The sequence below is a fragment of the Triticum aestivum genome, chromosome 6B (assembly GCF_018294505.1).
Source record: "Triticum aestivum cultivar Chinese Spring chromosome 6B, IWGSC CS RefSeq v2.1, whole genome shotgun sequence".
Lineage (NCBI taxonomy): Eukaryota > Viridiplantae > Streptophyta > Magnoliopsida > Poales > Poaceae > Triticum > Triticum aestivum.
This window is the reverse complement of record NC_057810.1, coordinates 33,993,706-34,065,794: the sequence shown is the minus strand read 5'-3', so window position 1 is coordinate 34,065,794 and position 72,089 is coordinate 33,993,706. Positions and strand designations below refer to the sequence as shown.

The 72,089-nt window shown below is 43.8% G+C and overlaps 2 protein-coding genes and 2 non-coding genes across 4 annotated transcripts; 2 read left to right on the top strand and 2 right to left on the bottom strand.

Annotated features, from left to right (window-relative positions):
* Nucleotides 1-9,833: 9,833 nt before the first annotated feature.
* TRNAT-CGU (transfer RNA threonine (anticodon CGU)) lies at nt 9,834-9,905 on the bottom strand. The gene has a single exon. It is a non-coding gene; the product is annotated as a tRNA-Thr (tRNA).
* A 9,297-nt stretch (nt 9,906-19,202) lies between these two features.
* TRNAT-CGU (transfer RNA threonine (anticodon CGU)) lies at nt 19,203-19,274 on the bottom strand. Its single transcript has one exon. It is a non-coding gene; the product is annotated as a tRNA-Thr (tRNA).
* Nucleotides 19,275-41,608: 22,334 nt separating this feature from the next.
* LOC123135573 (2-oxoisovalerate dehydrogenase subunit beta 1, mitochondrial) lies at nt 41,609-45,254 on the top strand. The gene is made up of 9 exons (XM_044554688.1): nt 41,609-42,095; nt 42,627-42,738; nt 43,284-43,319; nt 43,603-43,662; nt 44,013-44,070; nt 44,200-44,297; nt 44,538-44,627; nt 44,775-44,843; nt 44,918-45,254. Exons 1-9 carry the CDS (start codon nt 41,881-41,883, stop codon nt 45,020-45,022), a joined length of 843 nt encoding a protein of 280 aa, XP_044410623.1. The 5' UTR covers nt 41,609-41,880; the 3' UTR covers nt 45,023-45,254.
* Nucleotides 45,255-67,074: 21,820 nt separating this feature from the next.
* Nucleotides 67,075-69,776, top strand: LOC123133310 (uncharacterized). Its single transcript, XM_044552811.1, has 2 exons — nt 67,075-67,268; nt 67,383-69,776. The coding sequence occupies exon 2, from the start codon at nt 67,385-67,387 to the stop codon at nt 69,569-69,571; it is 2,187 nt and encodes a 728-aa protein (XP_044408746.1). The 5' UTR covers nt 67,075-67,268; nt 67,383-67,384; the 3' UTR covers nt 69,572-69,776.
* The last annotated feature ends 2,313 nt before the right edge of the window (nt 69,777-72,089 follow it).

The following is a 72,089-nucleotide window of genomic DNA, read 5'->3' as shown; positions in this document are numbered from 1 at the left end:
ATAGTCACGGTCGTGCTACGAACCGGGACTAATGTGAGCATTAGTCCCAATTCGAGCGGCTAGGACACCGGACGGGGCTCGGCTAGCTTTACCAACCGGGACTAAAGGGGCTGCGGCAAGATACGGCCGGTGCGAACCCCTTTAGTCCCGGTTTGTGTCTCCAACCGGGACTAAAGGACTAAAGGGGTTTTGACAGTTTCTTTTGTCTTTTTCCATTTGTTTTCTATTTTTAGTTTCTGTTTTTCTTATATATTTTAAGATATTTGATGTTTTTGAGTGATTCTTTTTGCCTTAGATTCAAAATTTTGTCTAGTTTATGTTTTTGCCATTAGTTTTCAAATTTGAATGGTTTAAATTTGAATTTGTTCACATTTGGTTCAACCCTAGATTGTGAATAACTCGAGTTTAAAAATCTTTTTTAATGAAATTCTTTTTGCTCCTAGTCACATGTTAGATTGTTGTCACAGTAAGATTTATTTGGTTATTTTCAGAACAATTTAAATTAGGATTTTAATGAAAATAGTAATGTTTTGCTTATATAGTTGTTTTTGTCATTTAATTGTTGTTTTTAATTATTATTAGTTAGTTCTTTCTGTAGATATTAACATGTTGTAGTATGCTTCAGTTAGACAACAGTAGAATTTTTTTTATAATTAATTAATATTAATTTTTCAATTGTTTTGTATTAATAGTTGTTTAGCCTTTAATTATAGTTGATAGAATTTGTTTTGCTATATTAAAAATCAATTCTTTTTGCTAATATAATTAACTTTAGTTTCTGTTGTTTGACAATAATTCAGTTTTTGTAATCATTTAATATTGCTTTATTGCTATGTTAGTTTTAATTTCTTATGATTATAACTAGATTGTTATGATAGTTTTTAATTAGTTCTTTTTTCTAGTTAACAATTTAGTGAAATAAAATGTTTGATTAATAATGTTGGATTCCTCACATTTTTCTGATAATAATGGATATATTATTTGTCGAATTTCGATTAACAGATTTGAAGATATTAACTATGCCATATTAAATGAATAAATGACAAAAAATGAATAAAATAATTTTATTACTTATTTTATTTTAATTAAAATTTAATATTATCATTACTTATTTTATTTTAATAGTTGTTTGGAATTCAGAAAATTAAATCATGTGACATCAACACCTAAGGGTTAATATGATTGATAGCTTAGTATTGTCAAGAAAACAACAAGTGCAGACTTGGAAGCTAGGGGAAATAGAACTGGAAAGTTAAACGTGCTTTGGCTGGAGTATTAAGAGGATGGGTGATCGGCCGGGAAGTTAGACAATTTGAAATGACTGCTCCACGCTGGAGTAGTGAGAGGGAGGGGGGGCTGATTAGAGATTAAATTATCAAATAATTCAAAACTTTGAAAATCGGAAAAAAAATTCAAAAAAAGTTGATTTTTTTTCAAAAAAATTACTTTAGTCCCGCTTGGTGTTACCAACCAGGACTAAAGGCTTCACGCCGGAGTAGTGAGGAGGGGTGATTAGAGATTAAATTGTCAAATAACTCAAAATTTTGAAAATCAAGAAAAAAAATAAAAAACTCGAAAAAATTCAAAAAAAGCCGATTTTTTTTCTTCGAAAAAATTCCTTTAGTCCCGGTTGGTGTTACCCACCTTTAGTCCCAATTGGTAACACCAACCGGGCAACCAGACTAAAGGTCCTCCAGCCCCGCTCTAGACAGCGGCCACGTGGAGCCCCTTTAGTCCCGGCTCGTAACACAACCGGGACTAAAAGTGGTGGCTTTAGTCCCGATTACTTGCTCCCGGTTGCGAAACCGGGACTAAAGGCCCTTATGAACCGGGATTAAAGGCCCGTTTTCTACTAGTGATTCTATAAAAATGGGGCAGGGGGAAACCCCTTCCGTTCAAAAAAAATATAAATGAATGCTAGCACATACTTATAAGGATATGGTGAAGTTAATATATTTTTAGAACCATTTTGCGGTATTGTTTCATCATAACTAATTAAGTACTACTGCAATTCCTTCCATTGGTAAGTAGACGCACATAGCCGGGATGTTTCCTTGTTTAAAATGTGTTTTGAACGTATTTTGAGATTTCAAAAAATTCCAACCAAAAATTTGGCGCGTACATCTCGATATTATACATGCTCACAAAGTCGTTTCGCGTAAAACCGACAAATGATGTGTCGTGCGTGAAAAGACAAACTCTGATGTTAAAAAATGTTTTTCACAATATATCTTTTCAGTACTGTATTGGTACATACTGGCGTTGCCAGTTTTCTACCATGACAACTCCCCAAGAAATAACTAGCATAAGAGTTTAGCATCTTGTTTTGGTAGATAATGCCCAATATGGAGTTCTGAAGAGCCACGGGGCACTCAGTTTCCTCAAGGTTTGTGGTCTAGTACCTTTTCCCCCTTCATCTCGGTAGCTACTGTTCCCAAAATAATTCAAAAGAAGCAAGTGCAATAGGTACATGGCCTGTGTAGATTAAGGGGAAAAAAGACAATCAGCAGCTCCTCATCCCAGTAACGAGTAGCAGCGACCTCAGCAGCTACAGAAATCGAAGCCATATCTGCCTCTAGGGAGCTCCTCCTGCCGATCATCCACATAGGCAAGTAGATTTGGAATGTCGATGGTAGGGGTCAGGGAAGTAGATGAGTGCGCCAAGGACCAGACACCGATTACAGAAGAGTCGAAGACTCATGGCAACTCAGATATAGATGGCCGCTGGGTGTGTACAACGTGGTCGTATACCGCGGCATGTGAGCCTTGAGCATCTGGTCGTGGAATGGTGGGAAAAATGAGTGGGGATGAGATTGATCATAGGGAACTTCCTGACGCCTCCCATGCTCAGGATAGAGTAACTAAATAACTAGTAGGCCAAAAACACAAGGAGGAGATGTAACATGTTGTTTGGACGAGGAGGGAGTTGTATTTGAGCACATTACTTAGCTCATGGCACAAGAAGATGAAGTATATATGGCATCTAAGGAGTTAAAGATATGTACCATCTATCTCTAGGGAGGGAGAGGCAGGTGGCCAAATGAATCTGTCATAAAGAAAGTTATATTGGATAATGTCCAATGGCGGTACATCAAAAACCATCGTACAAATTGAATGCCCAAGATTTTAATGTGGATAGAAAAATATGTTAAATTTCCAAATAATAATCGTGAGTAATATAAATGAATGCTAGCACATACTTAAACCATCTTAGGAATTCAATGCACATTTTAATGTTGAAGTCATTTTGCATAATTGTTTCGTCATAACGAATTAAGTACTCCACTGCCTTCCATGCATAAGTAGCCGTGCATAACTGGATGTTTCCTCGACGGCAAATTTTAGCATATGCTCCCTCTTACCACCCCTTTTCACATGAGAGGTAAGGGTTCATAATAGATCTGAGCCTTTCATTTGATTATGTAGTGATCAGATTCACTCTTACCTTCTTACCTCTCGTGTGAAAAGAGGGGGTAAGAGGGAACATGTTAAAAGTACTCTCGACAGGATGCTAGCACCAGTACTGTATTGTTACCATCGCAACTCCCCAAGCCATAACTAGCATAACAGTTTGGAGACTGAAAAAAACATGCTAACAAGACGTTGCCTTGGGAGAAGGTTGAGAAATCAAGACGTTGAGTTTTCAGTGCAAATTGTAACTTCCGTATCAATCCTTTTTTAGGTGAATAAGACACGAAGACTGCATCCCATTTTATGGAACATGTGCAACAAAAAACAGTTCATTCTTAGCCTCATGTTCTTCACTGTCTTACACATCCGTCGTCAGATTGTTCGATGCATTGCAGTTAATATATCAACTTATCACATGTAATAATAGTGTTTATGTTTGAGCAGAAAACTCAAGGTGGGTTCGCTCGGTGGAATGGTCTGGCCAGAAAAACTTTGCGGAATCTCCAGAGACCAGAGGCACCGTTTTTGTTAGACAAAGCCCAAGCTGGAGTTTTGAAGAGCCATGGGGCACTAACCACTAAGTTTCCTCAAGGTTTCTGTACAAGTAGCGACGATGTTTTACGCCGCAATGTGATCGGCACTGACCCAAAAAGGGATTGTAGCTTCCTGTTTCCCTTCCATGTAACCTCGCTGTTTTCCCCAGTGTTTCAGCTGGATATGCATAGCCCTAATAACAAGAACTTTGGCCCCGAAATATAACTGCACGATGTCCGCTTGATGATGAAGAAGAAGGATGGAACACACCATGGAGGGCGGTGTTTCAGAGCCTTCCCTCATGCTTTAATCGTGTCCATATGTGTGTCCCCCTTTTGATCTGGCCATAGAAACACTTTCGGGTTTTATTTCATCTTTGAAAGGACCACAACATTTGTGATTCTCTTGGGTAATTTGCTGCCTGATCTGCACGACTACTGAACTAAGACTCACAGGCAGAAGCTCATCATCCCCTTCTTCCAGGCAATGGTGAATCGATGTTCAGAACTTCAGATGCACCATGGGAAGCAAAGTGGTTCTCACATTTGCCACGGGTTGGCACAATGTTATCCAAGCGAGATCAGAGAAGTCGGTGCTTGGATGCAGATGAATAAGATAAAAGAATGGTCTGAAGATAGATGAAAAAATACGCAGCAAAAAAAAGGTGGGTTCGCTCGGTGGAATGGTCTGGCCAGAAAAACTTTGCGGAATCTCCAGAGACCAGAGGCACCGTTTTTGTTAGACAAAGCCCAAGCTGGAGTTTTGAAGAGCCATGGGGCACTAACCACTAAGTTTCCTCAAGGTTTCTGTACAAGTACCGACGATGTTTTACGCCGCAATGTGATCGGCACTGACCCAAAAAGGGATTGTAGCTTCCTGTTTCCCTTCCATGTAACCTCGCTGTTTTCCCCAGTGTTTCAGCTGGATATGTATAGCCCTAATAACAAGAACTTTGGCCCCGAAATATAACTGCACGATGTCCGCTTGATGATGAAGAAGAAGGATGGAACACACCATGGAGGGCGGTGTTTCAGAGCCTTCCCTCATGCTTTAATCGTGTCCATATGTGTGTCCCCCTTTTGATCTGGCCATAGAAACACTTTCGGGTTTTATTTCATCTTTGAAAGGACCACAACATTTGTGATTCTCTTGGGTAATTTGCTGCCTGATCTGCACGACTACTGAACTAAGACTCACAGGCAGAAGCTCATCATCCCCTTCTTCCAGGCAATGGTGAATCGATGTTCAGAACTTCAGATGCACCATGGGAAGCAAAGTGGTTCTCACATTTGCCACGGGTTGGCACAATGTTATCCAAGCGAGATCAGAGAAGTCGGTGCTTGGATGCAGATGAATAAGATAAAAGAATGGTCTGAAGATAGATGAAAAAATACGCAGCAAAAAAAAGGTGGGTTCGCTCGGTGGAATGGTTTGGCCAGAAAAACTTTGCGGAATCTCCAGAGACCAGAGGCACCGTTCTTGTTAGACAAAGCCCAAGCTGGAGTTTTGAAGAGCCATGGGGCACTAACCACTAAGTTTCCTCAAGGTTTCTGTACAAGTAGCGACGATGTTTTACGCCGCAATGTGATCGGCACTGACCCAAAAAGGGATTGTAGCTTCCTGTTTCCCTTCCATGTAACCTCGCTGTTTTCCCCAGTGTTTCAGCTGGATATGTATAGCCCTAATAACAAGAACTTTGGCCCCGAAATATAACTGCACGATGTCCGCTTGATGATGAAGAAGAAGGATGGAACACACCATGGAGGGCGGTGTTTCAGAGCCTTCCCTCATGCTTTAATCGTGTCCATATGTGTGTCCCCCTTTTGATCTGGCCATAGAAACACTTTCGGGTTTTATTTCATCTTTGAAAGGACCACAACATTTGTGATTCTCTTGGGTAATTTGCTGCCTGATCTGCACGACTACTGAACTAAGACTCACAGGCAGAAGCTCATCATCCCCTTCTTCCAGGCAATGGTGAATCGATGTTCAGAACTTCAGATGCACCATGGGAAGCAAAGTGGTTCTCACATTTGCCACGGGTTGGCACAATGTTATCCAAGCGAGATCAGAGAAGTCGGTGCTTGGATGCAGATGAATAAGATAAAAGAATGGTCTGGAGATAGATGAAAAAATACGCAGCAAAAAAAGGTGGGTTCGCTCGGTGGAATGGTCTGGCCAGAAAAACTTTGCGGAATCTCCAGAGACCAGAGGCACCGTTTTTGTTAGACAAAGCCCAAGCTGGAGTTTTGAAGAGCCATGGGGCACTAACCACTAAGTTTCCTCAAGGTTTCTGTACAAGTAGCGACGATGTTTTACGCCGCAATGTGATCGGCACTGACCCAAAAAGGGATTGTAGCTTCCTGTTTCCCTTCCATGTAACCTCGCTGTTTTCCCCAGTGTTTCAGCTGGATATGTATAGCCCTAATAACAAGAACTTTGGCCCCGAAATATAACTGCACGATGTCCGCTTGATGAAGAAGAAGAAGGATGGAACACACCATGGAGGGCGGTGTTTCAGAGCCTTCCCTCATGCTTTAATCGTGTCCATATGTGTGTCCCCCTTTTGATCTGGCCATAGAAACACTTTCGGGTTTTATTTCATCTTTGAAAGGACCACAACATTTGTGATTCTCTTGGGTAATTTGCTGCCTGATCTGCACGACTACTGAACTAAGACTCACAGGCAGAAGCTCATCATCCCCTTCTTCCAGGCAATGGTGAATCGATGTTCAGAACTTCAGATGCACCATGGGAAGCAAAGTGGTTCTCACATTTGCCACGGGTTGGCACAATGTTATCCAAGCGAGATCAGAGAAGTCGGTGCTTGGATGCAGATGAATAAGATAAAAGAATGGTCTGAAGATAGATGAAAAAATACGCAGCAAAAAAAAGGTGGGTTCGCTCGGTGGAATGGTCTGGCCAGAAAAACTTTGCGGAATCTCCAGAGACCAGAGGCACCGTTTTTGTTAGACAAAGCCCAAGCTGGAGTTTTGAAGAGCCATGGGGCACTAACCACTAAGTTTCCTCAAGGTTTCTGTACAAGTAGCGACGATGTTTTACGCCGCAATGTGATCGGCACTGACCCAAAAAGGGATTGTAGCTTCCTGTTTCCCTTCCATGTAACCTCGTTGTTTTCCCCAGTGTTTCAGCTGGATATGTATAGCCCTAATAACAAGAACTTTGGCCCCGAAATATAACTGCACGATGTCCGCTTGATGATGAAGAAGAAGGATGGAACACACCATGGAGGGCGGTGTTTCAGAGCCTTCCCTCATGCTTTAATCGTGTCCATATGTGTGTCCCCCTTTTGATCTGGCCATAGAAACACTTTCGGGTTTTATTTCATCTTTGAAAGGACCACAACATTTGTGATTCTCTTGGGTAATTTGCTGCCTGATCTGCACGACTACTGAACTAAGACTCACAGGCAGAAGCTCATCATCCCCTTCTTCCAGGCAATGGTGAATCGATGTTCAGAACTTCAGATGCACCATGGGAAGCAAAGTGGTTCTCACATTTGCCACGGGTTGGCACAATGTTATCCAAGCGAGATCAGAGAAGTCGGTGCTTGGATGCAGATGAATAAGATAAAAGAATGGTCTGAAGATAGATGAAAAAATACGCAGCAAAAAAAAGGTGGGTTCGCTCGGTGGAATGGTCTGGCCAGAAAAACTTTGCAGAATCTCCAGAGACCAGAGGCACCGTTTTTGTTAGACAAAGCCCAAGCTGGAGTTTTGAAGAGCCATGGGGCACTAACCACTAAGTTTCCTCAAGGTTTCTGTACAAGTAGAGACGATGTTTTACGCCGCAATGTGATCGGCACTGACCCAAAAAGGGATTGTAGCTTCCTGTTTCCCTTCCATGTAACCTCGCTGTTTTCCCCAGTGTTTCAGCTGGATATGTATAGCCCTAATAACAAGAACTTTGGCCCCGAAATATAACTGCACGATGTCCGCTTGATGATGAAGAAGAAGGATGGAACACACCATGGAGGGCGGTGTTTCAGAGCCTTCCCTCATGCTTTAATCGTGTCCATATGTGTGTCCCCCTTTTGATCTGGCCATAGAAACACTTTCGGGTTTTATTTCATCTTTGAAAGGACCACAACATTTGTGATTCTCTTGGGTAATTTGCTGCCTGATCTGCACGACTACTGAACTAAGACTCACAGGCAGAAGCTCATCATCCCCTTCTTCCAGGCAATGGTGAATCGATGTTCAGAACTTCAGATGCACCATGGGAAGCAAAGTGGTTCTCACATTTGCCACGGGTTGGCACAATGTTATCCAAGCGAGATCAGAGAAGTCGGTGCTTGGATGCAGATGAATAAGATAAAAGAATGGTCTGAAGATAGATGAAAAAATACGCAGCAAAAAAAAGGTGGGTTCGCTCGGTGGAATGGTCTGGCCAGAAAAACTTTGCGGAATCTCCAGAGACCAGAGGCACCGTTTTTGTTAGACAAAGCCCAAGCTGGAGTTTTGAAGAGCCATGGGGCACTAACCACTAAGTTTCCTCAAGGTTTCTGTACAAGTAGAGACGATGTTTTACGCCGCAATGTGATCGGCACTGACCCAAAAAGGGATTGTAGCTTCCTGTTTCCCTTCCATGTAACCTCGCTGTTTTCCCCAGTGTTTCAGCTGGATATGTATAGCCCTAATAACAAGAACTTTGGCCCCGAAATATAACTGCACGATGTCCGCTTGATGATGAAGAAGAAGGATGGAACACACCATGGAGGGCGGTGTTTCAGAGCCTTCCCTCATGCTTTAATCGTGTCCATATGTGTGTCCCCCTTTTGATCTGGCCATAGAAACACTTTCGGGTTTTATTTCATCTTTGAAAGGACCACAACATTTGTGATTCTCTTGGGTAATTTGCTGCCTGATCTGCACGACTACTGAACTAAGACTCACAGGCAGAAGCTCATCATCCCCTTCTTCCAGGCAATGGTGAATCGATGTTCAGAACTTCAGATGCACCATGGGAAGCAAAGTGGTTCTCACATTTGCCACGGGTTGGCACAATGTTATCCAAGCGAGATCAGAGAAGTCGGTGCTTGGATGCAGATGAATAAGATAAAAGAATGGTCTGAAGATAGATGAAAAAATACGCAGCAAAAAAAAGGTGGGTTCGCTCGGTGGAATGGTCTGGCCAGAAAAACTTTGCGGAATCTCCAGAGACCAGAGGCACCGTTTTTGTTAGACAAAGCCCAAGCTGGAGTTTTGAAGAGCCATGGGGCACTAACCACTAAGTTTCCTCAAGGTTTCTGTACAAGTACCGACGATGTTTTACGCCGCAATGTGATCGGCACTGACCCAAAAAGGGATTGTAGCTTCCTGTTTCCCTTCCATGTAACCTCGCTGTTTTCCCCAGTGTTTCAGCTGGATATGTATAGCCCTAATAACAAGAACTTTGGCCCCGAAATATAACTGCACGATGTCCGCTTGATGATGAAGAAGAAGGATGGAACACACCATGGAGGGCGGTGTTTCAGAGCCTTCCCTCATGCTTTAATCGTGTCCATATGTGTGTCCCCCTTTTGATCTGGCCATAGAAACACTTTCGGGTTTTATTTCATCTTTGAAAGGACCACAACATTTGTGATTCTCTTGGGTAATTTGCTGCCTGATCTGCACGACTACTGAACTAAGACTCACAGGCAGAAGCTCATCATCCCCTTCTTCCAGGCAATGGTGAATCGATGTTCAGAACTTCAGATGCACCATGGGAAGCAAAGTGGTTCTCACATTTGCCACGGGTTGGCACAATGTTATCCAAGCGAGATCAGAGAAGTCGGTGCTTGGATGCAGATGAATAAGATAAAAGAATGGTCTGAAGATAGATGAAAAAATACGCAGCAAAAAAAAAAAGGAAAACGAAAATGAAGCCCCCGGTGAGGATCGAACTCACGACCTTTCCCTTACGAAGGGAACGCACTACCACTATGCTACGGAGGCTTCGACAAATGGAGCGCAAAACAATCATATTTAACGGTGGTGTCTGCATACGTGCTTCGGTGATGTCAATGTCAGAAGCTTACAGCATGTACGAAAAACTCCAAATGCAGATCGTATACGGGAGCTACAAGAAAAAAAGGCGATTTTTTTTTTGCCACGAGTTGCTATGCAGGGTTCCTACACTATCCCTGAGACGAGTAGCAGCGATCTTTCCAGGTACGGGAACCTAAGCCACATCCGGGATGGAGCAACCACGTAGACAACCAGCGGGCTGATGTCGATAGCGACGGTCAGGGCTGTACATGAGCGCGCCAAGAAGCATGCAACAATCACAGACGAGTCGATGATTTACGCAAACTGGTACACAGATGGTGGGTGGGCGTGTCCGGCGATCTTGACTACCTTGGTATGCTAGCTACGGTAATCCGGCCGTGGATGGGATAGATCGTCGGCAGCTTCCTGACACCTCCCATGCTTAGGGTAGAGTAGCTAGCACGACGAAGAGACATAACATGTTTGGGGCGAGGATGTGAGTTGTATGTGTGTGTGTGTGTGGAACACTTGACTCGTGGCATGGGAAAATGAAGTATATATATAAGGCATCTCTCTTATATAATGGGCAGTAAGGGAGGCAAGTGGCAGGACAAATCTTTCAATAATAAAGCTCGATAGATTGGATAATATCGAAAACGTGTGTGTGTGTGTGTCACCACAAACAATCTTGAGAATTAAATACCCAAGATACTAGCACAGACACAAGCGCTTATTTCTTTTTAGAAAAGGAGGATGTACCCCGGCCTCTGCATCTGGACGATGCATGCAGCCATATTATTAATTATTCACAAAGACCATACAAAGTGATACATCAATAAGCCTGAAGCCACCATCTTGGCAACACCGTTCCTACTCCTATCCCCTTGATGAAGGCATGCCGAATGTCCGGGCCTAATACCAAACAGACATCGCACCAGAGCCTAACATCTAAAGCCGGGTGTCCCATCCAAGCCACTACCTGGATTGGGTCCCACACCGGTCTGGCACACTCCCAGTGAGCACCGCACGCTGCAAGGGCCGTCACCTCCATCATCCCTCGGTCCATTCTTAGAGCAGCACTGAAGCACCGACCTTGCCAGGCCTATCTGCCATCAACGTCACCATGACGTCAGATAGCTTTCTCCTCCTGCACGAGTTCATCTCCGCGCATCAGACGTCGAGTCTCCACAGCGCCACGCCGCCAAGATCTGCCACCATCAATGTTTAAGATGAAGTAGCGCTCCACCAAAGTCACCGTCCTCCGGTTCCTCGAGCCTATGTGCACCTCCAAGAATGATGCCCCCAAGGAGGAAACGACACCAGAGAGTCGCCGTCATCCGATCTACTGATCTAGGGTTTCCCCCGGAGGTAGCAGAGAGTGGCCTTAAACTTCTCCACGGCGATGCCTTCAGGAAGGGAACGACGTAGACAGCGTCGCCATTGCCGGCCTTGGCAATTGCCAATAGCAGGTTTTCACCAAGATCTGATCGAATACCTCCATCTCTCATGCACGGGTCACCGCCATCCTTGCCGGGATCTAGATGATCCCGCTACCAGATCTCAGCAAGGAGAAGTCCCCCTACCGAGACCCGCTGGCCGAGCAGGGAAGGCCGAGACCGCGCCCGCAGGACCAGATCCGTGATGGATCCGTGCCGCACCGTCGCCCCGGAGCCGGCCCCGCGCGCAGCCGCCACCGCTCGCCGAGGCCTGCCACCTCGCGCTTAACCGCGAGCGCCGCAGGACACCGCCACCTACCGCCTAGATTCGCCACCCGTGGAGGAAGGGGAGCCGGGAGAGGGAGTCCACCGCCGCCGCCGTCTGCCACGCGGGATTCACCCGGCGGCGTCACCCGGCGGCGGCGTGAGGAGGGGAGGAGGAGAGGGCGGCGGCGGCGCCTAGGGTTGGGGAGCCCCCGAGTCGTCCAGGGCGGGGGCGACGCGAGGGGAGGAGTGCTCCCTTAACTAACTTATGAACCTTTAAAAATGGGAGAGATTTTCACTTCCCGGCCTCGCAACGCACACCTACTGTCGTGGTTTTGTCACGGCAGATGTCCTAGTGAAAGGACTTAGTCGTGGAGCCATCGCAATGGGTCAGCTTAAAGGGGTTAAAGCGGACAAAGGACGCAGAGAGTTTATATTGGTTCGGCCCCTTGCAGTGAAGGTAAAGGCCTAATCCAATTTTTGTGGAATTGCTAGGGTTTCGATGACCAGGGAGCGAATCCGCTATGCCTGGCTCTCGAGTTGTGGTCGGTCGTCCCTAAACCGCCACCGGATCATCCCCTTATATACATGGGTTGACGCCCGTCAGTTTACAGGATCCCGAGGCCGGGTTATAAACGTGTCCGGCCCGGTCTCTACTCTTCCTATCTTACAACACAAGTTACATATCACTGTCGGTTTATGTCTATAGGCCTTAATCCGCCTTTGGGCCCTGGGCCTTCATAAAGCGCCACCGTCTTTGTCTTCATGGGCTTTAAATATAATAACTCATTATAGGGGTAATCCGGCCTCTCCTGGCCGGTTTATACCCAGTAGTAATATCCCCAACACCTACCCTTTCGAGAGACTGAGCCGACATATTATCTTGATAATTAAATACCCAAGATATCAATGTTGAAGAAATACAGTATGTAAATAATGTGTAGTATGGGAGGCAGGTGGCCGGATGAATCTTTCATAAGTACATCATAAATAGAGATAGATTGGGTAATGACGAATGGTGGTACTTAAGCACAAACCATCATATAGAGCATCTCTAGCAGACCTCTTAAACCGCGGAACTGAAAACACAGTTTTCAGTTTACGGAAAACACATTTTAAGGGTCGGTTTGAGCTGCGGCTGAACAAACCCCTCAAACTTAAACTGTAAAACCAAATATTCGCTTATATTTTCCCCCCACGTCTTCTTCTTTCTCTTGTCTGTGTACATGATCAACTAGCTCGCTCCTACAAAGCTGGTGGACATCGAACGTAGCGGCCAAATACGGAGCCGCACGCGTCCAGGACGGCTCGCACGAAGTGCCCTAGCGTCCGCAGCTGCTTCAATGGATCGATCGAATCGATCCAGGAGCTAGCCCGTCACCGTAGCTGTTTGAATGGGTCGATCGAATCAATTCAGGAGCTAGCTAGCACCTGTCACCGTAGCTGCTCCTAGCTAGCTCCCGTCACTACTTAATCAAGCGAAGCCTCCGCGACAGATGTGGGACAGCCAACGTCAGATGAGGGACGCCAGCGCGGATGGAGCCTCCCGATGTCACAGAGTCGCCGCCCCGCCGCCACTCCTGCAAACTCCTCCGCAGGCCGCGTTTCCGCCGAGATTCTGGCGAGTTTTGTGGAGGAAGGTCAATGGAGCCCGTGTGCGCACGGCAATATTTCCATGTCGCTTAGCGTTGACTGGTTTTCAGGGCACCCTCAGTTTTTCCATGAAATCTATAAATAAAGGGATCGTGGGGGTGGATTCTCAGGGGCATGAAAAAAGTTTACGGGTTTGACCATTTTTACTGACTCTATTCGGGGTGTTTTTTGACAACAAAAACTGAAAACATCATTTTTACGGGTTTGATTACTTTTAAGGGGTCTGCTAGAGAGATGCTCTTAGGGGCCCAAGATTTCATGTTGATAGAAAAGGTAAGGTAAAAGATGTAAACAATAATCATGAATAATACAAATGAATGCTAGCACAAAAAATATTTATGTAGTTAATACTTTTGGTATGATTTCCCTCTCCCCCATGAGCATGAGCCAGGCATTACTACAAAAATCGTATAGACGAGCCACCAAAAACCCACTCCTGTGACGGTTAGGACATCCAATAGTCAGCGACTTCCAACTAGCAGTGATTCACCGTGTAGTTCAGGAGAATAGTCCGGAAAGTGAAACGAAACATCCAACACAATTATGACACTTGCCATTTAAAATAAAAAACTGAAGGCATGGCCACATAGCATACAATTGTTTTTGATATTTGTGTTACTACTTAAATAAAAATCAAGGAACAAAAATGAGTCTAGATACACATGTTCAGTCTAGATTAGTGACACGTAGTCTGTTTCTGCCCATGCGAATGCAGGTTCACAATGATGTCCACATGGTTCTGATGGATCAGCCGAGGGCCGCCCTCAAAATGCCGAGGTGATTCATGCAAGGGAAACTCAAGGAGGTGGTTTCGTAAGAGGACCATCGACGACGCTCTATGCCGCGATCTAAACATCACTGACTCTGAAAAAGGAAAAAAAAACTTGCTAGGTTGCGTGCACGCGTTGCTATTGCGGCCTCAAGGAGTGTTTTTCTACAGCTCCTGTCTTCCTTTCATGTGCCCTCTTTTCCCCTTAACATTTCAGCTAGATATGTATAGCCATAATCTTCTATTCCTAAATAGCTACAACCCATTACATGTTTTTACTAGCCATGCAACCATGACAATAAGCAAGTCATGCATGCCAGACATAAAGTACTTTTTTTTGTATTACTCTAAGTATGCAAGGGTGTCACATCATCAATTCGTACATAATAGTCATAAGTTATTTGGCATTAGAGTTCGTCCTTCAAATTTTGTTGCAGCATGTACCAAAAACTCCAAATGCAGCTCGTATATGCGAGTTAGAAATCATAAAGGCGATTTTTTTGCAATGAGTCACTGCTCCTCGATTTCCTACTGTATCCCAAAATGAGTAGTAGCGATCTGTAAAGGTACAAGAACCTACGCCATATCTGTGACATGTTGGCCACGTACACGACCAGCGAGGCAATGCCGATAGTAATGGTTAGGGCAGCACATGAGCGTGCCAAGGAGTAGGCAACAATCACAGACAGCTCGATGCTTTTCCCAAACTGGTATACAGATGGTGGGTCGGCGTGTGTGACGATCTTGTCTACCTTGGTATGTTAGCTACGATAATCCGGTCATGGATGAGATAGATTGTTGGGAGCTTCCTGACACCTCACATACGTAGGATAGAGTAGTTTTTTTTGCGAGAAAGGATAGAGTAGTTGACATGAGGAAGAGATGTAACATGTTGTTTGGGCGAGGAGGAGACCTGTATGTGTGTGGAACACTTGACTAGTGGGCATCTAAAGAGCTAAGGATGTGTGCCATCTCTCTTATATAACGGGCGGTAAGGGAGGAAAGTGGCGGGACAAATATTTCAATAATAAAATTAGATAGATTGGATAATGTCGAACGTGTGTGTCAGCACAAACAATTTTGAGAATTAAATGCCCAAGATTTCATTGTTCGTAGAAAAGATACATTACAATATATGTAAATAATGTGTACTATGGGGGGCAGGTGGTTGGATAAATCTTTCATAAATAAACATAGATTGGGTAATGATGAATGGTGGCACATGAGCACAAACCATCTTAGGGGCCCAGGATTTCATGTTGATAGAAAAGATAAGGTAAAGTATGTAAACAATAATTGCGAGTAACATAAATGAATGCTAGTACTCCCCCGATCCATATATGGGTAGAGGGAGTGCACAAAATGTTTATGTAGTTAATACTTATGATATGGTTTCCTTCTCCCCTATGAACCAGACATACTACAAAAATCGTATAGACGAGCCGCCAAACCCCCTTCAGTGACAGGTAGGACAACATTCGGCGACTTCTGGTTGGTAGTGCTTCATCGTGTAGTTGAGGAGAATAGTCTGGAAAGTGAAAGGAAACATCCATCACAATTGTGATGCTTCCCACTTAAAGGAAAAAAAACCGGGAGGCATGGCCGCATAGCATATAATTCTTTTTGATATTTGTGTTACTACTTAATAGTAATCAACGATGAACAAAAATGAGTCTACATACACATGGTCGGTATAGATTACCGACAAGTAATCTGTTTCTGCCTGTGCAAATGCAGGTTCACAATGCTGGCCACATGGTTCCGTTGGATCAGCCGGAGGCCGCCTATGGATTGCTTAGGAGATTCACACAAGGGAAAAACAAGGAGGCGGTTCCGAAAGAGGAGCCATCGAAGACGTTCTACGCCGCGATGTGAGCAACACTACTCTGACAAGAAGAAAAACTCGCTAGGTTGCCTGCACCATTGGCATTGAGGTCTCAAGGAGGGTTTGTCTGCAGCTCCCTGTGTTTCCTTCCATGTGCCCTCCTTTTCCTCCTTACCATTTCAGCTGGATCTGTATAGCCCTAATAACAACAACGTTGGCCCTAAAATGTAACTGCACGACGGATGCTTATTGTTGATGATGGATGGCACCTTGGGGGGGCCGATGTTTGAGAGCCTTGCCTGTTTTTTTTTCAATCATGTCCATTTGTGTGTCTCTCTCTTTCTCGCTTTGATCTGGCAAAAGAATAATAAGGGGTTGGTACAATGTTATCCAAGCGAGATGAGAACACATGAAGTAATGGAACTGTTGTGACATGGAAAAAAGTAATTTTACATTGCATGAAGAAGGATTAATGTCACAAACATAGTGTCACAGGCCACGTGCTATGGTTGCTGCTCTGCTCCCCAAAAGGATTAATGTCATCTGCGCTTAGACCAAACCATACGTTCCTTGGGTCACCTGCAAACTCCTCCTAGTACTTTCTCTCGATTTTTCTCCACTGCGAACCGTCAGCGGGTACTCTCAACTTTCTGTCTTTCTTACGGTCTTCTGCGTGCCACCGCATCGCCTTCGCATGCTCTTTGTTTTGGAACAAACGTTTCAACCGTGGTATTATAGGAGCATACCACATCACCTTGGCAGGAATCTTCTTCCTGGGGCGCTCACCCTCGACATCACCAGGGTCATCGCGACTGATCTTATAATGCAATGCACCGCATACCGGGCAAGCATTCAAATCCTCGTACTCACCGCGGTAGAGGATGCAGTCATTAGGGCATGCATGTATCTTTTGCACCTCTAACCCTAGAGGGCAGACGGCCTTCTTTGCTTCATACGTACTCTCGGGCAATTCGTTGTCCATTGGAAGCATATTCTTTATCATTACCAGCAACTTTCCAAATCCCTTGTCAGATACACCATTCTCTGCCTTCCATTGCAGTAATACAAGTGTGGTGCCCAACTTTTTTTGTCAGCTTCGCAATTCGGGTACAACAATTTCTTGTGATCCTCTAACATGCGCTGCAACTTCGTCCTCTTCAGATCACTTGCGCAGTTTCTCTTTGCATCGTCAATGGCTGGACCTAGATCATCAGCGGGCTCATCTGATGCCTCTTCTTCAGCTTCTTTCTGCATTGCCGGCTCAGCTTCTTCCCCCATTGTTGTATCATCGTATTCAGGGAACCCATGGACAGGATAGTCGTCGTCGTCCTCTTCTTCTTCATTGTCTTCCATTATAACCCCTATTTCTCCGTGCTTGGTCCAAACATTATAGTGGGGCATGAAACCGGACTCAAATAGGTGAACGTGAATGGTTCTTGACGTAGAGTAACTGTGACCATTCTTACAGCCAGCACATGGACAAGGCATAAAACCATCCGCCCGCTTGTTTGCCTCAGCGGCAAGCAGAAAAGTATGCACGCCATTAATGAACTCGGGAGAGCATCTGTCATCATACATCCATTGTCGGCTCATCTTCATTACACAACACCGAATAGACCAAATTAATACAAGTTCATACATAAAGTTCATATACAACACTTAATTAAATGCAACATACAAATAACTCTCTAGCTAAAGTATTTAAATGCAACAACAAATGCTATGAAGATCGCAACTAAGGTAACAATTGATCCAACAGCATAATGATACCAAGCCACACTATCAATGGCTAGCCGTTAGAACTGGCACTATTGGACACATTAGTGCCGGCTCAAAATCAAACCGGCACTAATGTGTCTCATATTAGGTCCTTTTTCTACTAGTGTGCATGTTCATAATGCTAGCCACATGGTTCCGATGGATTAGCCGAAGGCCGCCTATGGATTGTTGAGGAGATTCACACAAGGGAAAAACAAGAGGAGCCATCGAAGACGTTCTACGCCGCGATGTGAGCAACACTACTCTGACAAGAAGAAAAACTCGCTAGGTTGCCATTGGCATTGAGGCCTCAAGGAGGGTTTGTCTGCAGCTCCCTGTTTTCCTTCCATGTGCCCTCCTTTTCCTCCTTACCATTTCAACAACGTATACCCCTAATAACAACAAAGTTGGCCCTGAAGTGTAACTGCATGACGGATGATTATTGGTGATGATGGATGGCACCATGGGGGGGCGATGTTTGAGAGCCTTGCCTGTTTTTTTTAATCATGTCCATTTGTGTGTGTCTCTCTTTCTCGCTTTGATCTGGCAAAAGAAATACTTTTGGATTTTAATTCATCTTGGAAAGGACCATCCTGTTTTATTTTCATTGCGCAATCTACTGCATGATCTGCAAGATTAATTACTGATGAATCAGTACACGATGAAGTCTTGGGCACGGCGACTGGGGAGCATCACTCCCTCAGCACGCGGTTAGCGCCGGTACACCCCAGGCGACGATTTTTAGCGCCTTCTGGGGAGCCAACGGCTGGAGATGCTCTAAGCAACCGCTGCCCTCGCTACCAGTACCATGTATTGTTGCTACTGCTCGCCGCCGCGCACATGGAAAGAGCAGCTTCCCTATGCGCACATGCTACAGGCTAAGCTCACACAAGGTGACACTCTCGTCTTTGTTGTGCTCTGTGCTTCTTTTTTTTCTGTTGAGACGGGCATGTTGTGCTATGTGCTATTGCCATTGGATCTGAGGAAACGGAACAGGAGGAGAGATATGGGAACGACAAAGAATGGCTATGATGCACCAGTGCCACAGTGAAAGAAGTGGATTCCCGGCTAGGATTATGCTTTTCCCAGTGTGCCAAACGTATCTAGGGTTCAAGTAGACCGGGTTCAGAGAGGTCAGGGTACAAACTTCAGGAATTTAGAGGTGAGGGTTCATTTGCGTCGGCCTCTACAACCTTAAGGTTCATTTCAGAGTTTACTCATGGTAAATTACACGCAAAGGCTCATCGGCCCCTTCTTCCAAACAAAATGCAAACCAGTGAATCAATGTTGTAGCCCCTTGCGGCGTTGTACTGGCTCTCTTGCCACCCCTTCTATGTTTCTGATACTTCTTTCCATGAGAAGAAAAAATGAATCGATGTTCAGAACTTCAAACAGAAGTGGTTCTCAAATTTGCCGACAACGGTTAATAAGGGGTTGGTACAATGTTATCCAAGCGAGATGAGAACACATGAAGTAATGAAACTGTTGTGACACGCAAAAAAAAATGTAAGTTTGTATTGCATGAATAGGGATGTAGACTGGTAAGAAAATAAAATTGAAGCCCCCGGTGAGGATCGAACTCACGACCTTTCCCTTACGAAGGGAACGCACTACCACTATGCTACGGAGGCTTTGGCGAGTGATGCAAATCTTGTCACTATATTAATAGTAATACTCTTAACACTGCGGGCCTCCATGACGCAAGTTAGAATACATAAAGGCGAATTTTTTTCTATGAGTTGTCAGCAATCAAAGTACCCTGTTCATGTGAGTGCTAGGTACTACCTAGAGGCTAGAGCAGATATTTTGTTTCTCTCTTCACTTCTCAACATGCAGATGGATTTAATTTAGTTTATAAAGTTTCACAAAACGACAGTCCATTATTTTGATCCACTCAAAATGAAATTCAAATGTTTGAATAAAAAAATGGTGCTGCTCAAGTGGTTCATGAACACGGAAACACCATAAACCATCAAGTGAGCAGCCTGCTAGCTACAGACATGTTCTCGCTTGGACGCCCATGCCACTCGCATCCTCTTGATCGGGCACCACAATGCTATATGCTATGTATGAAGATCAATCAACTCGTATCACAGGAATGAACACTGGCTGTGTGATATCTAGTACAAGGATAAGTAGCAATTGCAGAATATTTTTGTTCACATCCTACAAAGCTACACAATCCAAGGATTCCTACTCTATCCCTGAAACAAGTAGCAATCTCTGCAGCAACAGATTCATAAGCCATATGATCCATGACTGATCGACCGACCAAGTAGGCAGAACGAGCCGTGATGTCCAAAGTAACGTCCAGGGCAGTACATGAGCGCTCCAAGGACAAGCCAACAATCGCGGACTTGTCGACGAGTAATACTCCCTCCGTCCAGAAATATTTGTCATCAAAATGAATGAAAATGAATGTATCTACAACTAAAATGCATCTAGATACATCCATTTCAATGACAAGTATTTCCGGACGGAGGAAGTATCAGATTGTATACAGATGGCTGGTAGAGATTCCGGGTCGGGCGGCGCGAGTGGATGTCTCGCCGCTGATTCCGGATCTCGGGATCGCTGCGTGTCGCCAGCTTCGTTTGAATTCCCTCGTTGGCAGAGAGGGGCCGAACGACTGCCCTCGTGGGCTGAGGCTAGTTGGGCCGGGGTTAGCTGGGTATGAGGCCCAAGCTAACCCGGTGCCAAATCAGCTCGTGCTGGGTGCCGATAGGGGCCTGCAGGCGCCGGTTATAGTTGAGTCGGGATTTCCTATTTGGCGCTTGCAGCGACCCTACTTGGGCTCGGCCCATCTACCATTCCCCCACTCGCCTCCCCTGTTTTGAAACCCAAAAATGGAGAGCTGCGAAGCCAGGAATCAAACCACAGATCCCTCACTTGACCGCTAACTCTAGCAATCACAACGCCACAGACCTCACTCGTGAATACAAACCTCTTTTCCGTTTCTTTATACATACAGGAAATGCCCTTCATGTTCTCTGTGTGTTTTTCCCTTTTATTTTTCTGTTTCCTGTTTTTTCCTTTTTTTTCTTAAATGCATGACATGTTCATAAATAGACGATATTTTTTCTAATTCGTGAACTTTTTCTTTAAGATGATGAACTTTTTTCAATTTCAAAGAACTTTTTTCAAACTTGATTAACTTTTTTTTGAAATGAATGAACTTTTAACATTTTGATGAACTTATTTTAAAAATCAATGAACTTATTTTAAAATCCGATGAACTTTTTTCAAAATTTTGGATTTATTTGAAAATTCATGATTTTTTTCCAAATTGAATGAACATTTTTTAAAATTTGATACACTTTTATTAAAAAAAGGATGAACTTTTTCACATCGATGAACCTTTTTCAATTTGGATGAACTTTTTTCAAATCCGATGAACCTTTTTTCAAATCGATGAACTTTTTCAATTTATAGATGAACTTTTTTGAAAATCGATGAACTACTTTTGTATTCGTGAACTTTTTTTGAATACATGAACTTTTCAATTTGATGAACTTTTTCCTTTTGAAAACAAATTCTTAAAATTTCTGAATGTTCGCGAACATTTTTTGAAATAACTCCCGAACTTCGCTACAGCGCGGCTACTGGTTGCTCTTAACTATTTTCACGCTTTTTATTGCCAGTAGCTGCAGGCTAGTCAAGCGGTTAACCTAACGTGTAAAGAATGCAACTGTACAGAGTTCGAATCCTCATCTCAGCAGTTTTTTGGGGTTTTCTTTCCGCGGTAATATCATTCGCTGGCGCTGCTCGTTGTGGGCCGGCCCAATAACGTTGGCTCGCGGGCGCCAGGGAGCTTCGCTGGCGCCTGAAGCGCCGAGTAGGAGGTCCCCGTTGAGTCATCGTTTCGATCGTCGCCTCGTCCCACTTCCTCGCCTGCTAGGGTTCTGAGACGCCGTAGCCCAAACCTGCGATCGACAGGGAGTGGAAGGGCGCGTCGCATTGCTCCGCTGGGGCTGATGACGGGCCGCGGAGGTACTGCGCCGCCGGGAAAGACAGCTGGGGCTGGCCGCGTCCATGCCGCGCCGCCGCAGGGTGCCGGCGCTGGCCGTGGCTCCATGCCGCCTCCTGCTTCCGGGGTTGGGTATGGTCGTGGGATTCCTCCTCCGAACCTGTCTGCTGGCCGAGGGGTCATTGCGGGTGGTACGGCTTCGGGCCGTGGTGGAGGTTCCGGTCCTCGACCGCCGACCCCGGCTCCTGCGGGTTTCCGACCTCCCGCACCGGCAGCGGCTGGGATGACCACGGCCGGTCGTGGTGGAGGCACCGGTCCTCGACCACCGACGCCTGTTCCCTCGGATTTCCGGCCTCCAGCGCCGGTTGCGGCTAGGATGACCACGGCGGGCCGTGGCGGTGCGGTGGTGAGGCCGTCTGCCACTGGGCTCTCAACCGGGCAGCAGCCGAAGCCGGCCCCGCCGCCTCACGTCGTCGCGAAGCCCCAACAGAACAGGGTCGGGCCGGTGCGGACGCAGCCACCTCCGCCGCCTCAAGCTTCTGCCGCGCCCAAGGGGCAGTGGGGTGATGATGGTTTCGATGCGTATGGAGCTGGTAAGCACCATGGGTCCTCGTCCGCGGGCGGTGGACGGGGCTACGCTTGGCAGAGCGATGGCACGGAGGAGCGACCGTTCATGGGCCCCCCAGGAGGCTTTGTTGAGGGGGCATCTGGCCCGGGCTTCCGACAGCGGGGTGCTTTTCGCGGTCATCGTGGTGGCCGTGGGGGGCGAGGAGGCTGGTACCGTCCACGACAGTCACCGCCGCCTGTTGTTGAACAGATGGTGGTTGATGAGACCGTTGTGGAGCAGGAGCTTTCTGGGCAAGCTATGGAAGTGGTCTCCGCGCTTGCCTCTGCTGAGATTCCCGGAACGGAGTCCGGGGTGACGGCGTTAGTTGAGGCGACTGACAGGCCTGAGTCTGAGAGGGTGTCCAAGTGGGCGCGTAAGAAAGAAAACATGTTGTGCTATAGATGTGGTGCCAAGGGACATTTTATTGCTGAGTGTGTGGCTGAGCTGTTTGGCACTTGTGGTAAACTGGCACACGAGTCAGGGGACTGCCCGTTTTTGAGAGATCAGGCACCATCACTCATGATGTATGGAGTGTACTATGCTGAGCTTACTTTCTTTGAATGTCCAACGGAGATGGAGGTTCTTGATGAGACTTTGAATTTGACGACTGGGTTAGTCAAAATTGCCAGAGGAGAGGTCTCGGAGGCACAGATTGTTCAGAGGCTCAAAGAGTTAGCTCCTGGGGATTTCCAGTGGGAGCTTGTTAGTATCGAGGACAAACTGTTTCGGGTTGAGTTCCCGTCTGTTGACGATCTTCAGAGACTTCTGAGCTTTGGGATGTGCAAGGTGCCGGGTACTGATGGTGTGCTGGAGTTTCACGAGTGGAAGAGGATTGAGCCTATGGGCAAGCATCTGACTCAGGTTTGGTTGCGGTTCTCTGGGGCTCCATCCAAGCCGATGCAAGATGCCCGGGTCGTGGCAAGTTTGGGTATCATGGTGGGTAGACCATAGCGAGTGGATATGGACTTCACCAGAGCCCACGGGATTGCCCATCTTCTGGTCAGTGTGCTGAACATCGAGTATGTGCCTGAGCTGGTAAGGTGGGCATATCGAGGCCACATTTATAACTTAGTCATTGAGTTTGAGGACGAGAGTCTGTTTGTCGAGGTGGCCAACGGGATGGATATGGATATGCACGAGGGTGATGATGGTTCGGCTCTAAAGGAGGCACCAGCAGCTGACAGTGGGCGAGAGTTGTCCAATGCGTCGACTGCTGACTCTCAGGCATCTGCGGATGGTATGGCACTACCTTCTACGGTGCCTAAGACTAAATTTCGGGTCTTTCGAGCCGGCATCTGCACCTCCGAGACTTTGGAGTGATCGGGTGGAGTCTAATGAGGTGTTCGAGCACACGTTACCGGTTTTGGAGTCTGAGGAGTCTTTGGATCCTCTTTTTGGGGCGTCACCGATCTCAGTCAGGGCTGAGGCGGAGGAGGCCGGTCTCGCTGGCAGGGGTCCGGAGATGGTGATTTCAAATTCCTCCACTGCGGTCGTGGTACCTCAGCTTCAGCAGGCGATGCTTTCTATTGATGGGGGCGTGGGGCAGGAGGCCTTGCCGCTCTCACCGGAGCTTGCGGAGGACGAGTTCCAGACGGTGCAGCTTGATTCTTCGGGAGGGAGGCCGAGGCTGCTAGTCACGGCTCCTTCTTCCCCTTTTGCCGGGCCGGCTATGCTGGCGCTAGCGTCGCTTTCCGGAGAGGGTTCGGGGCAGGTGGCCTCGGGGCTCTCTTCTCCGGGGGCGCCTAGGGAGGCCTGCTTGCCTTCGACGCCGGCGACGCTGTCTGGCCGAGGGGCCGGGGTGGATGGGGAGCTCGGGCGGGAGGCCCTGGTCCCACCTTCCCCCGGTTTAGTGCGTTCGAGTGCAGCTACTCGGGAGGAGGTGATTGCGTTCGGTGGTATTCCGGATCCGGTCTCTGAGGGGCGACGGTTGAGTAGCCGTCTCCAGGACCATCCGGAAGTGGACGACATCCAGCAACGGTGCGCTATGAGGGCGGCCATGCTTCGTGACTTGGAGATCACTACTGGTATGTCGGTCAATACCTCTAATTCTATTTTGCATTTTTCCAATGATGAGATTATCAATAATGCGAATCAACTAGGTATTTCACTAGGTAGCGATGATAGTGAAATCTCAACCTCGGTTAATGATATGCTGGATCTAGAGGCCGAACGGGCGATTGAGATGATTCGTAACTTAGTTGCGGTCAAACCCATGAATGATTCTGATATTGACGCTTTAGGGGTCAGAGCGCTCGATAATCCTTGTGCGGATCTGGCTCAACCGTCTCCTGAGCTTGAGGAGGATGATGAGCGAGAGGACAAAGTGGAAATGCGTACCTCTGCGACTGGTTGTGAGGACCAACTGGAGGGTTTAAACGCTCCTAAACGCAAATGGAAGCAGAAGATCTACCCAGTTTCCGCAGTGCGTCGGAGCGCTCGGATTCGAACTGCTAAAAAATTCCATGATGAGATATGAAAGGAATATTTTGGAATAGCAGAGGTCTGAAAGACTTGGCTAAAAGAAGGTTTCTTGCTGAGGCTTCTATTGAGCATAAGTTAAACTTTATCACTTTATCGGAAACGGGTAGAGCCAACTTCTCGCCACATTTTCTAAATACTCTTTCGGGGGGTATTGATTTCAATTGGCATTGTCTACCTCCCCAAGGAAGATCGGGTGGGATTTTACTCGGAGTTAGATGTGATTCGTTAGAAGTCCGAAGCGTGGTCATGGGAGATTTCGCTGTTAAGTTTAGGGTGCGGTCGAAGGCAGATGGGTTTAACTGGGCTTTGGTGGCGGTATATGGTGCCGCACAGCCCGAGCTCAAACCGGATTTTCTGGCTGATCTCGTTAGGATTTGTGGTTCTGAACAACTACCTATCCTGGTGGGGGGCGATTTTAATATCATCAGAAGGAGTGATGAGAAGAATAATGCCAATTTTGACAGTCGATGGTCCTTCATGTTTAACACAATCATTGGAAGCCTAGATCTGCGTGAGATAGAGCTTTCGGGCCGAAAGTTTACCTGGGCTAACGCCTTGTCAAATCCGACGTTTGAAAAGATGGATCGAGTCCTGGCTAGCGTCGATTGGGAGCAGAAATTCCCATATGTTATAGTCCAGGCGCTTACTCGTGGTATTTCTGATCACACACCTTTACTCCTTGACTCTGGGGAGGCAACCCACTTGGGAAATAAAAATGTTTTTTCTTTCGAGCTTGCTTGGTTTGAGAGAGAAGGTTTCTTGGATCTCGTAGCCAGAGAATGGGCTAAGGATGCAGGAGGTCGGTCTGCGCTCGAGCGCTGGCAGAATAAAATTAGGCACTTGAGAAGCTTCCTACATGGGTGGGCTAAGCATCTCAGTGGGATTTATAAGGTTGAAAAGGAACAGCTCCTTACGCTTATTCAGTCCCTTGATGTAAAGGCCGAAACCATGATACTGCCTGCCTCGGAGCTTCATGCCAAGCTTGATGCGGAAATGAGGCTGAAAGAGCTCCTTCGCGAGGAAGAACTAAAGTGGGCGCTTCGGGCTAAGGTCAGTAGAGTCGTCCAGGGGGGCGCGAACACACAATTTTTTCACTTGATCGCCAATGGTAAGTATAGAAAGAAGAGGATCTTTCAGCTTGAGCAGGACGAGGGAACGATTCTTGGTCAGGAAAACTTAAAACACTATATCACTGAGTATTACAAGCAGCTATTTGGGCCTCCAGAGAACAACTGTGTGTCGCTGGATGAGTCCAGGATTGAGGATGTGCCTCAACTGACAACTGTAGAGAATGATATTTTAGTTGCTCCTTTTTCTGAGAAAGAGGTGTTTGATGCCATTTCCCAGATGAAGAATAATAAGGCTCCTGGCCAGGATGGTTTCCCGGCAGAGTTCTATAAGAAGTGTTGGCATATCATTAAAGGAGATCTCTTGCCGTTGTTCAATGATTTATTCTCTAGCCAGCTTCATCTTTTTCAGCTGAATTTTGGAACGATAACCTTACTTCCCAAGAAGACAGAGGCAGTGCGGATTGAGCAATTCCGGCCTATCTGTCTTCTCAATGTTAGTTTCAAAATTTTTACCAAGGTTGGGACGAATAGGCTCACACAGATTGCGCATACTGTGGTGCAGCCTACTCAGTCTGCTTTCATGCCGGACAGGAACATTCTTGAAGGGGTTGTGGTCCTGCATGAAATGCTCCATGAGATTCACACGAAAAAACTTGATGGTGTTGTTTTCAAGGTGGATTTCGAGAAAGCGTACGACAAAGTCAAATGGCATTTCCTTCAACAGGCACTACGCATGAAGGGTTTTGATGAAGCTTGGAGACGACAAGTTGAATCCTTCACGCAAAAAAGGAGTGTTGGAATTAAAGTGAATGAGGATATAGGTCATTATTTCCAGACACACAAGGACCTAAGACAAGGTGATCCAATGTCTTCTATTCTGTTCAACATTGTCGTTGACATGTTGGCAATCCTGATAGGTAGGGCAAAGGAAGCCGGCCAAGTAGGAGGCCTGGTGCCTCATCTAGTTGATGGTGGTGTGTCCATACTACAGTATGCCGATGATACAATCATCTTTATGGAGCATGACTTGGCAAAAGCGAGAAATATGAAGCTGGTGTTATGCCTTTTCGAGAAATTGACCGGTCTGAAGATTAGCTTCCATAAAAGCGAGTTGTTCTGTTTTGGGAGAGCCAAAGAGGAACAAGATGCATATAAGCAACTGTTTGGTTGCGAATTGGGAGTACTTCCGTTCACTTACCTAGGTATCCCCATTCATCATCGTAAGTTGACAAACAGCGAATGGAAGTGTATCGAGGATCGGTTTGAGAAGAAACTGAGCTGCTGGAAGGGCAAACTCATGTCGTATGGAGGCCGATTGATTCTCATTAATTCGGTGCTCATGAGTCTGCCTGTGTTCCTTTTGTCCTTTTTTGAAGTACCAGTTGGAGTCAGGAAAAGGCTGGACTTCTATCGCTCCCGTTTCTTCTGGCAAAGTGGTGAACTTAAGAGAAAGTACCGTTTAGCCAAATGGGACGTCATCTGCCGACCGAAAGACCAAGGGGGTCTTGGTGTTGAGAATCTTGAAGTCAAGAACAGATGCCTTCTCAGTAATTGGCTATATAAGTTAGCAGCTGAGACTGAAGCTACTTGGGCGCAGGTTCTGCGTAACAAGTATTTGCACTAAAAGACTTTGTCGCAGGTGACAGTTAGGTCGACTGATTCGCTATTCTGGAAAGGGCTCATGAGAGTCAAAGCTACTTTCTTTAATAGAACAAAGTTCATTGTGGGTGATGGCAATAGCACTCGTTTCTGGGAGGATACTTGGCTGGGGGAAGCGCTGTTGGCGCTTCAGTATCCGTCGCTATATCGTATTGTGCAGCGACGCGATGCTCTGGTTGCAACGAGTTTGCAGTCCACTCCCCTTAATATTCAGTTTAGGAGGGTGCTTGTTGGAGATCGGTGGGAAACTTGGCTTCATCTGCTGAGTAGACTGATGGAGGTTCAGCTTACTCATCAGCCCGATCAGTTGTGTTGGAAGCTTACTAGTTCTGGGGAATTCACAGTCAAGTCGATGTACATTGATGTCATCAATTCTAGTGTTATTCCTAGTTCCAAATATGTTTGAAAAGTTAAGGTTCCTCTGAAAATCAAAGTATTTATGTGGTTTGTACATAAACAAGTAATCTTAACGAAAGATAATTTGGTTAAGCGCAACTGGACAGGCTCTACTAGGTGTAGTTTATGTGATCGGGATGAAACTATCAAGCACCTCTTCTTTGATTGCCCGTTGGCGAGGGTATTGTGGCGCTCGGTGCAAATTGCTTTTAACATTACTCCTCCGAATTCGGTCAGGTCGTTATTTGGAACGTGGCTTGTTGGGATAGAATCCGAAACAGCGAGACAAATTCGTGTAGGAGCGTGTGCGTTGTTATGGGCAATTTGGAACTGCAGAAATGATTTGGCTTTTAACAGAACAATAACTATTCATTTTTTTACAGGTTTTATTCCGGGCTATTGCACTAATCCGTATGTGGTCCTTACTCACTCCGACGGAGGCCAGGGAGCGTTTGGTTACTGGATCTCTCCGGTGGGAGATGGTAGCGCGGGATATCTTCAACCGGTTTGGATGGCGGTCATGTAATAGGATAGGCGATTAGTGTACCTATCTATCTTGCGCCATCCGGTTGTGGCTTTTGGGCCCTTTTTTGATTTCGTTGCTCTTTGTGAGCCAGCTTTTCATTTTGTTGCAGACTGCTAGATTTTGTTGAACTACTTTATTTATTTATAAAGGTGGTCGTATGCATTGTTCTGATGCAGAGGCCGGGGAATCCCCTCTTTTTGAAAAAAATACAGATAGCTGGTGAGCGTGCCTGCCGGACCTGTCTAGCTCGGCATGTTAGCTACGGGAATCTGGTCTTGGATGAGGTAGATCCTTGGGAACTTCCTGACATCTCCCATGCTTAGGATACAGAAATTGGTAAGCCGAGGAAATGTAGCATGCTGTATGGACGAGGAGGAGACTTGTACTTGAGCGGAACATTGACTCCTGGCACGAGAAGAGGAAGTATATATGGTACTCCCTCCGTAAACTAATATAAAAGCGTTTAGATCACTACTTTAGTTATCTAAATGCTCTTATATTAGTTTACAGAGGGAGTATCTACAGAACGAAGGATGTGTATCATCTCTCTTATATAATAGTGCAAGGGAGGCAGGTGGCGGGACAAATCTTTCATTAATAAAGATAGATAAATTGGATAATGTCAAATGTGTACGTCAGCACAACCATCTTATTGAGAATTAAATGCCCAAGATTTCCATGTTGATGGAAAAGATACACCAGAATATATGTAAACAGTGTGTAGTATGGGAGGCAGGTGATCGGATGAAACTTTCGTTAATAAATCATAAATAAAGATATATTGAGTAAACATGAATGGTGGTAGGTAAAGGGTAGGACATCCATCAGTCAGCGACTTCTGATAAGTAGTAAGTCACCGTGTATTTGAGGAGAATAGTTTGAAAAGTGAAAGGAAACATCCAACAATTGTGATGCATAGCCACATAGTATGCATTATAGATTATACAATCCTTTTTGCTATCAATTTGTGTTAGAACTTTACAAAGGAATGAATTTGCAATGATTGTGTTTGCATATAGCAACTTCTAAAGTTCTCATGATCATGGAAAATTACAGTTCACAGTAACAAAGAAGGAGAAAACCATTTCCTAACCATATACAAGGAGACAAAAACATCACAAAACTGCAAGCATCACCTTATTACCTTAATCAACCAATTGATTAACAGAATATGCTGTGTAAGGGGCCTTACAAAGGCAATGTATTAACATAAACCATCATCAATATTTATGTAGAAATCAAAGTAATAGTTATCATTATTACAATAATCCGCCCATAGCTGACAAATCACACACCGCAACACATAAATGAAAGAATATGTGTAAGCAACGTGAACATGTATATTGCCCTTATTTATTTCTCTATGTTTCTCAAAGCTTGTAATCTATCTGAATACACGAGCTAGGACAGATGTATGTGTCCAAACAGAATATGAAAACAAAAAACTGAAAGATGCTGCAAAATAAAATATGTAATTAAAATTAAGCAAATGGTATTTTTTTCTTTTGTAGTAAATTGGTACATGCACACATGTAAAGCAAGCTCTCACATAGAAGGTGGGAGTGGAAGGCTGGATACATTCGTCAAGGACGAGGACATACATTCATCAAAGATGAGGGTAGTCACGACTAGGCCTAGAGGGGATGTTAGTGTGCAGAAGCAACACCCACAAGAGGGTGATTAGGTCGCCGTTGCGCCATAGGACCTCAATGTGACTCTTCACATTGTGTGATGGCGTGAGGTAAAGTATATTTCTGACTAAAACTCTGTTGGGATCTCCCACACCACCTCTTGGCCTTTGGTGCACTATTCTTGGCTCCGTCCTCGGGATTATCTCCACATTCTAGCCTCCTCCACCAGATGATTTCCAAGTTCTGATCCTTGTCAAAGGTGTTTTGCAAAGTACCCGAACAACGACACAATAACGTTCTTGGAGTTATGACAGTAGGACATAACCTCAAGTTATCAAATGGACATAGGGAGACGATATTACCTACATTTGGGGCCATCCTGCTTGTCTAGAATTATACATATCGGTGAGTACAATATGGGGGTCCGGCGACTCACTAAGGCGATGGAATATTTGATAGCCAATCTCGGCGGTGGTCTAAGATCGGATCTAATCAAGGCCTAAACTATGGCTCCGCTTCCATCGTCTTGGTCGTCGAAGTAGAAGTTGCACCCTCCCGGTCCTGGCACGTGTATTTATACCCGGTCTTGGGTGGATTTTGTTGGGTTTCGTAGTAATTTCAAAAAAATTCCTACGCACACGCAAGATCATGTGATTCATAGCAACGAGGGGGAGAGTATTGTCTACGTACCCAACGCAGACCGACTGCGGAAGCGATGACACGACGTAGAGGAAGTAGTCGTACGTCTTCACGATCCAACCGATCAAGCACCGAAACTACGGCACCTCCGAGTTCGAGCACACGTTCAGCTCGATGACGATCCCCGGACTCCGATCCAGCAAAGTGTCGGGGAAGAGTTCCGTCAGCACGACGGCGTGGTGACGATCTTGATGTACTACAGCAGCAGGGCTTCGCCTAAACTCCGCTACAGTATTATCGAGGTATATGGTGGCAGGGGGCACCGCACACGGCTAAGGAACAGATCACGTGGATCAACTTGTGTGTCTAGAGGGTGCCCCCTGCCCCTGTATATAAAGGATGGAGGAGGAGGAGGCCGGCCAAGGCAAAGGTGCGGCCAGGATAGGGAGTCCTACTAGGACTCCAAGTCCTAGTAGGAGTCCACCAAGAGGGGAGGAAGGGAGAAGGAATAGGAGGAGAAGGAGAGGTGGCCGGCCCCCTTTTCCCTAGTCCAATTCGGACCAAAGGGGAGGGGGGGCGCAGCAGCCTTTTTCCTCTTCCCACTAAAGCCCATCAAGGCCCATTACTTCTCCCGTAACTACCCGGTACTCCGAAAAATACCCGAATCATTCGGAACCTTTCCGATGTCCGAATATAGTCGTCCAATATATCGATCTTTACGTCTCGACCATTTCGAGACTCCTCGTCATGTCCCCGATCTCATCCGGGACTCCGAACTCCTTCGGTACATCAAAACTCATAAACTCATAATATAACTGTCATCGAAACCTTAAGCGTGCGGACCCTACGGGTTCGAGAACAATGTAGACATGACCGAGACACGTCTCCGGTCAATAACCAATAGCGGGACCTGGATGCCCATATTGGCTCCTACATATTCTACGAAGATCTTTATCGGTCAGACCGCATAACAACATACGTTGTTCCCTTTGTCATCGGTATGTTACTTGCCCGAGATTCGATCGTCGGTATCCAATACCTAGTTCAATCTCGTTACCGGCAAGTCTCTTTACTCGTTCCGTAATACATCATCTCACAACTAACATATTAGTTGTAATGCTTGCAAGGCTTATGTGATGTGTATTACCGAGAGGGCCCAGAGATACCTCTCCGACAATCGGAGTGACAAATCCTAATCTCGAAATACGCCAACCCAACATCTACCTTTGGAGACACCTGTAATGCTCCTTTATAATCACCCAGTTACGTTGTGACGTTTGGTAGCACCCAAAGTGTTCCTCCGGCAAACGGGAGTTGCATAATCTCATAGTCATAGGAACATGTATAAGTCATGAAGAAAGCAATAGCAACATACTAAACGATCGTGTGCTAAGCTAATGGAATGGGTCATGTCAATCAGATCATTCAACTAATGATGTGACCTCGTTAATCAAATAACAACTCATTGTTCATGGTTAGGAAACATAACCATCTTTGATTAACGAGCTAGTCAAGTAGAGGCATACTAGTGACACTCTGTTTGTCTATGTATTCACACATGTATTATGTTTCCGGTTAATACAATTATAGCATGAATAATAAACATTTATCATGAAATAAGGAAATAAATAATAACTTTATTATTGCCTCTAGGGCATATTTCCTTCAGTCTCCCACTTGCACTAGAGTCAATAATCTAGTTCACATCGCCATGTGATTTAATAGCAATAGTTCACATCACCATGTGATTAACACCCATAGTTCACATCGATATGTGATCAACACCCAAAGAGTTTACTAGAGTCAGTAATCTAGTTCACATCGCTATGTGATTAACACCCAAAGAGTACTAAGGTGCGATCATGTTTTGCTTGTGAGATAATTTTAGTCAACGGGTCTGTCACATACAGATCTGTAAGTATTTTGCGAATTTCTATGTCAACAATGCTCTGCACGGAGCTACTCTAGCTAATTGCTCCCACTTTCAATATGTATCCAGATTGAGACTTAGAATCATCTGGATCAGTGTCAAAAACTTGCATCGACGTAACCCTTTACGACGAACCTTTTTGTCACGTCCATAATCGAGAAACATATCCTTATTCCACTAAGGATAATTTTGACCGCTGTCCAGTGATCTACTCCTAGATCACTATTGTACTCCCTTGCCAAACTCAGTGGTAGGGCATACAATAGATCTGGTATACAGCATGGCATATTTTATAGAACCTATGACTGAGGCATAGGGAATGACTTTCATTCTCTTTCTATCTTCTGTCGTGGTCGGGCTTTGAGTCTTACTCAACTTCACACCTTGTAACACAGGCAAGAAACCTTTTCTTTGACTGTTCCATTTTGAACTACTTCAAAATCTTGTCAAGGTATGTACTCATTGAAAAAACTTATCAAGTGTCTTGATCTATCTCTATAGATCTTGATACTCAATATGTAAGCAGCTTCACCGAGGTCTTTCTTTGAAAAACTCCTTTCAAACACTCCTTTATGCTTTGCAGAATAATTCTACATTATTTCCGATCAACAATATGTCATTCACATATACTTATCAGAAATGTTGTAGTGCTCCCACTCACTTTCTTGTAAATACAGGCTTCACCGCAAGTCTGTATAAAACTATATGCTTTGATCAACTTATCAAAGTGTATATTCCAATTCCGAGATTCTTGCACCAGTCCATAGATGGATCGCTGGAGCTTGCATATTTAGTTAACACCTTTAGGATTGACAAAACCTTCTAGTTGCATCGTATACAACTCTTCTTTAGTAAATCCATTAAGGAATGCAGTTTTGTTTATCCATTTGCCAGATTTCATAAAATGCGGCAATTGCTAACATGATTCGGACAGACTTAAGCATAGATACGAGTGAGAAAATCTCATCGTAGTCAACACCTTGAACTTGTCAAAAACCTTTTGCGACAATTCTAGCTTTGTAGATAGTAACACTACTATCAGCGTCCGTCTCCCTCTTGAAGATCCATTTATTCTCAATTGCTTGCCGATCATCGGGCAAGTCAACCAAAGTCCATACTTTGTTCTCATACATGGATCCCATCTCAGATTTCATGGCTTCAAGCCACTTTGCGGAATCTGGGCTCACCATCGCTTCTTCATAGTTCGTAGGTTCATCATGATCTAGTAGCATGACTTCCAGAAAAGGATTATCGTACCACTCTGGAGCGGATCTTACTCTGGTTGATCTACGAGGTTCAGTAGTATCTTGTTCTGAAGTTTCATGATCATCATCATTAGCTTCCTCACTAACTGGTGTAGGTGTCACAGAAACAATTTTCTGTGATGTACTACTTTCCAATAAGGGAGCAGGTACAGTTACCTCGTCAAGTTCTACTTTCCTCCCACTCACTTCTTTCGAGAGAAACTCCTTCTCCAGAAAGTTTCCGAATTTAGCAACAAAAGTCTTGCCTTCGGATCTGTGATAGAAGGTGTATCCAATAGTTTCCTTTGGATATCCTATGAAGACGCACTTCTCCGATTTGAGTTTGAGCTTATCAGGATGAAACTTTTTCATATAAGCATCGCAACCCCAAATTTAAGAAACGACAGCTTAGGTTTCTTGCCAAACCATAGTTCACACGGTGTCGTCTCAACGGATTTAGATGGTGCCCTATTTAACGTGAATGCAGCTGTCTCTAATGCATAACTCCAAAATGATAGTGGTAGATCGGTAAGAGACATCATAGATCGCACCATATCTAATAAAGTACGGTTATGACGTTCGGACACACCATTATGCTGTGGTGTTCCATGTGGCATGAGTTTGTGAAACTATTCCACATTGTTTTAATTGAAGACCAAACTCGTAACTCAAATATTTTACCTCTGCGATCATATCGTAGAAACTTTTATTTTCTTGTCACGATGATTTTCCACTTCACTCTGAAATTCTTTGAACTGTTCAAATGTTTCAGACTTATGTTTCATCAAGTAGATATCCCCATATCTGCTCAAATCATCTGTGAAGGTCAGAAAATAATGATACCTGCTGCAAGCCTTAATATTCACCGGACCACATACATCAGTATGTATGATCTCCAATAAATCTGTTGCTTACTTCATTGTTCCGGAGAACGGCGTTTTAGTCATCTTGCCCAAAAGGCATGGTTCGCAAGCATCAAGTGATTCATAATCAAGTGATTCCAAAATCCCATCAGCATGGAGTTTCTTCATGCGCTTTACACCAATATGACCTAAACGGCAGTGCTACAAATAAGTTGCACTATCATTATTAACTTTGCATCTTTTGGTTTCAAAATTATGATTATGTGTATCACCACGATCGAGATCCAACGAACTATTTTCATTGGGTGTGTAACCATATAAGGTTTTATTCATGTAAACAGAACAACAATTTATTCTCTTACTTAAATGAATAACCGTATTACAATAAACATGATCAAATCATATTCATGCTCAACGCAAACACCAAATAACACTTATTCAGGTTCAACACTAATCCCGAAAGTATAGGGAGTGTGCGATGATGATCATATCAATCTTGGAACCACTTCCAACACACATCGTCACTTCACCCTTAACTAGTCTCTGTTTATTCTGCAACTCCCGTTTCGAGTTACTAATCTTAGCAACTGAACTAGTATCAAATACTGAGGGGTTGCTATAAACACTAGTAAAGTACACATCAATAACATGTATATCAAATATACTTATGTTCACTTTGCCATCCTTATTATCTGCCAATCACTTGGGGTAGTTCCGCTTCCAGTGACCAGTCCCTTTGCAGTAGAAACACTTAGTCTCAGGCTTAGGACCAGACTTGGGCTTCTTCACTTGAGCAGCAACTTGCTTGCTGTTCTTCTTGAAGTTCCCCTTCTTCCCTCTGCCCTTTTCTTGAAACTAGTGGTCTTGTCTACCATCAACACTTGATGTTTTTCTCGATTTCTACCTTCGTCAATTTCCGCATTACGAAGAGCTTGGGAATCGTTTCCGTTATCCCTTGCATATCATAGTTCATCACGAAGTTCTACTAACTTGGTGATGGTGACTAGAGAATTCTGTCAATCACTATCTTATCTGGAAGATTAACTCCCACTTGATTCAAGCGATTGTAGTACCCAGACAATCTGAGCACATGCTCACTAGTTGAGCGATTCTCCTCCATCTTTTAGCTATAGAACTTGTTGGAGACTTCATATCTCTCAACTCGGGTATTTGCTTGAAATATTAGCTTCAACTCCTGGAACATCTCATATGGTCCATGACGTTCAAAACGTCTTTGAAGTCCCGATTCTAAGCCGTTAAGCATGGTGCACTTAAACTATCAAGTAGTCATCATATTGAGCTAGCCAAACGTTCATAACGTCTGCATCTGCTCCTGCAATAGGTCCGTCACCTAGCGGTGCATCAAGGACATAATTCTTCTGTGCAGCAATGAGGATAAACCTCAGATCACGGATCCAATCCGCATCTTTGCTACTAACATCTTTCAACACAATTTTCTCTAGGAACATATCAGAATAAACATATGAAAGCAACAACGCGAGCTATTGATCTACAACATAGATATGCTAATACTACCAGGACTAAGTTCATGATAAATTAAAGTTCAATTAATCATATTACTTAAGAACTCCCACTTAGATAGACATCCCTCTAATCCTCTAAGTGATCACGTGATCCAAATCAACTAAACCATGTCCGATCATCACGTGAGATGGAGCAGTTTCATTGGTGAACATCACTATGTTGATCATATCTACTATATGATTCACGCTCGACCTTTCGGTCTCCGTGTTCCGAGGCCATATCTGTATATGCTTGGCTCGTCAAGTATAACCTGAGTATTCCGCGTGTGCAACTGTTTTGCACCCGTTGTATTTGAACGTAGAGCCTATCACACCCGATCATCACGTGGTGTCTCAGCACGAAGAACTTTCGCAACGGTGCATACTCAGGGAGAACACTTCTTGATAATTTAGTGAGAGATCATCTTATAATGCTACCGTCAATCAAAGCAAGATAAGATGCATAAAAAGATAAACATCACATGCAATCAATATAAGTGATATGATATGGCCATCATCATCTTGTGCTTGTGATCTCCATCTCCGAAGCACCGTCATGATCACCATCGTCACCGGCGCGACACCTTGATCTCCATCGTAGCATCGTTGTCGTCTCGCCAATCTTATGCTTCCACGACTATCACTACCATTTAGTAATAAAGTAAAGCATTACATCGCGATTGCATTGCATACAATAAAGCGACAACCATATGGCTCCTGCCAGTTGCCGATAACTTGGTTACAAAACATGATCATCTCATACAATAAAATTCAGCATCATGCCTTGACCATATCACATCACAACATGCCCTGCAAAAACAAGTTAGACGTCCTCTACTTTGTTGTTGCATGTTTTACGTGGCTGCTACGGGCTTAAGTAAGAACCAATCTCACCTACGCATCAAAACCACAACGATAGTTTGTCAAATAGACTCCGTTTTAACCTTCGCCAGGACCGGGCGTAGCCACACTCGGTTCAACTAAAGTTGGAGAGACAGTCGCCCGCAAGCCATCTATGTGCAAAGCACGTCGAGGGAACCGGTCTCGCGTAAGCGTACACGTAAGGTTGGTCCGGGTCGTCTCGTCCAACAATACCGCCGAACCAAAGTATGACATGCTGGTAGGCAGTATGACTTGTATCGTCCACAACTCACTTGTGTTCTACTCGTGCATATAACATCAACATAAATAACCTAGGCTCGGATGCCACTGTTGGGGAACGTAGTAATTTCAAAAATTTCCTACGCACACGCAAGATCATGTGATGCATAGCAACGAGGGGGAGAGTATTGTCTACGTACCCAACGCAGACCGACTGCGGAAGCGATGACACGACGTAGAGGAAGTAGTCGTACGTCTTCACGATCCAACCGATCAAGCACGAAAATACGGCCCCTCCGAGGTCGAGCACACGGTCAGCTCGATGACGGACCCCGGACTCCGATCCAGCAAAGCGTCAGGGAAGAGTTCCGTCAGCACGACGGCGTGGTGACGATCTTGATGTACTACAGCAGCAGGGCTTCGCCTAAACTCCGCTACTGTATTATCGAGGTATATGGTGGCAGGGGGCACCGCACACGGCTAAGGAACAGATCACGTGGATCAACTTGTGTGTCTAGAGGTGCCCCCTGCCTCCGTATATAAAGGATGGAGGAGGAGGAGGCCGGCCAAGGCAAAGGTGCGGCCAGGATAGGGAGTCCTACTAGGACTCCAAGTCCTAGTAGGAGTCCACCAAGAGGGGAGGAAGGGAGAAGGAATAGGAGGAGAAGGAGAGGTGGCCGGCCCTCCTTTCCCTAGTCCAATTCGGACCAAAGGGGAGGGGGGGCGCAGCAGCCTTTTTCCTCTTCCTACTAAAGCCCATCAAGGCCCATTACTTCTCCCGTAATTACCCGATACTCCGAAAAATACCCGAATCATTCGGAACCTTTCCGATGTCCGAATATAGTCGTCCAATATATCGATCTTTACGTCTCGACCATTTCGAGACTCCTCGTCATGTCCCCGATCTCATCCGGGACTCCGAACTCCTTCGGTACATCAAAACTCATAAACTCATAATATAACTGTCATCGTAACCTTAAGCGTGCGGACCCTACGGGTTCGAGAACAATGTAGACATGACCGAGACATGTCTCCGGTCAATAACCAATAGCGGGACCTGGATGCCCATATTGGCTCCTACATATTCTACGAAGATCTTTATCGGTCAGACCGCATAACAACATACGTTGTTCCCTTTGTCATCGGTATGTTACTTACCCGAGATTCGATCGTCGGTATCCAATACCTAGTTCAATCTCGTTACCGGCAAGTCTCTTTACTCGTTCCGTAATACATCATCTCACAACTAACATATTAGTTGTAATGCTTGCAAGGCTTATGTGATGTGTATTACCGAGAGGGCCCAGAGATACCTCTCCGACAATCGGAGTGACAAATCCTAATCTCGAAATACGCCAACCCAACATCTACCTTTGGAGACACCTGTAATGCTCCTTTATAATCACCCAGTTACGTTGTGACGTTTAGTAGCACCCAAAGTGTTCCTCCGGCAAACAGGAGTTGCATAATCTCATAGTCATAGGAACATGTATAAGTCATGAGGAAAGCAATAGCAACATACTAAATGATCGTGTGCTAAGCTAATGGAATGGGTCATGTCAATCAGATCATTCAACTAATGATGTGACCTCGTTAATCAAATAACAACTCATTGTTCATGGTTAGGAAACATAACCATCTTTGATTAACGAGCTAGTCAAGTAGAGGCATACTAGTGACACTCTGTTTGTCTATGTATTCACACATGTATTATGTTTCCGGTTAATACAATTATAGCATGAATAATAAACATTTATCATGAAATAAGGAAATAAATAATAACTTTATTATTGCCTCTAGGGCATATTTCCTTCAGGTTTCGACACCTTCCTTTTTCTGATCTCCTGGTTGCGAACGCCTTAATCCTTTCTCTTAACCTTCTCTCTCTCTCTCTCTCTCTCTCTCCATTGGATTCTTTTTTTGTAACCCCAAAACAAAGGAGGGAGGGAGCTTGCTATAGATCCTCTCCTTAGCACACACATGACCCTCTTTAATGGTAGGAACAAGGTCCTAAGAGACTTTGATTGTGGCCTGGTGAAAGTGCATTCTTCCCCAATGGTATTCTGGTGTTGATGACAATGGGCTTAGTGAGGACTAATATGGTTTATCAAGTTTATCTTAGTACGTTCGTTGTTCGGTGGTTAGGGAGATGGATGGCACCCTAATTTGAAAAGGAAAATGTGTTAGTTTTGTGAAGACTCGAAGGCTTTTCAGTTTCATTTGAGTCGTAGAAAAGTCGCACTATTAAGAGGGGTATCTCCAGGGATCTATGATGGTGGGATATACGATGGAACTCATCTTGGTACATTCCTATAGACATCCCCGCCACCAAGATAGCCATATTCTAAATATTTTCTATTTCCACCATATATCCTCTTTGGAAGATATATGTGTCACTTCATTTTATCCACATTAGGCTTCTTTACACTGTTTGAAAGCTTTGTGGCCAACTTCAGGGAGCTTCGGAATCCGTTGCCACCTCGGCGTAGGCTTCATCTGACTAAGAGAGCCTCTGATATCAGCTGAAAATCACCCAGCAAGTAGCTTTGGCATCCGGAGACCTCGGAACCGACCCCGAAATCCGGTGTCACCTCCAGCCTGTGTTCTAACTTGACATCAGTGATTGGTACCAGCCGGAGTGTGCTCGGGAACTGACCTCAGAATCTGGACACGTCGGAAATTCACTTCAAACTTTCGTATTGTACTTTTGGGAGGTGTTCTGGGCACTCCAACTAGTAGAGTTTGAGTGGCATATGCGCCACCGCGGCGGCTGCAGGAGCATGTGTGCAACTGTCGTCCGAGAGAGAAAAAATAAAATGGGAGACAATGAGCAACAATGAAACTTGTATTACGTTTGCGTGGGCATCGGTTCGAGAGAGAAAACCGCCGCAACGGTTGCAGGGAGCAACAATTTTTCCTTTGAGAAAAGACACCCCGGGGGCATATTACATTTGATTAATAAGGGAAACAAAAGCTAGTACAATGGACAAACAACTAAATGTAGAACAACTAGTAAAAAAAAGGTAAAACTACACTAGAAATCATACTAGCCTTTTTGTTTCTTCGATTGTACGTCGCCCGCCGAAGATTGGAAATTACACAGAACGAACAGTAAAAGAAAAAGACACCTACAAACACCTTTACCATACCAGACTTTGAAGACCGTAATCGACACCCGCCCTTTTAGCTGATATCTAGAAATCGCTGAAGCATCATCGTTGGAGCATGTCATCCCACTTAGTACGGGTATGCAATTCATCATCACCCGTTCAGGGAGTTCATGAAACCGAATCATGCCACAGAACAACACGGTACAAGATGCCGAAATAGTCGCATCAATAGCTAAACCAATAACTCTCCTCGAAAGACACACCAGACGCCAAGATCTAAAGAGAACCAACATATCGTGGGACACAAAATCGCATAGGCACTTCGTCAACGCCGGACCGGACGTCGCCGAGGTATCGAGAGATCTAACAACATGTCATCACCGTCACCACCTCGTCGATGTTGTCAGGGAAACAAAAACCTAAGAAAAAGAAAACGAGATAGATGGATCCCCACTCCTCTTTGGGCATGGCCAACGGGCCACGCTGGACCGGTGGCCCATGAGCCACATCATCCTGCCAAACGCCACGTCCGCTGAACCTATTGCTTGCATAGGAAAACGGACTCCTGCAGAAGAGATCGGCTCCTCACTGACAAAAGCTACCAGGCAGCCGCTGAGGCGACACAGTGTGAGCTTTCATAGCTATGCTTTGTCCAGGACCACACTGTGGTGATGTACTGTTTGCATGCAGTGGAGGTTGCATGTGTTGAAAAGTGGGTGAGAGAAAAAAGTATGATAATGACATCAACACACTAGCCTCCGTTGAGTGATTGTCACATACACCATAGGTTCATTCAAATTTATCTAGGTGGAAGAGGTGAGGCAGTAGTAAGGTGATGCCTCCATTGTACTCCCTCCGTCCGGAAATACTTGTCATTGAAATGAATGTATCTAGATGTATTTTAATTATAGATACATCCATTTTCATCAATTTTGATGACAAGTATTTTCAGACGGAGGGAGTACATGCCCTTACCGACCACCGACCCTGCCGGACAGGGAAGAGGAGGGGGGGCCGAGGCGTCCGCATGCAGGGAAGCTGCTGCTGCGGCGGCTAGGGTTTGAGCCTCGTGCAATCCATCAAAGTCTATCCGGTTGGGACGATGTTGGGTAGATAAGGGAAAAATATTCCCCCATCATGATTAACACGTGTTAATTACTCACAAACATGTGCGTGTGTGGCCTGCGTGGCAAGCCGAGTGCGTGCCTATCTTGCTGATGAATGAAAAACGTCTGAATCTCTCCCACCTCACTCCCCCCTCCCCCCCGGGCTCTCTCCGCTCATCCCCAAACCCAATTCCTCCTCCAGTTCCCAAATCCCGGCGAGAACCACTGCCGAGCAGCTGCCGGCCTCGCCCCTCCCTTCCCCAGATCGGCCGGTTCTCCCGCGAGCTCCCGTCCGCCACCACCCAGCAGAATCCGTCACCAGGTAAGCCGTCCTCATAGGAGAGAGCGGCGGCGAAGAGCCCGCTTCCCCTTCGTGAGGCTTCGATGGCCACGAGAGCTTTAAGGGAGGTGGCGGGGAGGAGGAGCGCCGGAGCGGCGGGGATTGGCGGGAGCAGACGCTTCTCCGACAGCGCCGCCGCCGCCGCCGCTGCTGCTCCGGCGGGGGCGGCGGAGAGGGGAGATGGGGGAGGGGGGAAGGCGGTGAACCTGTTCACCGCCGTCAACCAGGCGCTCCACATCGCGCTCGACACCGATCCGCGGTGAGGCCACCCGCTGGTCCTAAATTATCTGATAATTTCACATTTCTTTTTGCTGTAATAATATGTTCCGCTGTCAACATTTCTGTTGTACACCGTGTCAGTGTCAGTATACTAGTGTTCCCAGTAGAATACGAGCTCTTAATAAAATTAAAGAAAAAATAGATACAATACAAGTTAGTAGTAATAGCTGTTGCATTCAGTACGATTATACGTTCGGAGGGAAATGAATGATAAGTGTGTAATGTATATGGTTTTTTGCTTGTTTGCTCCCTTAATTGGGGATGATGTTTGTTTGGACAGTCATAATATTGTAATTTAAAGTGCAGTAATACGTTTTTGGCAAATGACTGTGCTAGGACGAAGGATTTCTATTTGCTTTGGACTATTGACTCTAGGGAAATGTGTAATCGATAGTATTATTTTGTAAGCTGTGAGAAAGCAATGGCTTATCTGAACATTCCCAGATCAAGTTCAATTTCAGTTAGTTATACACGCGTTCCAGTGAACTGAAGATGGGTTTCATTTTGACAGCTCTTATGTCTTTGGAGAGGATGTGGGTTTTGGCGGCGTCTTTCGCTGCACAACAGGGCTAGCTGATCGATTTGGGAAACAAAGAGTATTCAATACACCACTGTGTGAACAGGTGCATCTTTGCTTCCCATACCTGCTTATTAAGCTTATATGGCAAAGCTGCAGTAAAATGTGAAAAAAATTAGTGTTTGCAGTTTGCCATGCTTGACTGCAGACATACATTTGAGTTAACTATACTGAAGTTCATATGGCTTAGGTGTACCAGTGCACTAACTCCTTAATTCAGCATTACGCAAGTTCTGAAAAAAAAAACAATAAGCAGCATTCATTCTACATGCATATACTATACCACACTTTCTTCAGATCCAAAACCAGCACACAACTCTGAAAACAAAAATGATGGACCAGATCTTATTTTTGTACTATTCACAGTCCGATTTATCTTCTCTGTTTTGTTTATGAAACTGTAGACAAGAGTTGGACTTGAAATTGTGTATTATGATATATGTGTATTATCGTTATATCATCATCTGTTTTTGGAATTTTTTTCTGACATTCAGACGTGTTTTGATGCATTCTAGTGGACTACTACGCCTTAAATGTGATTGTGCATGCTATATTCTCTGTTCTGACCAGTGACCAGTTCTTCTCAAACAGGGTATTGCCGGATTTGCTATTGGCTTAGCAGCAATGGTGAGTCAAAGAGAAAATTGAGTGTTTCTTTGTTACAATACTTTTGAGGTTCCTTGATTTACAAATAGTAATTTGTTCATGATAGTTTTTTACAAGTTCAGCAGTTTCAAAACATTCATCTTACTAGTAATTATGTAAGATTTACTATCCACCCTTGGCCGAAAAAAAGAAACCTTACAATCTTTGCATCACTGAGTAACTTTTTGCAAGCCAGTGAATCACTATTCACTTCTATCATCTTTGCAACGGAAGCCTCATATTATTGCTTATCTTCAACATGCAGGGCAATAGAGCTATTGCTGAAATCCAGTTTGCAGATTATATCTTTCCAGCATTTGATCAGGCATGTCTCTAGTTCCATTCAGAATTATTTTACCTACTAGAGTTCTTCCACTTATGGACAGCAGACACTTTTAAATATTTGCTATATGGACTGCATTGTATTATATTACTTAGTATCTCAGTTGCAGGAAGTACTTTACCTACTTGTTGCCAGAGTTGGAGCTTCTCTTTCTTAGTAAAATATTTGTGCTGCAAGCATTTGCAATACTTTCTCTTCAATTCTGGACTCTGCAGTGATACTGTTGCATTCAGTTGTAAAACCATTTTAGTTCTTGACCATTGCCAAGTTGACTGAATTTATACGGTTTGATCAATGTCTTGTTCCAACCTGTTCATACGATTTCCATGCAGATCGTCAACGAAGCAGCTAAATTCAGATACCGAAGTGGAAATGAATTTAACTGTGGAGGTAACTGTTTTTTTCCGTGCAGAAAAAAAACTATTTTCCCCTTTTGAAATGGATCGTTCCGTGTCCCATGCTGATTTTCATGTTATTTAATAGTTAAACATCCTGAACTTGTCATCCCTTATTTTCTAGGTTTAACAATTCGATCTCCATATGGTGCTGTTGGACATGGTGGTCACTACCATTCACAGTCACCAGAGGCTTTCTTCTGCCATGTTCCTGGCCTGAAGGTTAGTCTGTAAATCTATCGTTCTCTGTCCAATAATGGCAATCATTTACAGTAAATAGTTCGGATACAAGTGGAACCACATTGTCTAGTTGACCAAGATATTTTATTTGTAAAATCGGGTAGTATAACAATAGCAAGCAACATTTTCCGGTACTCCTGCTTGATGCTCTATGACATTTTTGAAATTGTACATACAAATTCTGTTGTTGTTTCCTGAGTAGTAAGAAAAATGCAATTTCAGGTTGTCATACCTCGAAGTCCACGTGAGGCCAAGGGACTGTTGTTGGCCAGCATTCGTGACCCAAACCCGGTCATCTTTTTCGAGCCAAAGGTAGAGCAAAATTAGAAAAGTTCCTCACTTTGTTAAGACTTGTATATACCGCTGTGGTAGAATAATTGCACGAGAACTGCTGGTGTACATTGTTGAATTGATTGTTGCAGAATGCTCTTACAAGCAGCTTTCCTCTCTTTTTTACAGTGGCTGTACCGTTTGTCTCTTGAAGAAGTTCCTGAGGGGGACTATATGCTGCCTTTATCTCAGGCAGAAGTGCGTATATCTCTATCCTTTATATTGTTTTAGTGATGTGGAAACAAAATATTTATGCAACTTTTATACTTTAGGTGATTCGCAAAGGAAGTGATATAACACTTATTGGTTGGGGAGCTCAACTTGCAGTGCTGGAACAAGCATGTGAAGATGCTTCAAAGGTCAATTATTCACGCTAGTTCTTAAATGCAAAATTCAGTTAATGCTGTTAGAAATATTCCATTAGCAGTGTGTCAGGTACTTGGTAAGGGGAACCAGTAGAAGACTTGTAGCATTTTTCCATGCCGGTTCGTTGTGTAAAACCAAGAATATTGTTCACTTTGCTGTCCATTTGTTCCTCATATATTCGTCCTCGACTATTTGTATGTATCTTCCCCATAATATATTTTTTAGATATTTCTTACCCCATTATATTTTGGAGTGATGTCTTGGAGCCAGTACCATGTCATGGGCAATGCCACCAAGTTATTCAATGGATGTTTTTTTCTCAATGTCCATTGATTATCGATCAAAGTCTAAGCAATTGCCAACATGTTTTATTGTTCTTTTCAAAACATTCAATCAAGTCTCTCATTTCTCTACTATGATGTGATTCTATCTTCTTGTGCCTCTTCTTAATTTTATATTCTTTGGTGTTAGATATTGTGTTGACTTGTCTATTTTGTCAACCCTCCTAGTTTGACTTGTTGCTCGTAATTTCTTTTAAGCTGGATTTTTTTTCCATTTTCAAAGTGAATGACATGCTATCATTGATTATGGCCAGAAGCAGTCTAGCAGAATATGATGGATTCCTAATATAGAAGTGTGTATATATTTTGTGAACATTACCAAATGGATCCACTATGCTTTTTTAGCATCGTGATATTGAAATGAAAGTCTACCATGAACTACATTGAATGTAGTAAATGTAAAAGCCTTGTGTCCAAGACAAACAAAAGAGATCTCAGACTACCATCAGTTAAACATTTTGTTTTATTTTGGTGGCGGTATAGTGTATGCTTCTCACACTTAGTTATTTAATACATACATATGATTAATTCATGGCGAGCGGATATGCGAGTGTCCTAGCAATAGCAAATAGGTTATCATTCATATCCGTCATGGAGCAGAGATACATTTGATCTGCGAATGCTAACTTTTAATATTTAGGCAAAACTGCTTTCTAAATAATTTGATGTGTCTACCTAGGTTACCTTATCAGCTTGCTTGCCTTCTTGCTCTGCCGAAACTATCCAGATAGATAGAGGTGAAACATATAGGGAGTTGGAGACCTGATATACAATGGACTGTGTAGTGAGTGCGCTGTTTTCCACCTGGGCTGCATGGAGCATAAAAATTTCAAATGTAAGAAGATAATCCTGCATTCCTGCTTGTAGGCTTTATAACTTTTAGGAAACAATATCACAGTGCACATGTATGTATGTTGCACATATATGTACGAATTTATTATGAATTATTTTTGCTTGTTAGGTAAAATATATAAATGCAAATCCACTACATATTTATCCTTGTTGGGTAGTCCATATACAGTTATTTTTATTCATGATAATTTTAATGGTATATAGTGAGCATTCGTTTGTATTTATAATTAAAATAATTTCAATGTTTTTCCTAACTGAGCTACATAAAGCTTTTGATTCACTTGGGATTTTCGGCTCGTGGTACACGAAAGCGTCAAGCTAGAGATTGGACTCATACATAGTTTGTGTGCGTGTATCTGGTAGTAGATCTCTCTCTCTCTCTCTCTCTCTCTCTCTCTCTCCATGGGAAAGTTTGACGCACAATTTCTCCAATATTAAATAACTGAATCGATTAGTACCATAGTGAGGTGGATTATCAGTATATCAAATAAACATGTACTCCCTTCGTTTACATATAATATGTGCTGTTTTGGTAGTTCAAAATGAACTACCAAAACGTAATATATTTAGGAACAGAGGAAGTGGGAGATAAAACACGTGGATATGGAGTTTGCCCCAAAAAAACTGAAATAATCTTCCAGCCAGCTTGTTGCTGCTGATAGTACAGATCAAAATAATGTAATCATTTCTTTCTAGATGTAAGGTGACCAATGGCTTCTGACTGGCTATCAACGTAGCCGTGCATAAGTGGGAGTGTGTCCTTGAAATTGTTGGCTTTGTGAACAGCCGATGTCCCACTGTACCATAATGATGCACACAAAAAGAGATGATGGTGTCGTGTATTTTTGCGCTGTTTTATCGGAGTGAAACATTGCGTTTGGTTTGGTATATATATGTGAGTCCTTATTTTGCATGATGGATGCATGTTTTCTATTTAGAGTACGGATCTGGATAGTGGGAAATACACTTTGGAACCTGCATGTATATACACCCTATATGGGAATTTTTTTTTTATTTTAAAAGTCAAAATAGGTAAGAACTATTTTGATAAAACACTTGACTTACTTTTGCACTAGTAAAAAAATCTGGATGAAAAAAAAACAAAAGTTGACTTCACAGCAAAAAAGACAAAATTTATTGGGTTAATTATCCTTTTGCCCTCAGTGGTGTCCATGTGCTCAGTTTTGCCCTTAGATGCGAATTGTCCTCAGTTTTGCCCCCAGTCCGAGCACAGCAACTACGACGAGGCCAAACGGCCATATTTGAGTCCATTCCGTCCGCCGGCGTTAGTAGTTGTGGGTCCGGAGCTTACACGTGGGACCGTGTGGACGTGGGTCCGGAGCTGACATGTAGGCCCGTGCAACTAAATCCCCAAATCATTTGTAGCTCACACCCATCCGCCCGGCCGGCTGTCCTGCGCCACCGCCGCCGCCACCTGCGCCGCGGCCAGCACCTGCCCCGCCACCAGCTGCACGGCCTGCTCCGCCGCTACCTCCCTGCGCCTACGCTCCACAGCTACCTGTGACGCCCACCACCTTCCTGCGACGCCACAGGTGGGGCGCCCGCCACCTGCTCGATCCGCGGCGCGGCCTCATTCCGTGCGCCCCGCCGGAGCGCTCAAAGGTGGGGGGCTGCTGGAGCTATTTGAACTAGGAGGAAGAACCCTAGGGCGAAATGGTGAGCAGCGGCGACCCCGGAGTATTTGGCGAGGCAGGCAACGGGCCGGAGATCCGCCGCGTCCACGACTGGGTTCCCGAGGGGTAAGTCTCGTCTCTTGTTTAGATTGAGCTTAGTTGTGCATTTGAACACTCGATTCGAGTAGGTTTGCCCAATTAGTGTGCTGATTGCGTCTCTGTTTTTCGCCGGTTAGGATGGAGTTGCGGTTTGCTTTCATGGTGCACATTAGAAGGGACCGGTACATGTTCGATGCAAAGGATAAGAAGAAATACCAAGGAGGTTTTGATTATCGGTTGCCAATGGCTAGTAATTGGAGTTTCAGACAATTTGGGGAGGTAATTTGTAGCCAATATCCTTGGGGTTTGCTTGATGAAGTGGTATACAAATACTATGATGGGGAAAAGAATTGGGTGACAGTTAGTAATGATGAAGAGCTAGCTACCATGTTTGTTAGGCATAAAGAGAAAGATAATTTTCATGTGAGGCTGCAAGTTGATGTGCTTGAGCAGGCATTTGGACCTAGGATGGCGGGTGCAACATCTCGGGGAGAACCAAGTCGTCGTAATGGCATCTCTAGCCAGAACAGTTCAGTTGGTGCACAGCGACGTGGTGGCTCGACAAGTGTGGGCAACAGCAGTAGGGTCCCCCTTGAAGTGGAGCCTGATGGCTACAATTCCGGGGTTGATGAAGAGAAGCTATATTCTGATGTTATTCAGAATTTACGACGGGCACCTCGGACTGAAAACCAAGATGAGGCTCACAATGCAGTCCGTGTGGATGATGACGCGATGGGTGAGGACGAAGACCTTGTAGCTATTGAATGGGACCCTTTGAACCCTCAAATGGAAGAAGGTACAGTTTTTGCATCCATGAATGAGTGTAGAAATGCACTTGTGACATACTGCATCAAGGTAGAACGTACTTTCAAAGTTGACAAGAGCGATCAAGTACGTTACAGAGTGCACTGTCCGACTGAGGGTTGTCCATGGAGGCTGCTTGCATCTAAAATGCGGAATAGCACTAATGTTCAGGTCAAAGTGAACCCTTTTAAGCACACATGCCAGGAATCAACCCTTAGGAAGGATACAATCAGTAGAGCCAAGTCAAGATGGATGGCAGAAGAAGTAGTGGGTGAAAAAAAACCAGCAAGTGGGTCCAAAGGAATTGCAGAAGAACATCAAAGATAAGTTCAAGATAGATTTACCATACATGAGGTTATTCAATGGTAAACAACATGCTATGGATTCTATTTATGGTAACTGGCAGGAAAGTTTTCAATTGTTGTATTCATTCAAAGGTGAAGTGGAGAGGACAAGCCCAGGTAGTATTGTAGATATTGATCACCACACCGTGGAGTACACATTTAGGGGAGTGACAAAGACCAAGGAATGCTTTAGAAGGGTTTTTGTCTGCTTTGAGGCTTGTCGCCGGGGTTTTTTGGCAGGCTGCAGGCCTTATTTGGCTATTGATGCCACTTTTCTCACAGGGAGGTTTAAAGGATAGTTAGTAGCAGCTTGTGCAGTTGATGCACATAGTTTTGTATTTCCAGTTGCCTATGGTGTGCTGGAGACAGATGGTGAGGCTCCAAATGGTGACCAACCTTCTGTTGTTGTGAGTTCTGCTAGGTATGTAAATTTTGCAAGGGTCAAATACTACTGTACATGTATCACTTGACATGATCTCATTACCATTTATGTTTTGCACAGCTCTATGGTAGGTTTGAAGAAGACGCGCAAGGTACCGACAACCAAGAGAAGAAGAGAAGAAACAATGAGCACAAGGTGCACGAGGAGCAAAGTGATGGCAAGAAGCTCAAGGAACAGACAGAAGCCCCAACGCTATCTATGAACAATTATGAAACATTATGAATAAGGAATGATGTTGTATTATGAAACATTTATCACTTGACATGTTGTATTTCTGTTGGATGATGTTGGACCTATGTTAGAAGTATGTTTGACATGATGTTTAAATATCTGTTGGATGATGTTTGAATGAGCACATTGTTTTTTCTTTTTTTGATTTTTTTGAATTTTGTTTTGCTCATTTAAATTCTGGTCAAACCTAACTTTGACCAAGATTTAAACAAGTCTAAAACATCAAAATGAAAAACTAAGCCTGGATACTTCTTAGTCAATCCAAAATGAAGTTGTGGTGAGGTTTTTGAAATTTTCATGAAAAATGTGCTAAAAAGAGGGGTCCAAAGGTAGGGTAAACGGCCTCATTTCTAAGCAAGGTTTTTTTCGACCTTATCTAAATCAGCCAAATAACTTTCCTACACATATATTATATATGTATAGACTATGTGCGCTGGTTTTTCCATTTTTTGATTTTTTTTAATTTGTTTTGCTCATTTGAATTCTGGTCAAACTTAACTTTGACCAAGATTTAAACAAGTGTAAAACATCAAAATGAAAAACTAAGCCTAGATCCTTCTTAGTCACTCCAAAATGAAGCTGTGGTGAGTTTTTTGAAATTTTCATGTTCATTTCCCCAAAACACATCTCTTCACTTCATACAAGAGAGTTTGAGATACTCGAGATATCATACAATACACATGAACTTATCATTTAAATATATGTAAAGCTTGTTTATCAACTTAAATCGTTACTATATGACATAAGAAGACTATGTGCGCAGGTTTTTCATTTTTCTGTTTTTTATTTAATTTATTATGCTCATTTGAAATCTGGTCAAACATAGCTTTGACTACTCCAAACCCCTCCCAAACCCCTCTAACCCTAGCGCTGAATAAGGACCGTCGATCTAACCCTTCTAGAAGGAATCTGCGGGAGGAGGGGGGCGATCCGCGAGATGCAATCTGATTGGCTGGGAGATTGTTTTTTAACAAATATCGGCCGCGCTGGATGGACCGTTGGGCCGTCGCGTTGTCTAGGCCTGAGTCCGCGGTAAATAGCCCGTCTCAGCCTTTCCAGGCCTTGCATGCATGGAGGCGGCTACGTGGGTTTGCGCATGCGTGGGAGGCGGCGACGTGCATGCATGCGAGTGAGGCGAGTGAGGCGCGCTAGGCGAGCTAGGCTAGCGAGGCGAGCTAGGTGGTTCAGGGCGGCAGTGGTTCAGGGCAGCGATTCACATGCACTGCCCGGTCAAAGATGCATCGTTTTCGTGCAAACATTTAATTGTGCAAAACGTAACGGATACACACACGCGTCCGGATTCACACACGCACCGTTCTCATCCTTTCTCTCTTCCTCTCCCACCCACAGGCCTATAAATGGGGTGCCTCTCTTCCTCTCCCACCCACAAGCCAGATCCGATTCTCTCCAACTTCAAACACCCAAGCGACCGAGCCCTCCCCAAGCGAGACCAAGTGAAGAAGATGCAGTTCAACGGGCCGACCTCCAGCCGTCCGCCTGTGGTGCCGGAGCTGCGCTACCCACCGGGCGTGCTCGTGGAGAGGGAGCTCCGTGTGTGGGCTATTTCAAGGTGGAGGGGTCCCGTCGAACTCACCCGCGCCTTCCTCCGAGCCGGCTATGCCCACCTCCCACGGGGCTCGCCGAGGATGTTCACCCTCAATGAGGTTTGTGACCGCGGCGGCATCCTCCTACTGCTCACGGTCACCTTCACCAACCCATTTGACGCGCGCGAGCTCCTCGGCCAAGTCTTTTGGTGCGGCTGCGAGGCCATCTTCTTCACCATCTACAACATCTACACCAACTACGAGCGCATCTTCCCCGCTCCAGGCCAGATGCACTCCCTTCCCTACGACGACGAGGAGGAGGCGTGAAGATGAAGACGGTGTTGAAGGGGCGCGCGCGGCCAAGGTGGAAGAAGGAGGTCAAGATGAAGATGTTCAAGCCCGGAGTCAAGCTCGTCATGTTTGGTTTTTTTATTTTGTTGCTTTTCTATGTCGTGTCGTGTCGTGTCATGTTTCATCATGTGTCCGTGAACTGTCCGTGAGCTTATCTAAGTTATTGTAATGGTACGGTGTGTTCCATCTTATTATGTGTGTTAAAAATGTCCGTGCCCAAACTTATCATTTCTTTCCTAAACAAGTCATGAAGTTCGAGAACTTGTGGTTTTCGGAGGGGTGAGAAGCCCTCTGTTTCATTCAAACAAAAAGTCATGAACTAACATGCAAATTTATTTCCTTTAAATCCTAAACCAAGTGCCACTCTAACCCTAAACCAAGTGCCACTCTGACCAAAATCATGTGGTAGTGCAACATACATTTTCAACCTTCCAACCCTCCAAAATTTAAGTGCAAAACAAAGGAAAACCACTCTCACGCGTGTGCAAACATTCACGGTCTCACTATTTTTTTATAAAAAAAATCACAGTCTCACTATGTATACCTTCCTTCCCTACCCATGTCAAAGTCTTGCCATCTGTCCTAGTGGTTACCAGCCCAGCCCTAAACACCACAAACCCACGCGGTCCTGGGTTCGAGTCCCCAGCCGCACCAATTTTTTTGTGCATTTTCCACCCTTCATTTTTTTGGACATATTATGTTTTTCTCAATGTAATGCCCTTAAAAAATGTTCATTTATTTTGGCACCTGGCGTAAACCTCTACCAGAGCTGAGGCACATTTTCCATGACATTTTGGTCTTTGATTTAAATCACAGTGTATTTGAATTGGATTAATTAACAGCTCCAAAAAATTTCTAACCTTAATTGTTTGGCTCCGGAATAATTCAATTAGCTTCCACAAAAAGTTTCAGCATTATGATTTACTGCCTAAATTAAATCAGAAAAGAAAACAGAAAAATACGCAAGAAAACCCCTGAATGGTTCTAATTGAATGCAGTCGGCCCATTAGTCTAGCCTGCACTTGGCTCTACGCTCTGAATTTGGCCCAAGAGCAACCTTTTTTTTGGACAGAAAGGCAGAGCAGAGAGCTGCATTTCATTGATCAAAAGTTTATGAATTCCTAATTTCTTCTCTTTTTTTTCCAACATATTTAAATGTTGGTCACTTCTTCTCTTTTTGTTTCAACATTTAAACAACTTTAACCAACATTTAAACTAGGTGAATTTCTCAAACAATTTCAAGATTACAAATTCCTTCATAATTCATGCCTTTCCATACATTTTCAACATTACAACCAGTGCGATTACCATACCTACAAATGCCCAAAAGTATTTGCAAATGGGTATTGGTAGTGCTTGATCTTCAAGCTTCCTAACCTTCTTCTTCAACATCCTAAGCTCAATAGCTAGCTCTCTGTCAGTGCGTGCTTCGCCATCCATCTCTTCTTCCGGAGCTCGTGGTGTGGCCACTGCCGTTCGTGGCAGCATGCGCAACCATTCTTCATGCTCTTCTTGTAGTTCATTCATCAGAGTCTTGGCCAGAGCATCGACCCAAAGAAAGAAGCATGTCACCTGCATGAACACCAAACAGATCAACCCATTGCTCAAACATCCCGACAACGAAAATGGTGCAATTGCCCCGATTCTTACCCCATTCTCGCTGCACACGTAGAACAGACGATTCTGGTTCCTCGGTTTATGAGAAACCCTTCGATCAACGCCCGCCCGGCACCGCGGACAGACAAGACAGGCATGTCCACACGCGCCCGGCTCTGCATCCGTGAGGTGGCGCGGGAGCTTGAGGAAGACATGGAGCTCGAAGCCGAAAGGGATTTCAACGCCGCCGCGCCCTCCACTGCTAGCTTCCCACCACCGCGCCCTCCACAGCTAGCTTCCCGCCGCTGTGCTCTCTCTCTCGCCGTGGTCACCGTCGTGCTCTCTGTCGCCGTGGTCACCGCCGCTGTCGCCCGCTTATATAGCACACCCGCCAACGGCTCTCTGCTCAACGGCTCTTTGCTGGGTCCCACAAGCCACGCGTGCAACGGTCTGAATAAAATTGGCCGTTTCTGCCGCCTGGTCCCACCTGTAAGGGCCGAGTCAAAAGGTTGACCTGACGGAGACGGCAGAGTTCACGGAACGAGTCGGTGCGCACGGACTAGGGGCAAAACTGAGCACAATTTGCATCTGAGGGCAAAACTGAGCAGATGGACACCACTAAGGGCAAAAGGATAATTAACCCAATTTTATTTGCTATTATAGGTCACTATTCACACTATTTTAGCCAAAAATTTGTCTTTTTTGAAAAGAAGTCAAAGGGATATTTTTTTGTGGATTTATTTTCTCACGAGTACAATAGAAGGTCAAGTTTATTTCAAAAATATTTTCAGGAATTTTCGACTTTTGATTGAATTACTAATTTTTTTTTGCATATAGGGTGTATATACACCCATAGACCAAAAGTTCCCTCCCTCTGGATAGTGCACTTTTTTTCTAGTACATGGTCATGGTTATACGTGTCTTAGAGTCTGGATGTGGCTAGTATTTGCTTCTCTAGTACGTGATCATGCCTATACGTGTCAGATGCATAATATGTCTAACTAATAATGTTGCACGTAACTTTTAGATTTTTTAATCTCATCTGTCAAAATCAAAATGAACGGGTCATGTATTTTTAACTCATGTGGATTAATGTGATGACGTGTTAATAGATAATAATTTCTGGAATTTATACTTTGCTTTGGACAACCAGTCGCATGGTCCAAGGCTCCAAACTGTACGCATAAATTGTCAAAAAAGACTGTATTTTCTATCATATAATGTGCAAAAAGGACTTTCTTGCCTACCATACAAAGTTGTATGCAAGCGAGCGTGCCTTAGAGTTTAGCCATATATGACTATTCGGTGGTTTTAAAATAGGTACCAACCTGCCTCACGTCTATTTAGTATAGTTGTATTGGATTTGGACTCTTTGCTAGATTGGCCAGTTTTGTTTTTTTCAACAGGTACAAAGCCGTATAAGACTTGGATTCTAACTCTGAACTTTATTAGGCTGGCAGGAACGCCGGTGCAAAGAAAGGCTGGCTAGAAACGTAGTATGTTATACCGAGACATGTATAAGTACTACTTCTTTTAAGTAAATCATAGCCGTTCTTTTTAGCCCCTTTTTTACTTTTACATCTGAGCCGTTCATTTTCTATCGTTTTATTAATATAATAGATAGATGATTGATAAATCAAGAACACGAGGAGGAGATGCAACATGTTGCTTGGGCAAGGATGAGAGTTGTATGTGAGCGGAACACTTGACTTGTCGCACGGGAAGAGGAGGTATATATGGCATCTACAAAGCTAAGGGTATGTATCACCTCTCTTATAATGCGCAGTAAGGGAGGCAGGTGGTCAGATGGATCTTTCATAAATAAATGAAGATAAATAAATAGATTGAATAATATCGAATGGGGCTACTCAACACAAACTATCCTATTAAGAATATTTTCCTTATTAATAATTAAATGCCCAAGATTTCAATGTTGATAGAAAACATACGCTAATATATGCAAATAATGTGTAGTATGGGAGGCAGGTGGCCCGGTGAATTTTTCATAAATACAGATAGATTGCGTACAGTATTTTTGTTATTTGTGTTACTACTTTAGAAAGGAATGAGTTTGCAACGATGGAACTTTGCGTCTGTGTGCACATATAGCTAGCTCTAATGATCATGGGAATACAGGAGAACAAACATGCATGTAAGGGGCGTCCTTTACCAAGCAATGGATTGATATAGTATGCTGCATCAGGGACCTTAATTCAGCAATTTGATTAATACAAATCAGCATCAATATTTATGCAGAAGTGCGAGTAATAGTTTAATTATAATTACAATAAGCAGCCTATAGCAGCGAAATCATACACCACAACACTACATAGGAAGAACATGCATGTAAGCAACATCACATTTATCACTTCTTCTTCGGTACAACCCCCCAGAAACACATCAACGGACGAGATCTGTCCATACCCCTTCATGATAAAGGGTAAGATGGTCTTTCAAGAAAATACGTCGGAGATCTGGCCTGTTCATTAGTGATTGGGCCGGCCCATTAGTGATTGTGTACGGTCCCACGCACGGATCGAAAATCCAAAAAAACAGTGCCACTTCTATTAGGCATCGAACAGAAGACCTCCAGGGTCGTGAGATTGCTACCATCCACCGGAACCATCACGAGTTGGTGATAATTGTGTGGCACAGTAGTTTATCACCTAGAATTGACGTACTGTAGGTGTTTTCTTATGAGGAATACTGTAGAAGATCAAAATTGGTATACAACCGGACCAGACATTCTAGCTAAAGCGTCTTTTATTGCTAAAAAAACTAATGTGTTTTTTCAACTTTTCGATTTATTAAAAAATATGAAATGTTTTTCAAAATTTGAACTTCTTTTGGAAACATGATTTTTTTTTCAAAATTCTGAACCTTTTTTTTTGAAAAATACTTTGATATTGTGAATATTTTCCAAATCTTGAGAACAGTTAGAATTGTAGACATTTTTCTGAAACGGTAGATATTTTTCAAAAAGACGAATAATTTATCAAATTTGTCAACATTTTCTTGAAAACATGACAATTTTTCAATTTTCAAACATTTTAAAAAATGCAAACACTTTTTCAAATTGGCAAGCATTATTGGAAAACAAAAACACAAGCACTTTGTCAAATTGGAAAAAAGTGTTCAAGTTAGTACAATTCTCATACACACTTTGAAATTCCAAAACTGTTGACAAATTTCTGGAAATTGTTAGGAAAAAAATAAAAATGTTTTATGTTGAGTGATAATGACGGGAATTACAAATACACTCATCTAACTGGTATATTTTAGGCTATGGATAAATGATCCCAGCGTCTTGTAGGAGCCTGGCATCGACATATGAGGCATCCATTTCAGGTTTGAACGACTTCCAATATCATTTACATGTTGTGACACGTCCGACCATTTATCACCCTATTTTCACGGAGAAAACTCTAGAAAATGCAAAACTTCTCAAAAATCTAAACAACTTGGCATTGTGTCTTGATTGGTCATAAAAGTTGGTGGAAAATATTGGAGGTTATCTGACGGATGTCGAAAAAAAACAAGCTTTCAAACGGACCCTTCTAGCCTATCCGAACACCCTCCGTTGAACATAGTCTTTTTTGGACATCCTTAAAATGAATCCCACTTTTGAAAGAAGGTAGGCATGCCCATTGTAGGCACATGCCTGGTTTGGATTATTTTCGACACCATATGCAAGTAGTGACACATCCGGCCATTTATCGGCCTTCTTAACCAAGAAAACTTCGAAAAATGCAAAATTGGGCGAAACCCCAAATAATTTGGCATGGTGCCTTGAATTGGTCATACAAGGCCATGAGAAATGGGGCAATTTAAGGGATGCCGAGAAATGAGGTGCTCCCAAACATACCCTTCTGGCCTATCCGAATACTATCCATTAAACATGGTATTTCTTCGGAGATCTTAGCACATGCCCGAACTTTTGCAAGCAAGTCGGCATGTCCATTTTAGGCATACATGCCTGGTTTGAACGACTTCCGATACCGTATGCACGTTTTGACATGTTTTGCCATTAATAGGACTTTTTCACTGAGAAAACTCCAAAAAAGACAAAACTTGGCAAAAACCCATACAATTTGGCATGGTGCCTTGAATACAAGGCCATGAAAAAATGGGTTCATTTACAGGATGTCGAGAAATGAGTTGCTCCCAAACAGATCCTTCTGGCCTATTTGAACACTCTCCATTGAACATGATATTTCTTTGGAAATATCAGGACTGCCCCAACTTTTGCAAGCAAGTGGGCATGCCCATGTTAGGCATCCATACCTGGTTTGAATTATTTCCGACACTATATGCACGTTGTGACATGTGCTGTCATTAACTGTCATTTTTTCACCGAGAAAACTCCAGTAAATGCACAACTTGTCGAAAACCCAGAAAACCTTTTATGATGCCTTGAATTGGTCATACGAGGCCCTTAAAATTTTAAGAATGTCGAAAAATAACAAGCTCTTAGGCGGAGCCTCCTGGCCCTAGAACATACTTTGTTCAATGTAGTCCATTTTTGTTCATCCTTGAAATGATCCCGACTATTGCCACCAGGTGAGCATGCCCCTCTAGGCATCCATGCCATGTTTGAACAATTTCTGACACCGTATGCAAGTTGCGACACGTCTAGCCTTTTTTTGCATTTTCTTACTGAGAAAACTCTAGAAAAATGCAAAACTTGTCAAAAACCAAAATAACTTGTCATGGTGCCTTGAATTGGTCATACGAGGCCATAAAAAAATTATGCCCATTTCAAGAATATCGAAAACAACGTGCTCTGTGACAGACCCTTCTGGCCAACACGAACACCCTCCATTGAATATGGTATTTTTGTGGACATCCATGAAATTACCGCAACATTTTTCCACTAGGTGGACATGCCCATCGTAGGCATCCATGGAAGGTTTGAACTACTTCCGACACCATATGCAAGTTGCGACACGTCTAGCCATTTATCGACCTTTTTTGACCGAGAAAACTTTAGAAAATGCAAAACTTGTCGAAAATCCATGCAACTTGGATTGGTGCCTTGAATTCGTCATACAAGGCCATTGAAAAAATATTGGAAGCATGGATGCCTACCATGGGCATACCACATGTTTAGTTCATTTCAAGAATGTCCAAAAAATACACCATGTTCAACGTAGCATTCCCAAGTAGTCATCCATGCCAGGTTTGAAGGAAAAATGTATTTAAAATCATAATTTATATAGATACTTAAAACTGTCATTTTAAATTTCTAACATAACTAATAAATACAAAATGATAGAATTAAAAGCAACAGATGCTTTTTAAAAACATTTAATAAATTAAACAAAAAAAGAATTAAAATCATGATTTAAATTAGTTACTTTAAACTGTAACATTGGTATTGCAAGTTTTGTACAGGTTTAAAAAAAGTTTAAAAAGGGAAAAAAGATAAATTAGCAAAAAATGAGAAAAGAAAAGAAAACCTTAGGCCTTGCGCAACTAAGCGACGACATCGCTCCTGTTAAGCAACTATTGAAATTTGTGGGGAAATAAAAAACATTCTCATTTTTAAAAAAAATTCACAAATCCAAAAAATGTTCCGGCAAATTTAGAACACTTTTTCGATATCATATATTTAGTCTCATTTCTGAAAAATGTTTTGGAATTTAATTTTTTGTCCGTGCTCTGAGAAAATGTTTGTTTTCACAATTTTGTTTGTGCTTTTCAAAAAAAGTATTTGAATTTTGACGTTTTGAAAAAAGTTAAAGACACAATTTTTTTTTGAAATTACCTTACAATTTTAAAAAATAAAATAATTTTTAATTTATGAATAAAATTTGGAAATAACGAACCTTTTGAAATTTTGGGCAACATTTTGAAAGCATTACCATTTCTTGAACAAGAAAGAAGAAATGTGACAGGAAAAGGAAAGTAAATAAATAAAAAGAAATTATGGAAAAATGACCAGTTCAGAAAGTGTTCGTAAAATCTTTTTAAAATTCCCAGCCGGTCACTTACTTAATGCGCCTAGCTTGAAATTATCAACCAAAGGCATGGTGTCGCAGTGGTAGTGGACGCACTTAGTGTTTTGAGTGGTCGTGGGTTCGATTCGGCCGGCCCAATTAAGCTCCCTGGTGTATACGTTACTACAAAAATAGATACAAATTGCGAAATGTCTACATTACCCTTTATACGTATTGCGAGGGGGGTTGTACCGAAGCGGGACTCAAATTTTCCATGTCCGTTTGACGATTTGAGCTGTGTTGTTTGGGAAAGAAGTGAGATTTGTTCTTCCATACAGAAATATAGCACAGTTTTTTTTCCTCTCATAGGTTGTTGCAGATATTGAGAAATTACCTCTTTTTTCTTGGCGCCTCTCTTTTCAAAAGGCGAGAATAACTCCATTCTGTTTGAATATTACCAATTTGAAAACGAAAATGAAATTAACATGTCTCGTGTATGCCAGCAAGAAGCAGATCACTCGTAGCTGTGTTATTGTGGGTCTGACTATGCATGAACTGAACTTTAGGTTTCGCCTATGTTAATGTTTATTTTAATTTTCTAGAAATCACACAACTTTCGCTTATTTTCCTTCTCTAGACTAGAAATGACACAACCACAACACAACCACAAGAGGTTGTTTCATGAGCACTTCCTCTTCCAGAACACCGTGAAGAAACACATTCTTTACATCTAGCTGTCTCAGGCTCCATCCCATGGATACGACAATAGAGATAACAAGATGAATAATGATAACCTTTACAACAAAACTGCAGGTGTCCTCATAGTCTATGCCGTACCTTTGCTTGAATCCTCTGGCAAAAAGTCTAGCTTTGTAGCGATCTATAGTTCCATCAGATTTTCTCTTAATCCTGTTAACCCATTTACAGTCAATCAAGTTTTTACCTTGACGAGGAGGAACAAGATGCCATGTCTTATTTTTCTAAAGGTCCATGTACTCTTCTTCCATGGCATGTTTCCACCGCGAGTCACTGAGAACTTCTACAAGATTATTTGGTTCACCTGTGCTGCAAACCAGACCAAATTTAGCTATGGTTTTGTAATTCTTGTGTTGAGTTACTCCCCCTTGGAGGCTTAACCGCCGAGGTTTAGAAGGAGTAACAGAAGCAATAGGAGCGGCCGGTGCAGAAGATCTAGAGGCGACAACCCCATCTGATCCCGTGTAGGGCCGCGCAGGACGAGGCGGATCTTCTGTGGCCGCGGGTGGAGGCGAGGATGACCCAGGCGGCGCAGAAAATCCTGGCGGTCCAGCAGCCTCATCACACAACAATGACGAGGTGGACCCGACCGAATCCCCGCGGGATCCAGCGTCGGGGGCTGCGCGTGGAGGGCGCCACATGTAGACGCGGGGTTCGTCTGGAAACCGTGTCCGCGCCGGCTCAATCACTGGACTCCACGTGGCACCGTCCGATTGGTGCGGAGCATGGCGAGGCAGAGATTGGCGCACCCGGGCGCTGTCGCGGGGCACCTGGCGTGGCTCCGATCCCGGAGGGGATGGCGCCGCAAACCTCCTAGGTGAGCAGTCATGTGGGTCAGGCACCAATCCCAAGGCAAATTCGCCTCGGATCACGTCCGAGATGTCTCCCAGCCCTAGACACATGAAATAATGTCCACTTTTGGCGAATTCTGCATTACTTTCATCGATTTTTTTTCTGTTTCATCACAAACCTCAGATTCATCATTAGTACGAGGGCTAGTCAATAGTGGATCATTACAATTATCATGTTCCCCATGATCAATACCGGTAAGATTAAATGGCAAAAGAAGGATTTCCTTCTGAAGTAAGGCTCCATCATTGGGATGAAGATGGGCAAAAGGGAATTTTGTTTCATCAAACATAACGTCTCGAGAAATGTAGATGCAGCCAGTGGGTACATCTAAACATTTGACACCTCTGTTTTGAGGGCTATTGCCAAGACAAACACATTTGGTGGAACGAAACGTAAGTTTACGATTGTTGTAGGGTCTAAGATTTGGCCAGCAAGCACATCCAAACACACGAAGAGATGTGTAATCTGGTTTGGTATGAAAAAGTCTTTCTACCGGAGTTTCATTACTGATGACACGACTAGGGAGCATGTTAATAATATGAACTGCATCAAGAAAAGCTTCATCCCAGAATTTTAGAGGCATAGATGTGCCTGCAAGAAGGGCTAGGCCAAGTTCTACAGCATGTCTGTGTTTGCATTCAGCAGATCCATTTTGCTGATGAGCATGAGGACATGAAACATGAGCCAAGGTGGATGCAGCAGTACAGCTCTGAAGATGGGTTCGTGGCAGGTGGCTGCGGCGGCCTCATACCCGGCAGGGGTCCTGGTTGAGAAGCACGCCGGACTGGTGGGTGCCCGGCCCATACCCGGCAGGCGTTCTGGGTGGGACCTCAAGTCTTTAGATGGTTAGGTTTGGCTGCGTGGTCTGTTTGGTATGAGGCCCAGACTTTCAGCGCCCCTACATCAACTGGATAGGGATAGCTACAGTTGTTGCTTAGTTTGGTGGCTTTAGACTTATTATTGTATGACTCTGTACGGTCTTGTGTCAATAATTAATAAAATTGCCGTATGCATCGTCCAGATGCAGAGGCCGGGAGTCGTCCTTCTTTTCTAAAAAAAAACCTTATCGACCAGCATTGCCATCGTCTATGACGTCTGCAGTCATCACCAAGCATCACTGCCTGTGGACCCAAACCGTCGCCGCAAGCAGCTGCAACATGCAAAGCAAACGACAGAACGAGTGCTTTCTTGGCGGCTATACTGGAACTGGACGTGATCGCGCGAGTCGTTGGCACCAGCCTCCCTTGGGGCCTAGTGACTGCGAGCAGCAGCCGGTTCTCATTGCACACCTGCTGAGGACAGTTAGCATGCACACTTGGACAACCTCTGCTTTACCTTACTCACCGGCGATCACTATCTCCAGGTACGACACTGTCCTCCTATCCCTCCTCGTGTACTGTCTGTCTTATCTTGGAGTGCATATAGGTTTGTTCTGCGAGCGACACTTGTGTGCTTCTCTTCGCCCTTCATTTCACATTTTTTGCTCAACCTGTTGTAGCTTGTAAGTCCACATAATTTATCCCTCAAATATAAAGTGTTGCATTCTGGAGCATACGCATGTAGGTTTGAAGTGACAAGCTAGTTAGGCAAATCTATACATTGTTGGCCTTTTTCCTATGAAGCGGCCGGTTCATAAACTGAAATCTGAAATTTTGCATCGTGGATTATATGCACTCCAGAAGTGGGGTGCTTGTTAAATAAATCTGTAAATATTCATCATAACACACGCTAATTACGAAGACTATCAGCTTTCCTACCTAGCTACTTATAGAGGTTGCTAACTCATGTTCATGCTATTCATAGCTAACATTAATTAGTTCATCTGTATATTTTTTTTTATCAAAGTTCAACCATCTTTTTAGGATGTAAATTTTGGATAAAATATACTCCCTCCATCCCATAATATAAGAACGTTTTTGACACTACACTAAGCAAATTAATTCAAATAAGTGTTATCTACATGGTCGAATAACTAGCAGAAAAAACATACAGAATATAAAATGTGAATGAACCTAGCGACCTAAAGACACGGATCACAATTCAGATAAGAGTGCAATAATAAACTATGTGTATAGTTGTAATGATCATGTAAAATTTACAGGCAGTTCACACTAACAGAGAAGTAGGTGTAAGCTTTCTATGAAGCTTCGTGCCTTTTTCGAGGCAGCGCCTGCCTGTTTATAAGGGCAGGGCTAAAACCATGATTGCGCTACCGAAGGATGTTGCGGGAGTACAACTTGAGAGAGAAGAAAGAGATTACAAAAAGATAAAGATTACAATATTTGGTTTGAGAAGAATCCTATCTCTCTACTCTATGCCTAACTCCCTACCGAAGGCATGCATTGCGTGACCAACATGGTAACGTGACAATAATGTTTAACACCCTTCCTTAATCACAACTTTCCTAAGTTGAGATTACGCTTGAACTCTTTGAAGTTGCTTGTGGGCAATGCTTTGGTGAAACCATCTGAAACTTGATCCTTGGAGTGAATGAAGTGAATTTCCAATTTTTTGGCAGCAACTCTTTCTCTGACAAAGTGAAAAGTCTATTTCAATGTGTTTAGTTCTTGCATGAAAAACTGGGTTGGCAGAAAGGTATGTGGCGCCAAGATTATCACACCACAAACATGGAGCTTGTCTAGATGAAACACCAAGCTCCTTTAACATAGACTGCACCCAAATAATTTTTTCTATCTCATTTGCCAATGCTTTGTACTCTGCCTCTGTACTTGACCTTGATACAGTTGCCTGTTTCTTTGTACACCGTGAAATGAGATTTTGCCCAAAAAATACTGCAAAACCACCTATGGATCTTCTGTCATCAAGGCAACCTGCCCAGTCTGAATCAAAAAAAGCACTAACATGAGTTGGCGATGACTCAGTGAAGATTAATCCAACATTGACATTATCTTTGACATATCTACTGATATGCCTTGCAGCTGTCCAATGAGCAGTAGTGGGTGAATGAAGAAACTGGCATACTTTGTTAACAACAAAGGAAATATCAAACCTAGTCAGAGTCAGATATTGTAGTGCACCAACCATACTTATGTACTTGGTGCTATCCTCTTGATTCAAGAGTGTCCCTTCTATGAGACAAAGCTTTTCTAAACTAGACAGGGGAGTTGGAAATGAGTTACAACTATGCAATCTAGCTCTCGCAACCAATCTGTTGCATATATCTCTTGACAGAGATGAAGGTCACGTCCACTCGTTTTCACTTCAATACCAAGGACAAATGCAAGTCTCCTAGGTCTTGTAGAGCAAATTCAGACTTCAAGTCTTTTAACAGTCCTGCTATTGCTTCATTGGATGAACTTGTAACAATGATATCATCAACAAAGATAAGCATAAATATAGATGTGGTAGAGTTGTTATTAATAAACAATGAGGTGTCATACTTGGAAGGAACAAAACCAAGTGCTTGGAGCTTTGTGCGTAAGCTTGAGTACCATGCCCTAGGAGTTTGCTTCAGTCCATACAGTGCTTTAACAAGCTTGCACACATGGAAATGTATGTTTTTATCATCAAACCCAAGAGGTTGTTTCATGAGCACTTCCTCTTCCAGAACACCGTGAAGAAACACATTCTTTACATCTAGCTGTCTCAGGCTCCATCCCATGGATACGACAATAGAGATAACAAGATGAATAATGATAACCTTTACAACAAAACTGCAGGTGTCCTCATAGTCTATGCCGTACCTTTGCTTGAATCCTCTGGCAAAAAGTCTAGCTTTGTAGCGATCTATAGTTCCATCAGATTTTCTCTTAATCCTGTTAACCCATTTACAGTCAATCAAGTTTTTACCTTGACGAGGAGGAACAAGATGCCATGTCTTATTTTTCTAAAGGTCCATGTACTCTTCTTCCATGGCATGTTTCCACCGCGAGTCACTGAGAACTTCTACAAGATAATTTGGTTCACCTGTGCTGCAAACCAGACCAAATTTAGCTATGGTTTTGTAATTCTTGTGTTGAGTTACTCCCCCTTGGAGGCTTAACCGCCGAGGTTTAGAAGGAGTAACAGAAGCAATAGGAGCGGCCGGTGCAGAAGATCTAGAGGCGACAACCCCATCTGATCCCGTGTAGGGCCGCGCAGGACGAGGCGGATCTTCTGTGGCCGCGGGTGGAGGCGAGGATGACCCAGGCGGCGCAGAAAATCCTGGCGGTCCAGCAGCCTCATCACACAACAATGACGAGGTGGACCCGACCGAATCCCCGCGGGATCCAGCGTCGGGGGCCGCGCGTGGAGGGCGCCACATGTAGACGCGGGGTTCGTCTGGAAACCATGTCCGCGCCGGCTCAATCACTGGACTCCACGTGGCACCGTCCGATTGGTGCGGAGCATGGCGAGGCAGAGATTGGCGCACCCGGGCGCTGTCGCGGGGCACCTGGCGTGGCTCCGATCCCGAAGGGGATGGCGCCGCAAACCTCCTAGGTGAGCAGTCATGTGGGTCAGGCACCGATCCCGAGGCAAATTCGCCTCGGATCACGTCCGAGATGTCTCCCAGCCCTAGACACATGAAATAATGTCCACTTTTGGCGAATTCTGCATTACTTTCATCGATTTTTTTTTCTGTTTCATCACAAACCTCAGATTCATCATTAGTACGAGGGCTAGTCAATAGTGGATCATTACAATTATCATGTTCCCCATGATCAATACCGGTAAGATTAAATGGCAAAAGAAGGATTTCCTTCTGAAGTAAGGCTCCATCATTGGGATGAAGATGGGCAAAAGGGAATTTTGTTTCATCAAACATAACGTCTCGAGAAATGTAGATGCAGCCAGTGGGTACATCTAAACATTTGACACCTCTGTTTTGAGGGCTATTGCCAAGACAAACACATTTGGTGGAACGAAACGTAAGTTTACGATTGCTGTAGGGTCTAAGATTTGGCCAGCAAGCACATCCAAACACACGAAGAGATGTGTAATCTGGTTTGGTATGAAAAAGTCTTTCTACCGGAGTTTCATTATTGATGACACGACTAGGGAGCATGTTAATAATATGAACTGCATCAAGAAAAGCTTCATCCCAGAATTTTAGAGGCATAGATGTGCCTGCAAGAAGGGCTAGGCCAAGTTCTACAGCATGTCTGTGTTTGCATTCAGCAGATCCATTTTGCTGATGAGCATGAGGACATGAAACATGGTGTGATATTCCTATCTGTTGAAGAAAGGAATTCAAGTTACGGTATTCGCCACCCCAATCCGATTGGAGCGCAATGATTTTGGAATCAAATTACATTCAGCGAGTGCTTGAAAATTGTGAAAAACTTGGAAAACATCGGATCGTTTCTTGAGAAGATAGATCCACATATATTTGCTATAGTCATGAATGAAACTAAGGTGGTATGAATATCTACCAACAGAGGTGGGGGCAGGACCCCAAACATCAGAAAATATGAGTTGCAATGATTTGGTAGAAACACTAGTAGATATAGGACGATAAGGTAACTGGTGACTCTTAGCACGCTGATAAGAATCACAAATTGTTTCACTACTACACTCACCAACATAGAGGAGCTTATTTTTCCTAAGCACTCGTTTCACTAATGAGAAAGAAGCATGTCCTAATCGATCATGCCACCGGGTTGATGAAAGTTTGGTCATACCATATGCTGGTTTATTGCATCTTCTAATCTTCAGAATCAATGGGTAAAGCCCTCGGACACATCTACCTCGAAACAGGATTCTCTTCGTGACCTGATCCTTGATCAAAAAGAAGAAGGGGTGAAATTCAAGAAAAACATGATTATCAAGAGCAATACGATGAACGGAGAGAAGGCTTTTCGAGGCAATAGGAACATGCAAGATTTTCCTAAGATGAATTTTGCGAGTGGCGGTTTTAATAATTGAATGTCCAACGTGACAAATCCTCATACCTTCACCGTTTGCGGCTTTGTGAATTTGATCCTGGCCACGGTACTTCTCGCGCATTTCAGAGAGGTTGGTGGCTCATTTTCATGCTATTCATACATAACATTAGTTATAAATGTTTTTATTACTCCCATTTTATTAGGCAAAACATTGCCAGCCCTACCTGATAAGAGTTTTCTCACTTTTTTTTTACAAATTTGGTTTTCATACTGCAGCTATTTAAGAAATTTAGTTGCCACGGACTTATATCAGGCCTTTATGATCTTTGATTGATATCTTCCACATGAAGAGAAACAAGAGAAAAAAAAGGCACATGAAGGTGCGTGTGACAACTGGAAAGCCACGGTCTTTAATATAGTGATGAGGATCGTATCCCCCTGGCGCATCACATGGTGGAAACAGTGCATTCTTTATTCCTTCCTTGAGATTTGCGTGATGCCCTCTCCTTTTCTCTTTTTTGCCCCAGCGGTTTCCTCTAAGATTGCACATCTTGTGCTCACAAGCTTGACTGCACCTTGTATCCTTCATCGGTACCGTGGCGTCGGCTAGCTGCTGCAGCTCGTCTCATCTCTTCTTCAGCCTTGAGGTACATGTACATGAATAATTATATTATTATAGGAGCATGCAGCTTGGTGTCCTAAGCTGATACTAGTAGGCAGCAGCATATGTTTATGTAACGAGCATTAGCTTGGTGTCGCAGGCATGGATCGAGACTCAGAGGTAGTATCAGCAATCAAGGTTGATATCCTTCTTGTTGTGCTCACCGTTCTTGTGGTGTTACTGTGGTGTCTCAGCTCGCGCCGGAGCCGTATCAGCCGTCACACGCTCGGCCGCTACTTCCTTGCGGGTGCCTCCGCGGCATACTTCTCACTTATTTTGTACCTCGTCTCCTACTTGATCACCGGCGTAGCATATAGATTGGGCGGCCCAACACTGATTAGGCTGGTGGTCCTCCTCCAATTTCTCAAGTCCAACGCTGACATGGCTGCCCTGGCAGTGGCCGCCATTGCCTCACCTACGGCCGGTGATGACATCGACAGCCAAAAGACCAGGCCATCCATGGAGAACCTCATGTCCTCTCTCTGGGTGGCGGGCCTCGTCGGCTACTACATACTCCAAGAAAGTAACCACTTCATAGTACTTCTCCAAATATTTCTGACATGGGCGCTCGGTGTTGCTAGAATAGTGCTTAGGTTTGTCGCCTTCCAACGCGCAAACCGTTCTTTTGCTGTTGGCCGCAACGCCCGGCTGATCGAGGGCTACATGGCGCAGCTCCAAGAACAAGAAGGCCACTTGGTGCCGGTACCCCGCCTCATACTAACAGGAGAGACAGAACTGGATGTGGAAGAAAGCCCCCAAGGGTATCGTGTCAAGGAAGATGAATCAAGTAGCCTTGTTACACTGGACAAAGTCTGGTCATCTCCTCACTTTTCCCCAGAGGTTAAGGACCTCTGCCTCTCATTCTCTCTTTTCAAGTGCTTGCGCCGGCAATTCGCCGGCTACCGGTTGGCCGAGGCTGGCTCTAGCTGGGCTTTCCGTTTCGTCTGCGATGGATTGCTCGGTCAGGAAGACGATCACGTGAGGATGTTCCAGGTGATCTCCACCGAGCTCTCGTTCGCAAGCGATTTCTACTACTCCCCACTCCCAGTGGCCTCTTTGGGCGCATGTTCCGCAGCTTTCCACATCTTCTTCTCTGCCACAGTTTGTGGCCTTGTATTCCTCATGCTTCTGGGGTTTTTAATCGTCTGCTTCGAAGTGGGTTTTCGGCATCAGCCCGCAGTGGTGATTGTCATGTTTTTTCCTCTCCCTGTTGTTGTCGCCCTGCTAACTTTATCCATCGAGATTGCAGAGATGGTGACCGGTGTGCGCTCTAACTGGACCAAGATAAGTATGGTTGGCCACTACATCAACCAATCTTGTTGGCTCAAGATAATCTGCCCATGTTTGCTAAGATGCAAATCCCCAGTGTGTTGGAAGGATGAGATTGGGCAGAACCTTTTCCTTAAGCCTAACAGTATTCCCTCGGCTCATACGTTCAAGCAGATATTCTTCCCAAGGAAGAACCATTACAGGCCTGCTGTGACCAAGCTGTCACCAGATGTGAAGGGTGCCATCATCAGATCCTTGAAGAAGAGCGGCGGGAAGCTGAGCAATGGTATAGCCACTGTACAACGCCGGTTCCCTCACTTCACATGGGCATGCTACGACAGAGTCACCACCAGCACGGATGCTATCCTTGTATGGTACATAGCCACATTCCTCGTTGAGATCAAATGTTCTTCGCCTGCTTCGGCCCCAACCACACACATGGTCGTCGCCACTAGCTTGTCACGGTACTGTGCATACTTGGTGGCACACACTCCAGAGTTGCTGCCGGACAGTGCCACCTGGACGAAGCACCGCTACGAGAAGGTGAAGAAATGTGTTGAAGAAGCATGCAACTGCAGTGGTGAAGTGTCATCAAGCCCAGGCTTGTATTCGCATCCCATTGAATCTTTTGGTGACGACAACTCCATCCCCGACTCCAACTCCGATGAGATGGTGGAAATAGAAAGATTGAGATCGGGATCGAGGTTTGGGAATCAGTTAACAGAAGAGGAGGTGGTAAAGATAGGATTAAAGCTTGGAAGGCAGCTAGTGGAAGAGGCTAAAAGGCAGAGATATCCCCAAGGACAAGGCCAAGAACAATGTACTGGAGGTGAAGAGACGGTGTGGGAGATCCTGGCGGAGTACTGGTCAGAGATGATACTCTACCTCGCGCCGTCGAAGGATGTGACGGGCCACATTGAAGCCTTGCGACGAGGTGGCGAGCTGATCACCCTCCTATGGGCGCTGCTACTACACGCCGGCATCACCTCCAGGCCTGCTCATGACGTCCCTCGTCCTTGATGAATGTGTCCGTCGTCCTCATCATCATCGTTCCACCATTACCTTCTGTGTGAAATCTTGCTTCACATTGTGTACTGGTTTTGCATCCTGTAATGTGTGTTTGCATGTGTGCTGGCATGACGAGCCATCAAGAATGAGTGAGTGTGCATGTATTTATTTCCTACAAACGATTGAGCAAATTACTATGAGCTTAATCCTTATTACATCAATCCATCAATGTATTTATTTTATTTTGCAGCATCCTTTACTTTTGGTTTTCATATTATTTTTCTGCACGCATACACATGTGCTAGTTCCTGTATTCAGATGGATTACAAGCTTTGAGTAAGATAGAGAAATAAATGTGGAGTCCCGCTTCGGTACAACCCCCCTCGCAATACGTATAAAGGGTAATATAGACATTTCGCAATTTGTATCTATTTTTGTAGTAACGTATACACCAGGGAGCTTAATTGGGCCGGCCGAATCGAACCCACGACCACTCAAAACACTAAGTGCGTCCACTACCACTGCGACACCATGCCTTTGGTTGATAATTTCAAGCTAGGCGCATTAAGTAAGTGACCGGCTGGGAATTTTAAAAAGATTTTACGAACACTTTCTGAACTGGTCATTTTTCCATAATTTCTTTTTATTTATTTACTTTCCTTTTCCTGTTACATTTCTTCTTTCTTGTTCAAGAAATGGTAATGCTTTCAAAATGTTGCCCAAAATTTCAAAAGGTTCGTTATTTCCTAATTTTATTCATAAATTAAAAATTATTTTCTTTTTTTAAAATTGTAAGGTAATTTCAAAAAATGTTTGTGTCTTTAACTTTTTTCAAAACGTCAAAATTCAAATACTTTTTTTGAAAAGCACAAACAAAATTGTGAAAACAAACATTTTCTCAGAGCACGGACAAAAAATTAAATTCCAAAACATTTTTCAGAAATGTGACTAAGTATATGATATCAAAAAAGTGTTCTAAATTTGCCGGAACATTTTTTGGATTTGTGAATTTTTTTTAAAAATGAGAATGTTTTTTATTTCCCAACAAATTTCAATAGTTGCTTAACAGGAGTGATGTCGTCGCTTAGTTGGGCAAGGCCTAAGGTTTTCTTTTCTATTCTATTTTTTGTTTTTCTCATTTTTTGTAAATTTATCTTTTTTCCCTCTTTAAACTTTTTTTAAACCTGTACAAAACTTGAAATACCAATGTTACAGTTTAAAGTAACTAATTTAAATCATGATTTTAATTTTTTTTGTTTAATTTATTAAATGTTTTTAAAAAGCATTTGTTGTTTTTAATTCTATCATTTTGTATTTATTAGTTATGTTAGAAACTTAAAATGACAGTTTTAAGTATCTATATAAATTATGATTTTAAATACATTTTTCCTTCAAACCTGGCATGGATGACTACTTGGGCATGCTACGTTGAACATGGTGTATTTTTTGGACATTCTTGAAATGAACTAAACATTTGCCAGCGGGTGGTATGCCCATGGTAGGCATCCATGCTTCCAATATTTTTTTCAATGGCCTTGTATGACAAATTCAAGGCACCAATCCAAGTTGCATGGATTTTCGACAAGTTTTGCATTTTCTAAAGTTTTCTCGGTCAAAAAAGGTCGATAAATGGCTAGACGTGTCGCAACTTGCATATGGTGTCGGAAGTACTTCAAACCTTCCATGGATGCCTACGATGGGCATGTCCACCTAGTGGAAAAATGTTGCGGTAATTTCATGGATGTCCACAAAAATACCATATTCAATGGAGGGTGTTCGTGTTGGCCAGAAGGGTCTGTCACAGAGCACGTTGTTTTTCGATATTCTTGAAATGGGCATAATTTTTTTATGGCCTCGTATGACCAATTCAAGGCACCATGACAAGTTGTTTTGGTTTTTGACAAGTTTTGCATTTTTTTAGAGTTTTCTCAGTAAGAAAATGCAAAAAAAGGCTAGACGCGTCGCAACTTGCATACAGTGTCAGAAATTGTTCAAACATGGCATGGATGCCTAGAGGGGCATGCTCACCTGGTGGTAATAGTCGGGATCATTTCAAGGATGAAAAAAATAGACTACATTGAACAAAGTATGTTCTAGGGCCAGGAGGCTCCGCCTGAGAGCTTGTTATTTTTCGACATTCTTAAAATTTGAAGGGCCTCGTATGACCAATTCAAGGCATCATAAAAAGTTTTCTGGGTTTTCGACAAGTTGTGCATTTACTGGAGTTTTCTCGGTGAAAAAATGACAATTAATGACAGCACATGTCACAACGTGCATACAGTGTCGGAAATAATTCAAACCAGGTATGGATGCCTAACATGGGGATGCCCACTTGCTTGCAAAAGTTGGGGCAGTCCTGATATTTCCAAAGAAATATCATGTTCAATGGAGAGTGTTCAAATAGGCCAGAAGGATCTGTTTGGGAGCAACTCATTTCTCGACATCCTGTAAATGAACCCATTTTTTCATGGCCTTGTATTCAAGGCACCATGCCAAATTGTATGGGTTTTTTGCCAAGTTTTGTCTTTTT

Excerpts from the sequence above, each read along its gene's own strand:
- LOC123135573 (XM_044554688.1), top strand. The coding sequence starts at position 41,881 with ATGGCCACGAGAGCTTTAAGGGAGGTGGCGGGGAGGAGGAGCGCCGGA. Across the intron at positions 44,071-44,199 it reads AAATGAATTTAACTGTGGAG|GTTTAACAATTCGATCTCCA; the intron begins GTAACTGTTTTT and ends CTTATTTTCTAG. Across the intron at positions 44,844-44,917 it reads TGCCTTTATCTCAGGCAGAA|GTGATTCGCAAAGGAAGTGA; the intron begins GTGCGTATATCT and ends TTTATACTTTAG.
- LOC123133310 (XM_044552811.1), top strand. The coding sequence starts at position 67,385 with ATGGATCGAGACTCAGAGGTAGTATCAGCAATCAAGGTTGATATCCTT.